The sequence below is a fragment of the Cibotium barometz genome, chromosome 52, assembly GCF_041138505.1.
Source record: "Cibotium barometz isolate CiBa-2024 chromosome 52, ASM4113850v1, whole genome shotgun sequence".
Classification (NCBI taxonomy): Eukaryota; Viridiplantae; Streptophyta; class Polypodiopsida; order Cyatheales; family Cibotiaceae; genus Cibotium; species Cibotium barometz.
The window spans coordinates 18,183,000-18,255,088 of record NC_141097.1 but is presented as its reverse complement, the minus strand read 5'-3'; the positions used below and the strand labels follow the sequence as shown (position 1 = coordinate 18,255,088).

The 72,089-nt window shown below is 39.5% G+C and overlaps 1 protein-coding gene and 2 non-coding genes across 3 annotated transcripts; 2 read left to right on the top strand and 1 right to left on the bottom strand.

Moving 5' to 3' along the window:
* The first annotated feature begins 35,854 nt into the window (after positions 1-35,854).
* LOC147608892 (small nucleolar RNA R44/J54/Z268 family) lies at positions 35,855-35,947 on the top strand. The gene has a single exon (XR_015264422.1). It is a non-coding gene; the product is annotated as a small nucleolar RNA R44/J54/Z268 family (small nucleolar RNA).
* A 2,035-nt stretch (positions 35,948-37,982) lies between these two features.
* Positions 37,983-38,078, top strand: LOC147608891 (small nucleolar RNA R44/J54/Z268 family). The gene has a single exon (XR_015264420.1). It is a non-coding gene; the product is annotated as a small nucleolar RNA R44/J54/Z268 family (small nucleolar RNA).
* Positions 38,079-42,603: 4,525 nt separating this feature from the next.
* On the bottom strand, positions 42,604-47,333 carry LOC147608890 (uncharacterized). Its single transcript, XM_086788227.1, has 5 exons — positions 46,178-47,333; positions 45,605-45,675; positions 43,377-43,482; positions 43,142-43,274; positions 42,604-43,051 (listed from the first exon to the last, which is right to left on the bottom strand). The coding sequence occupies exons 1-5, from the start codon at positions 46,399-46,401 to the stop codon at positions 42,857-42,859; spliced, it is 729 nt and encodes a 242-aa protein (XP_086644353.1). The 5' UTR covers positions 46,402-47,333; the 3' UTR covers positions 42,604-42,856.
* Positions 47,334-72,089: the final 24,756 nt, after the last annotated feature.

The following is a 72,089-nucleotide window of genomic DNA, read 5'->3' as shown; positions in this document are numbered from 1 at the left end:
TTCCCCATTCATCACAACTACAGTTTGATCTCGGAAAACAATACCATAAAATATGAAATATTTTAGTATCCTAAACTACTCTAAAAATTTGGAGGATGCATAGCGCTCTATAAATTCAAATCTACTGGGGTGAATATACATGCGAGTAGAGGGAAATTGTAGAAACTTCATCCTTGAGGCTTGCAATCAATATAGAAGTCTAAAATGTAGCTTGCCAAAGCTCTTTGTTTGTCATCAAAGGCTAACTTGAGGATTTCTACTCTTCGATCAATATTCATATGAGGTCATAGTTGTAATTCATTTGTCGCATTTAAACTCTCTCTCTACTTTTAACCTTGCTCTAATACCATCGATAAGATACCTCCCGTGCCCTTCTTTTTAGGTGGGGAGGGATCTCTTTGGTAAGTAACACCCCGAGCTTTCTTTGAAGATTTCCTAATCGAAAGCCAATCCTTGGCTACTTGATATATGAATACATTCATAATCGTGGGGGTCTTATCAAATATTTACCTATATTTTTTCTTAGAAAGTACCCAACTAATCGGGTCCACCCTACCACCCACTTTCTAGTTTTGGAAGACAGTCATCTATGAGGTTTCTTAATTACTAAGCACATTGTTGATACAGATGCATCACATAACAAGGTTTCTTAATTTAATTCCCTTCACCTTTTTCCTTTATCCCTTAAAAAAATACATTTATAATCATGAACTTGAACTACAACATAATCTAAAAATCATCCCTCTCAGTGCATTGATCAGTTACAATAGGCATTGCGATCGTGGTAATAAATTATCACATATTAGTAAGGTGGAATGTCCCCCCCTCATCTACACTAACATGAAACCTATCAAGCTCGGGTTTGCAATCCTAGAAGGAACCCTCGCCCTATCTTAAGGTGGGTTAACCATCATAAGTAGTTACCCCAACTGCATAAACACTCAAGAATTGGTTGTCCTGGGGATGGGGGAATACCCATTTGCCCTAAACCGATCACTTTGGAATGGTTATCCCCAAGAGAACACGTCCCTTGGTTTTGTTGGAATTAGGGTTGCAGGAATGCACACACAACTTCAAGAAGATGAGGAAGCTTGAGCACAACACAGTAGTGTATTATGAGTGCCAAAAATGAAAGATAACAAGCCCTAGAAGATAATGGGCGTATATACAATGCACGGGGGAAAAAACCTCCTAGTGAGGGAAAAAGTGCCCCGGCGGTCCTAAGTGTGTTCACACACATCACTACTATAATATGGTAACAAATCCCCCCTGGAGTGATGCGGTGAACAAGAGCTAGCACTCATGTATAGGGAAGTGTCTAGCTATGTGGACGAATCCACAAAAGGGAGTAAGCCCAAAGCTTTGCGAAAAGCTTCGAACTTCTCACGAGGCAGAGCCTTTGTGAAAAGGTCTGCAAGGTTATCCTGTGTTGGCACATAAGCCAAACTGATCTCTCCTGCAGAGAGTCTCTCCCTGACATAATGGTAGTGCACCTCAATGTGCTTCGTACGAGCATGGAACACTGGGTTCCGCGCAACTGCCAATGCGCTCTGACTGTCAGTGAAGATGGTGGTGGCAGATGGCTGCCCAACACCCAAATCAGCCATAAGGCGTCTGAGCCACACACACTCAACCGTAGCTGTGAAAGCTGCCCTGTACTCAGCTTCACAACTAGAAGTGGCCACAGTAGGCTGCTTCTTGCTCAACCATGATATGCATGAGCTTCCAAGCATGAAGCAAAAACCACTCGTGGACACGCGTGTGTCATAACAACCAGCCCAGTCAGAATCTGAAAAAGCATGTAAATCTGGCGGCAATGATCCCCCCTTGGGATAAAACAACCCAAGATGCCGAGTACCACTCAAATAGCGAAAGATACGCTTCACTGCCTGCCAATGCTTAATGCCTGGGCTATGCATAAATCTGCTCACCTGTGAGACTGCAAACTGAATGTCTGGCCTCGTAATGCATACATAAATGAGGCAACCAACAGCTGTCTGATAGAGTGTGACATCAAAGTGATCTCCAGCATCATGAAGACTCAACTTCAAACCTGTCTCCATTGGAGTAGCAATAGGCTTGCAGTCTTCAAGGCCAAATCTCCGCAACAATGTTTCAATATACTTTGTCTGACACAAAGCAATACCTCCATCACACTGCTTAAATTGTATCCCCAAATAATGATGCAAATGCCCCAAATCTGACATCTCAAAAGAGGCATTCAAATCAGCCTTAAAATCAGCAATATGACTCTTATTTGGTCCTGTGAGCAGCATGTCATCGACATAGAGAGCAATGATTAGATGTACACCATCCACACGTTTAACATACAAAGTGCTTTCTGTTGGACTATTCTGAAACCCATGTGCAGTCAAATATGCATGTATTTTTTCATACCAAGCTCGTGGAGCTTGCTTTAAACCATATAAAGCCTTTTTTAACCTGCACACTTTGTTTTCCTGCCCTCTTTGAACAAAACCACGAGGCTGCGATACATACACCTCCTCATGCAAATCTCCATTTAAGAACGCAGTCTTTATGTCCAGCTGATGTACATTCCAACCATTATGAGCTGCTAATGCACAGATGCTACGAACAGTGGTCATACGACATGTGGGAGCAAAAGTCTCATCAAAATCAATGCCCTTCTCTTGAGCATAACCTTTTGCAACAAGCCTAGCCTTATGGCGATCCACTGTGCCATCAGGCTTACGCTTCAATTTGTATACCCACTTAGTGCCAATGGCCTTCTTGCCAGGGGGCAAGTCACATAAAGACCATGTACCATTCTTCATAATAGCATCGTATTCTGCTTGCATAGCAGCCATCCAATTTTCTGAACTTTGTGCCTCATCAAATGAAACAGGCTCACTTTCATCGCACATACTAGAAACAGCCAATGCATAACAATCTGACGCATAAGAGGCACCATGAGAGCCAGAACGAGTGCGACTAGACAAAGGGGCATCCAACTTGCTGTCACGCAAAGTCTGCACCAGCCATCTAGGCATATTCCTAGAGCCCTCAATCTCTTGTCTCTCATCCTCAAGTGCATCATGCACATCTGCATCAGATATAGGCTGATCTGTGCCATCATTTAAAACCTGCATAGGCTGAAAAACTGCCTCATGAGGTATTGCACTTGACTGTGCACCACTGAAAAGAGGCAACAATGTATCATAGACATCACGTGAGCTGATATCTGTCTCCTTAGTACATGAAACCAAGGGCTGAACTGCATCTTCCACAAATACAACATCACGGCTAACCAAAATGCGCTTTGTCTGTGGATGATACAAACGATAGCCTTTGCTCTCAGCACTATATCCAACAAAAATACATTTGACAGCTTTGTCATCCAATTTTCTGCGATGTTGCACAGGCACTAATGCATATGCCAGGCAACCAAAAACACGTAAATGGCCAACAGATGGCTTGCGGCCATGCCAAGCCTCATATGGAGTGACAACCTGTAATGCTTTGGTGGGACACCTGTTTAGTACATAAGTGGCACACATGACAGCCTCAAGCCAAAAACCATGTGGTAGACTTTGACTCTTAACCATACATCTTGCCATTTCCATGAGAGACCTGTTTTTTCTCTCAGCCACACCATTTTGCTGTGGTGTATACGGCACTGTACATTGGTGTTTTATCCCACGCTCAGCCAGAAATGCATTAAATTCTGAAGACATATACTCCCCCCCTCGATCTGAACGGAGGGTGCCCATCTTACTTTCTGACACATTTTCAGCCATAACCAAAAACTGTTTGAAGCACAAAAACACTTCGGACTTTGCCTTCAAAGGATATACCCATGCATGCCTGGTAAAATCATCAATGAAAGTCACGAAGTAAAGGTAGTTTCCAAATGATGGAGTTTGCATGGGTCCACAAACATCACTGTGAACAAGCTGCAATCTGCGTTCAGCTCTCACTGATCCATCTTTGGGAAAGGAAGCACGCTGCATTTTACCCAATATGCAGCCCTCACAAACATGCTTGACAGGTGCCTCAAGCTTAGGCAAAGAAGACACCATTTCAGATTTCTGCAGGCGCAGCAAACTTGCAAAATTCAGATGACCAAAACGTGCATGCCACAGTTTTGCATTTGAAATAGCCTGCGTATCCATAATAGCACATGCTGAATCCTCTACACATTTGCCATCCATATTGAGCTTATACAGCCCTCGACATAGTGAACCAGATGCTACAATGATGTCACCACAAGAGAGATCATGAACAGTACATCTGTCATCCACAAATTTTACAACCAAACCTGTTTTGGCAAATGCGGAGACTGACAGCAGATTCTTTTTGATCCCTGGCACATACAATGCATCAAAAAGTGTAAAGGTGTTGCCATTTGCAACATTTAGCACAATCTGTCCAACTCCTTTAACGGGATAAGAGGAGTTATTGGCACAAGTGACAGTATTCCCTGTGGGAGCAGACTCAAGGAAAGTGAATAAACTGCGCTGCGAGGTGATATGCTTAGTGGCACCACTGTCAAAGTACCATACATCTGAATCTACTGCAGACATACATGTGTCATGCAAAGATGGGTCATAACTGCACTGCGCATTGAATGCCCATTCTGTATCTAGCACAACATTAGCAGATTCATTGTTAGAAGGAGAGGCATCTGCAACAGCCATACCAGCCTCTTTCTTCTTAGCCTCTTTCGCAGCCAGCTTAGGACACGCTTTGATGACATGATCATTTCCCTTACAGTACTTGCAAAATGTCTTCTGTTTGTCACCCTTCTTCTCATCTTTGTCTTCCTTCTTTGGTTGCGCAGCATTTGCAGATTTCTGCTTACTAGAAGAAAAGCCAGCTTTACCTTTCCCGCTTCTCTGACTAGCACCGAAAGCTTGATCTGCGACACGCATACTATTCCTGTTTTGCCTTGACTGGTCTTCTTGCAGCAAAACAGAAACTAACTCCTCAAATGATAAGGCATTGGGATTGCCTTTCATCATCAAGCGAAGAGTGGAAGCAAAACCCTGATAAGAATCTGGTAGACCATTCAAAACAGTCTGCACAAGTGAACTGTCTGACAGGATTTCATCTGCAGAAATGAGCTGCTCTTTGAAATCCTTGATCTTTGTCAAAAAGCTATCCATAGAATCACCTTCGTTCATATGCTCATTCTCCAACTGTTTTCGGAGATAAGCAACACGAGCCTCATTTCTTGCCTGATACAATGTGGCAAGTACATCCCAAGCATCCTTAGAAGTCCTGCAGGAGCGAATATGTGGGATAATGGTACGTTTGACAGACAGCGCAATCAAGGCATGAGCCTGCGCATCTCTACCATCCCAACGAATCTGCTCTGCTGAAAGTGGTGGTTCTCGAACAGCTGCTACAGCACTTGTGCCTGCACCATCATCAACAGTACCTGTTTCTGATGTGTTTGCAGCATTCCCAGCCACAATAGGACGTGCATCAATACCCTGCACAATATTCCATAACCCCTTTGCTACCAATACATGTCGCATCATATATGCCCACAATGGATAGTTGGTGCCATCCAACTTATCCTCAGCAGCCAACATGCGGAATACATCATTGTTGTCAGCCATGGCCAATGACTGTACTACTAGATGTAAATGCTGTCTGCAAGAGGTAAACCTGTATAAAATCGACCTGTGCTATATAGCACAGCCCAAAACAGACGAATGGGCACCTGTCCTGCAGATTTTAATCTTGACAGAAAATCTGCACAGTAGGACGATTTTGCCTGCGCAGTACTTGGAATGCAAAAACGGAGGGCGAAATGACTTCAGATCAAAATTCTGAAACGACCGAGCCCTACGGGCCCTCCCACGGCATATACTAACCTGCAGACGCTCGTGAAACCTCGTTGCAATCGGAGGAGATGAAGCGGCAGGTGCCGGTGATGCTGCCCGGGAGAAGGAAGCCTGCTCTGATACCAATTGTTGGAATTAGGGTTGTAGGAATGCACACACAACTTCAAGAAGATGAGGAAGCTTGAGCACAACACAGTAGTGTATTATGAGTGCCAAAAATGAAAGATAACAAGCCCTAGAAGATAATGGGCGTATATACAATGCACGGGGGAAAAAACCTCCTAGTGAGGGAAAAAGTGCCCCGGCGGTCCTAAGTGTGTTCACACACATCACTACTATAATATGGTAACAGGTTTATTATATAAAAATTTTAGAATATATTACTAGTCTTGTCGTAATCTTGCATCCATGTTTCATGCTGCAATCCATGCAAGAAACACTCACATAAGAAAAGTAACCATTTTTATCTTCTCTTTATTTAGTCAAAAATTCCATAGCTAAATGGAGGTGAGTCGGCTCTACCATTATTTGAGATTCTATTGTAACCTTATCATAGTCAACTATTCTTGGATGCCCACGTCCTCTGCATTCCGCACGTCCTCCCCACCATGAGCCATTATCCCTTATCGAGGTTAAGCCTTTGCATGTCAGAAAGTAACTCACTCTTCTTTGTGTATAATGGCAATTGGTGCAAAAGCCTTGGGAATAGAGTGGAAATCCTCTCTTAGGTAGAGATAGAGTTAAAAAAATCAATTAATTAAGAGATATGCTTAGAGCCACTTGGGGATTGAACCCACAACCTCGTGTTTATCAAAATATTTTTCAACCAATAGGCCGATGATTAAAACAAGATTAGTGAACAATTCATCTAATAGGATAATATAGGCATGGATACTCAAAAACTAGCAATTTCTCATTAGGCCAATGCCTCAATTTATAGGTTTTACATATACAAGATGCCAAGCATCTAATCCCATTGATTTCTCCTTGATTTGTGCCACCTCCCCTACATCTGGGGCACCTTTCCTAGAATCTTTCCACACCCCTATATTCAGTAGATTCCTCTCACCTTTTCACTGCTGCTACCCACTTAATTATAGACTCCCTTTCACAATCTCTTTAAGGGCTTGTTCCCGCACACACCCATTCACTTGCATATTTCAACACCTCCCCTCATCCTAGCACACTTGGACCCTATACCAAGTTTCCCTCTTACTTGGTAGCCTGCAACCACTGCCTCAAGTACCTAATAACTCATAGTCCTTGACACTCTCTCTCTATGTGTCCAAGGCTACTACAACTGCCCATGACCTTGACTAAAGTGCTCACACATACATCTACCACATGGCCTACATCATCGGTGGCTCAGAGGTGGTTTTACTCTATTGGGGCAGGTTACATTGGGTTGTCGGGTTTCTCTCTCTTTCTCTCTCAGAAAAGATGTTCTGATTCCTCTACTTTAGGAGTCTCCCCATGAAGTTTGCCGATGTCGATCCTTCTTCATTTGGTTTGTTGTAGCAGTCTCTAGCCATGTGTCCTGGCTTTCCACAGTTGTGGCAAGTGAACGTCCTTCCTACTCCCCCTCCTCTTCGTCGTCCCCTTGACCTCGTGCAAGGCCTCCTCAGGTGTAGAATGCTTTCTCCTTTTTGCTCTTCCACTCATTCTCCCAATTCTCCTTTGGACATTCATCTCTTCCCTCAACTAGCCCCCATAGATTTTTCCTCATGAGCAAATACATGGTCTTTGTTTACCATGTATGGAATTGCTCCTCGTTAAATTTAGTTATTTCTTGTGTGCAGTGCTCATGATGATGTGAAGGGGGTCTTACCTCTTGATCCAATTTAAGATTCAAGGGTAGTGTCTACCCTTTTACAACTCCAATCTGGTGTTAAATGATGATTACAATAGATTTACAAACATGAATACACCAAAAATTGCATAAAGCCAAGGGTAACTGATTTGTACTGAATGGTTGGGATATCAAACCATCTCGAATTGTAATATAAAGTGATAGAGATCTGTATCAGATACCCAATGGTAAATTTGAACCATCAATTGTACCAAAATATAGTGATTAGTGCTAGTTAAGCATCGATTAGTGAAATAATCTCCTATTTTGTGTGCAGAAGAAAATAGAGTGTACGGGGAGGCCAGATCTCGTGCCTTAAGTTCAAATGAACTCAAATCCTTTCAAGGGCATCAATAGTAGTTAGTCTAGTAGAGGATCAAGCCAAGAAACAAAATATTTGACCAAACATTGAATGCTCAATCTCTGTTTTACCAAAGTCACTTCATATTTGATGCAGAGCTTGATGCCACTTCTCCTTGATGAATTTCAAGATTATGAGGTCATAGGCTTGTAGAGCACCCTTGAAAACCCCTGGTTCTAAGAGGGATTAGCTTGATTCACCTTGTGTAAGTTTAGATCTAAGATTTCCTTCCTGAAAGAGGCACATGCAAATCGGTGAAGAACTGCAAAAATCGGCGGCGATTTGGTGACTTGAAGTGATGAGCTAAATCGTGGGGAGTGTGCCTAGGTATGGCTAAGATCTTTTAGCCTAATGTTGAGGCTAGAGGGAGATCAAGCCCCTCCACCAGCTGGGGTGCACAAATTTAGTTGAAAAGAGCTTTAAAAATGGATTAACTCCTAATTATGATTAGTAGAGTACTCAACATGGTAATTAGGCTCAAAAATCAGATGAATCCTAAGCTTGGCTCTGATACCAAGTTGAAATGCAAGCAAGAGTGATGAGCTATGGTGGATCAAACACAAGAATCAAGATGATTAAGATGAGATTAGTGAACAATTAATCTAATAGGATAATGTAGGCATGGATACTCAAAAACCAGCAATTTCTCATTAGGCCAATGCCTCAATTTATAGGTTTTACATCCACAAGATGCCAAGCATCTAATACCACTGATTTCTCCTTGATTTATGCCACCTCCCCTACATCTGGGGTCACCTTTTCCTAGAATCTTTCCACACCCTATATTCACTCATGCTACCCTTGGCTTTCGGGCACTCTTTTTGGATATATGCATCTAGGATCTTGATCTCTTGTTTTTGCCATAGAGGATGTGATGCTTGAAGGTTTTGGCTACATAGCAAATAAGCTTGATCCACTGAGTGTTGATTTTTGAAGTACTAAAGTCATGGGCTAGTTTTGGTGGAATGAGATGGTGTGTGAGAGATCAATCTATGGCATATGTGAGTGTGTCATGGAGGTGGGTATGGGATGGTCCCAAGATCTCTAGGGACTGCCAAGATTGTGGTAGTCCAAGCACATGTAACCTAAAGAGACCAACTTGTAGTAGATGAGTAAGCTAAAGCCAAGGAGGCCCAAGCAATCCATGCAGTTAATCAATTTTCAAAGGAGTGTGATGCATTTCTTGCTAATATGAGGCAACCAAAGCTCTCATTGAATAGTGGGTGTGTGTGTGTGTGTGTGTGTGAGAGAGAGAGAGAGAGAGAGAGAGAGTGAGAGAGAGAGAGATCTTCCTCTTCCTCTACTTGTGAAGAGGGATGCATCATGTGAAGAAGTTCCACCTTTACCTTTCCGAATCTTTATGGCTTCTCTCCTTTGATCCTCATCAAATACGATTTGCTGAAGCTCGAGAGAAGGTTTTGCCTTTTGAATGATCAGCCCTTGCATAAGGCTATCAACTCTTCACCTAACCCATTAGCGATCATAGTAGTGATTTTGTTGTCTGTCATCTTATCTCCAAACAACCAACAGCTTGTCATGGAGTTCTTTGACCTTCAAAACATATGAAGTAGTATTCTCACCTTCCTTGCATGAGCTATTTGTGATTTGGTTTCTGATTGTTAAGTGTTTTGAGGTACTTTTAGCTTCAAAAAAGTTCTTCAATTTATCCCATCCTTCCTTGGGATTCTTCACATCATTGAGCTAGCCAAGCAACTCATCCTTCACATTTTGCCTCAGCAAATGAACACCAAGCATAGCCTTCTTATCCCATTTACTTTGGGCTTCACCATCAACTTCATGCCTTTTATCTTCATCTAGCACCATGCTCCAACAATCATGAAGAAAGAGGATTGTCTCCATTCGGTACTTCCATCTGCCACATAATTTCTCTCACTAAGGTTTGCTGAAGATTCAAGGTTGATATTTCTCAAAGATTCCATCTCTCCTTGCTCAAATAAAAGAAGAATAAGAATACTCAAGAGAAAATCTCACACACTCACTAGGCTTGCTAAGTAGAATCACTCGTACTACAAAGCTTAGGTATAGAGCACGGGTGGGCTCTGATACCATGTGAAAGTATAGAGATGGAAATGGGCTATAACTTCAGCACTTAAACAATGATAATGAAGTACAAATTAGTCCAAGATATGATTGGAAACACAAGCTTATATTGACAATAACAAAACTGACACAAGTACAACAATAATCTCAATCCAATGAGGATTAAGGCTAAGGGAGAATCGCTCAATCCACTCTCAAATGAACTTTTTTGAGACCTAAGAGAATTCCTAAGCTATGCTCTAACAATCTTAGTTGGGATTATACAAGGCTTGTTACAATCGGTGTGCTTGCTATGTGCTTTTATAGTTGCCTATATACAACTATGAGCTACAATAAAACTGCACAGTAAATATTTTATCGCCTCAGCCACATAAGTGATGATCTTATCAATCCCTCTAATATTATTATAGAGCTTAATGTGTAGAACAACTTTGTAGAAGGTGCCACCTTCATCCAATGGCTGCACTTTCTTGTAGAAGCCCACCAATGCAAATAGGTAGGTGTAGTCTTGATTTCATGCAATTTCTAGACATCAATATTGGAGCCTTTATTTGAGGTAATTAAGATTAGATCTATAAGATCCCAACGGCGAGGCTGTAGCTTAGATTATTATGAGTATTTCATCTTTTTACATCACTCCATTTTGACGGTTGGATCTTCAGATATGGGCTCTACAAATTAGGATTCAAAAACTATGCTTGCCTGAAATTTCTCCTATGATATAGGAGCACTTTTGACCTTCACAAATGCATGTCTTTTGCCTTTTACCATTGAATGATTGTAATGGTATTTAGTTTGTATTTTTTCTTTTATTTTGGGTGAGTCACGCCCATGGCATGTCCATGACTATAGCACTACTTTCTAGCACTACCCAGTGCTATAGTAGTGCTATAGCACTACTATAGCACTACCCAGTGCTATAAAGCACTGTCCCCACTGCTATATAGCACAACTGACTGCTATCAAGCTGTTAACGGTTTAACATGCTACCTCACAAGCACAAGAAAGAAGAAGAAGAGAGTGCATGCAAGGGTCAAATCTAGTGATTTGCACTTGGCCAACCCTATTAGGGTAAACTCCCCGATGTGAGGCCGCTAGGGGCTCACTCTACACTCTCTTTGTGTCACCCAAAGAGAGATCCAAGCAAGCTAGGTAGGAGCAAGAGGGAAGGAGATATGGAGAGCTCAACCTCTACCTCATGCCAGTCGTATATGCCAACAAGACAAGATGGAGAGCAATGAGAAGGGAGTGAAGGAGAGAAGGGAGAGCAACACCATTCCTATTCGCATACACCAACAATCATAAGCATGCCAGCATCACAAGCAAACAAACTACCATAAGCTCAAGAGAGAGTGAGAGAGAGAAAACAAAACTCAACTGAGACAAATTGGATTGTCTCCTTTCATACTCCATAAAATGTCTTATATACATGAGCTCACTTTTTACAATGGTCGGCCGCCCAATTACATATGGGGGCACAAACTAGTCTTCCTAGTTTAACTAGCTCTATGTACATCAATTCCTTATTATGACCAGCATTACACGTCATAAGCTCGGTCATCCCTTGTCTCATTTTCAATTGGCGCTTTAGCACAGTTACAAAAAAGTTAGATTACAAGGGTAATATGGTAGCTGTTTGAAAGGTCATGTTAACCAGAGTGGTTAACGTAGCTCCCTCCTGATTGCAAGTCTGCCCCCCCAGAACTGGTCGAAAAAAACTATCGGTAGTAGATAGATTATGTACAGATGAAGTCCCATCTCAAAGTAGGGGCGGGAGGGGCTCGATGGAAGATGTCATAGCTCGTGCAAAATGTTGTCTCCATCATGTCTTCAAAATTCTAGAGCCGCCAACAAGTAGGCATCCACATGATATGTTCATAGGGCCCTTTGTTGATGTTAAAGGCGAGGCCTTGGGCTCGAAGTAGTGGTCCAATGTCGAGAAGGCCTCCAACAAAGTGATTTGGGTTCTTTTGCTGTTCAGCGTGGAAGGTTTTCCAGGCCCATCGCCTATGGATGGGGTGGTAATCCGGGCTGATCCTTGTTGGAATTAGGGTTGCAGGAATGCACACACAACTTCAAGAAGATGAGGAAGCTTGAGCACAACACAGTAGTGTATTATGAGTGCCAAAAATGAAAGATAACAAGCCCTAGAAGATAATGGGCGTATATACAATGCACGGGGGAAAAAACCTCCTAGTGAGGGAAAAAGTGCCCCGGCGGTCCTAAGTGTGTTCACACACATCACTACTATAATATGGTAACAAATCCCCCCTGGAGTGATGCGGTGAACAAGAGCTAGCACTCATGTATAGGGAAGTGTCTAGCTATGTGGACGAATCCACAAAAGGGAGTAAGCCCAAAGCTTTGCGAAAAGCTTCGAACTTCTCACGAGGCAGAGCCTTTGTGAAAAGGTCTGCAAGGTTATCCTGTGTTGGCACATAAGCCAAACTGATCTCTCCTGCAGAGAGTCTCTCCCTGACATAATGGTAGTGCACCTCAATGTGCTTCGTACGAGCATGGAACACTGGGTTCCGCGCAACTGCCAATGCGCTCTGACTGTCAGTGAAGATGGTGGTGGCAGATGGCTGCCCAACACCCAAATCAGCCATAAGGCGTCTGAGCCACACACACTCAACTGTAGCTGTGAAAGCTGCCCTGTACTCAGCTTCACAACTAGAAGTGGCCACAGTAGGCTGCTTCTTGCTCAACCATGATATGCATGAGCTTCCAAGCATGAAGCAAAAACCACTCGTGGACACGCGTGTGTCATAACAACCAGCCCAGTCAGAATCTGAAAAAACATGTAAATCTGGCGGCAATGATCCCCCCTTGGGATAAAACAACCCAAGATGTCGAGTACCACTCAAATAGCGAAAGATACGCTTCACTGCCTGCCAATGCTTAATGCCTGGGCTATGCATAAATCTGCTCACCTGTGAGACTGCAAACTGAATGTCTGGCCTCGTAATGCATACATAAATGAGGCAACCAACAGCTGTCTGATAGAGTGTGACATCAAAGTGATCTCCAGCATCATGAAGACTCAACTTCAAACCTGTCTCCATTGGAGTAGCAATAGGCTTGCAGTCTTCAAGGCCAAATCTCCGCAACAATGTTTCAATATACTTTGTCTGACACAAAGCAATACCTCCATCACACTGCTTAAATTGTATCCCCAAATAATGATGCAAATGCCCCAAATCTGACATCTCAAAAGAGGCATTCAAATCAGTCTTAAAATCAGCAATATGACTCTCATTTGGTCCTGTGAGCAGCATGTCATCGACATAGAGAGCAATGATTAGATGTACACCATCCACACGTTTAACATACAAAGTGCTTTCTGTTGGACTATTCTGAAACCCATGTGCAGTCAAATATGCATGTATTTTTTCATACCAAGCTCGTGGAGCTTGCTTTAAACCATATAAAGCCTTTTTTAACCTGCACACTTTGTTTTCCTGCCCTCTTTGAACAAAACCACGAGGCTGCGATACATACACCTCCTCATGCAAATCTCCATTTAAGAACGCAGTCTTTATGTCCAGCTGATGTACATTCCAACCATTATGAGCTGCTAATGCACAGATGCTACGAACAGTGGTCATACGACATGTGGGAGCAAAAGTCTCATCAAAATCAATGCCCTTCTCTTGAGCATAACCTTTTGCAACAAGCCTAGCCTTATGGCGATCCACTGTGCCATCAGGCTTATGCTTCAATTTGTATACCCACTTAGTGCCAATGGCCTTCTTGCCAGGGGGCAAGTCACATAAAGACCATGTACCATTCTTCATAATAGCATCGTATTCTGCTTGCATAGCAGCCATCCAATTTTCTGAACTTTGTGCCTCATCAAATGAAACAGGCTCACTTTCATCGCACATACTAGAAACAGCCAATGCATAACAATCTGACGCATAAGAGGCACCATGAGAGCCAGAACGAGTGCGACTAGACAAAGGGGCATCCAACTTGCTGTCACGCAAAGTCTGCACCAGCCATCTAGGCATATTCCTAGAGCCCTCAATCTCTTGTCTCTCATCCTCAAGTGCATCATGCACATCTGCATCAGATATAGGCTGATCTATGCCATCATTTAAAACCTGCATAGGCTGAAAAACTGCCTCATGAGGTATTGCACTTGACTGTGCACCACTGAAAAGAGGCAACAATGTATCATAGACATCACGTGAGCTGATATCTGTCTCCTTAGTACATGAAACCAAGGGCTGAACTGCATCTTCCACAAATACAACATCACGGCTAACCAAAATGCGCTTTGTCTGTGGATGATACAAACAATAGCCTTTGCTCTCAGCACTATATCCAACAAAAATACATTTGACAGCTTTGTCATCCAATTTTCTGCGATGTTGCACAGGCACTAATGCATATGCCAGGCAACCAAAAACACGTAAATGGCCAACAGATGGCTTGCGGCCATGCCAAGCCTCATATGGAGTGACAACCTGTAATGCTTTGGTGGGACACCTGTTTAGTACATAAGTGGCACACATGACAGCCTCAAGCCAAAAACCATTTGGTAGACTTTGACTCTTAACCATACATCTTGCCATTTCCATGAGAGACCTGTTTTTTCTCTCAGCCACACCATTTTGCTGTGGTGTATACGGCACTGTACATTGGTGTTTTATCCCACGCTCAGCCAGAAATGCATTAAATTCTGAAGACATATACTCCCCCCCTCGATCTGAACGGAGGGTGCCCATCTTACTTTCTGACACATTTTCAGCCATAACCAAAAACTGTTTGAAGCACAAAAACACTTCGGACTTTGCCTTCAAAGGATATACCCATGCATGCCTGGTAAAATCATCAATGAAAGTCACGAAGTAAAGGTAGTTTCCAAATGATGGAGTTTGCATGGGACCACAAACATCACTGTGAACAAGCTGCAATCTGCGTTCAGCTCTCACTGATCCATCTTTGGGAAAGGAAGCACGCTGCATTTTACCCAATATGCAGCCCTCACAAACATGCTTGACAGGTGCCTCAAGCTTAGGCAAAGAAGACACCATTTCAGATTTCTGCAGGCGCAGCAAACTTGCAAAATTCAGATGACCAAAACGTGCATGCCACAGTTTTGCATCTGAAATAGCCTGCGTATCCATAATAGCACATGCTGAATCCTCTACACATTTGCCATCCATATTGAGCTTATACAGCCCTCGACATAGTGAACCAGATGCTACAATGATGTCACCACAAGAGAGATCATGAACAGTACATCTGTCATCCACAAATTTTACAACCAAACCTGTTTTGGCAAATGCGGAGACTGACAGCAGATTCTTTTTGATCCCTGGCACATACAATGCATCAAAAAGTGTAAAGGTGTTGCAATTTGCAACATTCAGCACAATCTGTCCAACTCCTTTAACGGGATAAGAGGAGTTATTGGCACAAGTGACAGTATTCCCTGTGGGAGCAGACTCAAGGAAAGTGAATAAACTGCGCTGCGAGGTGATATGCTTAGTGGCACCACTGTCAAAGTACCATACATCTGAATCTACTGCGGACATACATGTGTCATGCAAAGATGGGTCATAACTGCACTGCGCATTGAATGCCCATTCTGTATCTAGCACAACATTAGCAGATTCATTGTTAGAAGGAGAGGCATCTGCAACAGCCATACCAGCCTCTTTCTTCTTAGCCTCTTTCGCAGCCAGCTTAGGACACGCTTTGATGACATGATCATTTCCCTTACAGTACTTGCAAAATGTCTTCTGTTTGTCACCCTTCTTCTCATCTTTGTCTTCCTTCTTTGGTTGCGCAGCATTTGCAGATTTCTGCTTACTAGAAGAAAAGCCAGTTTTACCTTTCCCGCTTCTCTGACTAGCAATGAAAGCTTGATCTGCGACACGCATAATATTCCTGTTTTGCCTTGACTGGTCTTCTTGCAGCAAAACAGAAACTAACTCCTCAAATGATAAGGCATTGGGATTGCCTTTCATCATCAAGCGAAGAGTGGAAGCAAAACCCTGATAAGAATCTGGTAGACCATTCAAAACAGTCTGCACAAGTGAACTGTCTGACAGGATTTCATCTGCAGAAATGAGCTGCTCTTTGAAATCCTTGATCTTTGTCAAAAAGCTATCCATAGAATCACCTTCGTTCATATGCTCACTCTCCAACTGTTTTCGGAGATAAGCAACACGAGCCTCATTTCTTGCCTGATACAATGTGGCAAGTACATCCCAAGCATCCTTAGAAGTCCTGCAGGAGCGAATATGTGGGATAATGGTACGTTTGACAGACAACGCAATCAAGGCATGAGCCTGCGCATCTCTACCATCCCAACGAATCTGCTCTGCTGAAAGTGGTGGTTCTCGAACAGCTGCTACAGCACTTGTGCCTGCACCATCATCAACAGTACCTGTTTCTGATGTGTTTGCAGCATTCCCAGCCACAATAGGACGTGCATCAATACCCTGCACAATATTCCATAACCCCTTTGCTACCAATACATGTCGCATCATATATGCCCACAATGGATAGTTGGTGCCATCCAACTTATCCTCAGCAGCCAACATGCGGAATACATCATTGTTGTCAGCCATGGCCAATGACTGTACTACTAGATGTAAATGCTGTCTGCAAGAGGTAAACCTGTATAAAATCGACCTGTGCTATATAGCACAGCCCAAAACAGACGAATGGGCACCTGTCCTGCAGATTTTAATCTTGACAGAAAATCTGCACAGTAGGACGATTTTGCCTGCGCAGTACTTGGAATGCAAAAACGGAGGGCGAAATGACTTCAGATCAAAATTCTGAAACGAACAAGCCCTACGGGCTTGCCCACGGCATATACTAACCTGCAAACGCTCGTGAAACCTCATCGCAATCGGAGGAGATGAAGCGGCAGGTGCCGGTGATGCTGCCCGGGAGGAGGAAGCCTGCTCTGATACCAATTGTTGGAATTAGGGTTGCAGGAATGCACACACAACTTCAAGAAGATGAGGAAGCTTGAGCACAACACAGTAGTGTATTATGAGTGCCAAAAATGAAAGATAACAAGCCCTAGAAGATAATGGGCGTATATACAATGCACGGGGGAAAAAACCTCCTAGTGAGGGAAAAAGTGCCCCGGCGGTCCTAAGTGTGTTCACACACATCACTACTATAATATGGTAACAATCCTCAATGCGCGGGGCGCATTGCAATAAACCTCCTAAATAAAGGGCCTGGCTAAGGAAGGTCGGGCTGCTCACCCATGAGATTGAAGGTGATAGGACAAGTAGTGGCGGGGGGTTGGTGGTAGCCGTCCAGGTTTGGGGTGGGTGATCACGCCTCCATATTGTGTGCTTGGCGTCTAGGTACGGGCGGAGGATATGGAGATTGAGGCAATCAGTGATGCAGGTGATGGGGTGATCATGGAGCTATCGACCGAGCAGGATGGAGATTGCCTGCTCAAACTCCGTGTGTGAGATCCCTGTCTCCACCACGCGACGGATTCGGGGTCCTAGCAGCGGAAGTAGCACTTCATGCGCGGGGCAGGGACCCACACTCGGGGCCTCGTCCACGGATATCTGGACAAAAGACTAATCCGTCGGTTTTTCCAAATCGAACCCGAAAAAACTTCCCTTATCCAGAAAGCACGGGCGATTCCTCCAGGATAACTTTTTACTCTAACGTAGTCAAGACCATTAGTGATCAAACTGATCCGACTGCACCTATAAAGATACTTGGTCAGATCAAGGAAGAAACTTGCACTTGGATCATTGGGATCAACGCTTTTTTCCCCATCAAGAGGCATAGCCGTTGATTCCTATCCATAGAACAATTACTATCCGGGATTTACTTTATCTATCGTAGTAACAGAAATTGAGTCTCGATTTACGGATCCATCAATCCAGCCTAACCCCATCCAATCCCATGGGTTAGCCAACCGCCCAACCACTGTAGTGATGGGATCCAATTTGGAATTTGGTTAGGTTTTGTCCGGGTACCAAGGAAAAGTGTTCCAAGGCCCCCTAGCCGGAAGTTCATGCAAACATAAAACTAGCCACACCACTTACACACCCAATATGAAATTGCCTTTTTCTTAGAATTAGCTAACTTTAAAACAATCCTTTAATGAAACCATAATACCACTGATCACAATCTTCCAATTTATCCGGTTGATTCATAATTTTCCATCATTCATCAGAGTATCTATGGCATCATTGGCAACTAGAACGCTCACCACCTGTCCACACAGGGGCCTTTTCAATAGTTCCTAGCCCATAATACTCAACAATATAATCACTTATAAAAATCAAGATGGACTCTCGTTGAAGATCAGCCAGATCAACCAACAGATCCATATAAAGAGCCATGGACTCATCCATTGAAGACCAGCAAGGTCAATCAACCAGATCCATGCCCGGTTTCACAAAACAACTCTTACTCCTTGTTCCAATATCTTCCTCGACGCACGTGTGGGTATCTTCGGCGACCCAGAGAGCCCGAGCACCGTATGGTCAGCACCCTCTAGGATCCTTCGCAGGTGACCTAGCGCTTCACTCATAGGCCGCTTCCTTGGTCCCTCATCCACCGTACCGGAAGCTCACCATTTAAATCGAACCGAGGCTGGTCAAGACCTCGGTCGACCTTGCTACGCGAGACGTCCTCCATTGACTCTCCGTCTCAGCAGTTGCAACTTTATCAGTTAGGTCTCCACGACCTTAATCACAAGATGGTCAAAATGCTTCCCCAGCATTCTTGACATAAAACAGCCATTTACAAACAGCATTTACAAACAGTTTACAAATACAATTTCTATATTAACTCTCATTTTTTCACATTATCCCTCATTAATCCACATTACTTATTCCACATTCCATTTATATGTGTACTCATCTAATCACATCATTTTCCATCTCTTCACTTCAGATTCCTTCACATCACATATCATATATTCACATCCATACATATATTCACATCCATATCCACATCCATACATCCACATCCACATCCACATTCACATCCATACATCCACATCTACATGCTTACCTCCATTTTCACATCCTCATTTATACATCCACATCCCATATCCACATTCATACATACACATCCATATCCACATCCATACATCCACATCCACATGTATACATCCACTATCCACATTCCACATTCACATCTAACATCCACATTCACATACATTCACATCCACATTCCCATTCACATCTATACATCCACATCTACATCCACATACATACATACATCCACATCCACATTCCACATTCACATCTATACAGCCACATCTACATCCACATTCACATCTATGCATATACATCTTCATGCATACATCCATTTTCACATTCATACATACACATCCATATCCACATCCATACATCCACATCCACATGCATACATCCACTATCCACATTCCACATTCACATCTATACATCCACATCTAACATCCACATTCACATACATTCACATCCACATTCCCATTCGCATCTATACATCCACATCTACATCCACATACATACATACATCCACATCCACATTCCACATTCACATCTATACAGCCACATCTACATCCACATTCACATCTATGCATATACATCTTCATGCATACATCCATTTTCACATTCATACATACACACTCCCATCTCCTCATCCACACATCCACATACATACATCCACACTCCCATCTCCTCATCCACACATCCACATACATACATCCATTTCCACATTTCCATTCATATAACCTCATATGCCTTCACATCTAATCTTTTACATCACATCCATTCTCGCCCTCTCACAACCCATATACATCTTATCCTATCACATACACTTCTTATCTCATCCCATACACATCTTATCACATCTTAATTCATCTTATCACCTCCTAACTTATTTCATAAGCATCTTATCACCTCTTATCACATCTTATACACCTCTTATCACATCCTATCACATCTCATATCTATTTATAGAATACAAGAGAATTCTTATATTTGATATAAGATTTCTTTACACATTTATTTATGCATAAATTCCATTTAAGGAGATTAATACTTTCGAAGTAAAAACCAATCTTTTATGCATCTTCCTATGCATAAATTCATTTTAAATGAAAATGACACTTTTGAATTAAAATTCAATCTTTTATACATCTTCATATGCATAAATTCAATTCAGATGAGAATGACACTTTTGAATCAATCTTTTATACATCTTCCTATGCATAAATTCAATTTGGTAGGAATTACACTTTTAGAATAAAAGAATTTCTCTTATGCATCTAAGTTATGCATAAAATCCATTTATGATGAAAATCACACTTTTAGTATAAAAAGAATATCTTTTATGCATACTTCTATGCATGAAATCCAAATATGATAAAAGTAACACTTTTATAATAAAATAATCACCTCTTATGCATACTTCTATGCATGAAATTCAATTGTGATAAAAGTAACACTTTTATAATAAAATAATCAACTTTTATGCATACCTCTATGCATGAAATCCAAATATGATAAAAGTAACACTTTTATAATAAAATAATATTTGGATTTCATGCATACCTCTATGAATGAAATCCAAATATGATAAAAGTAACACTTTTATAATAAAATAATCAACTTTTATGCATACCTCTATGCATGAAATCCAATTATGATAAAAGTAACACTTTTATAATAAAATAATCAACTCTTATGCATACTTCTATGCATGAAATTCATACCTCTATGCATGAAATTCAAATATGATAAAAGTAACACTTTTGTAATAAAATAATCATCTTTTATGCATACCTCTATGCATGAAATTCAAATATGATAAAAGTAACACTTTTGTAATAAAATAATCATCTTTTATGCATACCTCTATGCATGAAATTCAAATATGATAAAAGTAACACTTTTATAATAAAATAATCATCTTTTATGCATACCTCTATGCATGAAATTCAAATATGATAAAAGTAACACTTTTACATTAAAATAATCATCTCTTATGCATACCTCTATGCTTGAATTTCAATTATATTAAAAGTAACTCTTTTATAATAAAATTTTCATCTCTTATGCATACCTCTATGCATGAAATTCAATTATGCTAAAAGTAACTCTTTTATAATAAAATATTCATCTCTTATGCATACCTCTATGCATGAAATCTAATTAAGATAAAAGTAACACTTTTATGTTAAAATAATAATCTTTTACGCATACCTCTATGCATGAAAATCAATTATGCATAATATAAAAATCAATTTCTCTATGATTACAATGAATATCTTCAATTAATCTAGGATGATAATTCCTAGAATATGGTAGGAAGTCCTCTTTTCATGCTTTGAATGAAATTATTTTATGCGTAATTTTCATAAAAAATTTGCTATAGCTCCGCTGCTATGACTGATAAATCTCAATTTTTCTAAGGGATAAAGCTTATCAGAAATAATTAGAATGGTCCCTAATTGGATCAATAATCCATAATGGATTGAATCATCAATATTCATGAAATACATAAACTAAAAGCATAGAAAAAAGCCATTAATTTGGCCTCAAGTATAGATTAATCTTGGATTAAGGAAAAGCTTTATGAAAAGCTTCATTTGGATTGAGAATGGGTCATGAGTATGACCATTTCTTGAGTGAGAGAGAGAAATTACATAAAAACCATTTGAATTAAGCATAAATGGAAATTTATGTAATTCTTAACTATCATTAATTAATTAACTTCAATAGCATTCATCAAATTATGTAACTCTTCACTACCATTCATCAATTAACTTCAATAACATTCAAAAACCATTCCAATTAAGCTTCTCAAGCTTGAGAGGGGTTGAGAAGAGAGAAACATTGAGAATTTATAGAAAATTATCAAAATTCACTAATTACCTTACAAATTGCTTGATTCTTTGTTCACGGTAGAGGCCCCCAACCAATCAATTGGTTAAGTATGTTGATGGAGCCACCAATGGGGATTGAAGAAAGAGGGAAGCTCCAAAAACTAGTGAATTATTAATGAATTCACAGTTCTTGGCTTAGGTGGAGTAGAGTAACGATGCGTAAACACTATCTATTTTTCAACAAGGAGGAGGCTTCTATTTATAGGAAAAATTGAGCTCCTAACCAAACAAACTGATTCTAGAATTTTCCAAATCAGTTTGGTCAATTTTTGACCATTTTTAGGTCAGTTAAGCTAACTTTTTAGAACTAGACTTGAATGAGGAGAGAGGAGAGATGAAATATCTCAATTTTTATGAGTTTAAAACTCATTCAAGCATGTGAAATATGCACCTCCTTTAAAGAACTCCCCTTCCTTACATATGTGTCAAAATGGAATCATTATACCCAAATATCTCATATTTTTAATATTGCTCATAGTTTTTTACTAATAAACCTTGTACATTTTCAACTCTTCATCTTATGTGAAATATGCACCTCCTTTAAAGAACTCCCCTTCCTTACATATGTGTCAAAATGGAATCATTATACCCAAATATCTCATATTTTTAATATTGCTCATAGTTCTTTACTAATAAACCTTGTATATTTTCAACTCTTCATCTTATGTGAGCATTTACTCATTTTTAGGTATCTTATTTTACAAATTGGATTTATCTCCTCCCTACACATGGATTGATGCTATTGGCCCATAAGAACCTTGATTGGACCATAATCCAAAAATTTCTGAAAATCTAGACCCTTAGGCTAAGGTCCTTTATACCCATTTCCAATTAATTCCAATTGCACATTGGAAAACTAATTTTTGAATTTCTGTTTCAGGGGAACTTATTTTAATAAGATGAGTTATTTTTCTATCCAAAAATATTCATAATCTGAATATTCTCTCTCTAGAATAATTTTCTCTCTCTAGGCTAAAATAGTTAGAGACAAGGTCTTTATATTTCTGAAGAGGGATTGATTACAGGGGAAGGTACTAGACATCAAAAAGGAGGTTGGGGGAGGAATCTTACACCGTGGTCCAAGGGATTGTGCCAATTTAAGGGGTTTGGCACAGGGTCGACTTTCTCATGCTCAGGTGGTGGCGGTGGAGGGATCTCCCCTTCTTCGAGTGGTGGAGAGGGTGTCGATGACGGAGGTTGGGTGGTGAGGCTCGTGTGTCGAGGAACAGTGGTGGAGAGGGTGTCGATGAGACGGAGGTTGGGTGGTGAGGCTCGTGTGTCGAGGAACAGTGGGGGTCTAGCAGAGGTGGAGGGAATATCCCCAAATGTTGAGTGCAAACCTAAGTGAAGGGATAGTGCAGGTAGCGAGGGGGGTGTGGTGGGAAAGTGAAGGGGGGGGAGAAGAAGTTGAGGCACCCAAAAGTGGAAGTGTGGAGGTGCTTGAGGGGGGTGGTGGGGGTGGGGGTTGTGTGTGAGCAGATGCCGATGAGGGTCCTGATGGTGGAGAAGAGGGCAATGGTGAAGAGGCTTGTGAGTTCAGAGGTGGCAAGCTACCCTGCCCATATGTGCCATCATCATTAATGTTGGGGGCATGGCCAGCCTGCAGAGCGGCATGCTGAGGACCGTGGGCATATAAGAAAGTAACTGCAAGGGCAGCCTCGACGTCACTAAAATCCCATGGAAAGGCGATGTGTGTGTCATCGAACTGGCATCATATGCCAGTGGGCTCCATGACTTCGATTTGGGTGAAGCAACAGTGGTGGAGAATGAGGAGGTCAGGTGCGGAGTAGGGAGGTAGAGGATCGCTAATGAGGGAGAGGTAGGAGTCATGTACGAGGTGCAAGCTAGCAGTATTACAGGACCTTTTCTCCAAGTACAAGATTTCAACAAATTTTACAAATTACTTTAAATAAGTTAACTACAAGTTAATACATCAACCTTAGAAGAAGAATTAAATGAAAAACTTAAACGAAAAAATATTTATAAACACGAGACAAATAGGGTCCAATCTGCCCCCCCCCTATGTAAGACCCGGCAGTCTCACATATGAGTATTTCAATGATTTATTAAGGTATGAAGTAATTTGATACAATCATACATCTTCTCATCAGAGGAGAAAAGAGAAGATAGAAAGAAAAGAGAGCTTAGGAACTTGCAATTCTTACAAACCTTGTTTAATCTCTCTCTCTCTCTCACTCATGAAATAATTAAACCATATAAGGAAAACAATAAGAGAACTAATACTCCCTTTAGACGTTTGCCTGTCTCTCAGCCTGTCTTGGTTTCTTGTATATAAGTATAGGCCTGCAACTTGCAGCAGCAGCAGTTGATGTAGCTCTTTGGTTTTTCGTCAAAATATAGTTGAGTTGCTACTTCTACTTTTTGGGATCTCTATGGTAAAGATGCTATTTTTATCACAAATCAAACTTTAACAAAAGAAAAGTCCAACAAACCAACAGGGTTGTGCACATGGTACATTAGATTATACATTACCAATAAAATGTGTTTGGCAAGTCCTACCAAAATCATCAACAACAACAAAGTATGTATGTTGTTAAATATATTTCTTTTTTTAAAAAAATAATAATAGTTGATAAGAAGCATACCTGTTGTACCAAAAGCCCGATATTGTTGTTAAGATATCAACCATCTTGATCCATTATCTTATATTCATGCCATATTCATCCTTGCTAATGAACAACACATGCTCACACTCTCTCCAACTATACTAGTTGTCCACCATCACATAATGTCAACAACTCACAACTACTAACCCCGACAGCAATCATGAGTGTGTGTGTGTGTGTGTGTGTGTGTGTGTGTGTGTGTGTGTGTGATTCAGAAGATTTAATACACATAGGAGTGGTGTTGTGTGTGTGATTCAGAAAATTGAATACACATAAGAGTGGTGTGTGTGTGTGTGTGTGTAGGTGAAGAGGCACAAATACAATAAAACTAGCAGGTGCTCTACATCTAATTGCATGCAATTTTGCTAGCATAGAAGACCTCCGCGGCCTTTTGAATTGCACTCCTCGGCCTCTAGCTCCTTTCTTTGACGCTCTGGTTGCTTGCAACTTACCTAGTAAGTTCTCTCACTCACTCACTCTCTCTCTCTCTCTCTCTCAAACTTGTGTTCTCTAATTATTTTTTTATTTTTCTCAAGTTTAATCACTCCCCAATTGAACCATGTGTGAGCACGCTTTCTCATGTATGTATTTTTGTGTTAGCAAAAAACCAAAATAGCTTGATACATTTCACTTTGGACTGTTAATATAAAAAAAGTAACTCCAAGCTTAGCTATTTATATTCAAATTATAACAATTTAATTAAATGAAATTATGGGCGGGTGAATATCGATGCACACCAAAATTCGACAGTCGTGCACTGACCAATATCCATCACACCCACACTACTCCGTGCATTGATCTACTCACCACCAAAAACACAAGACACATTAAATTTTGTTTATCCGTCTATCACGATTGCGACCACTGTTTCATGCTCTCGCGCGTAGACAGTCACAACCGTGTGGCAAATGAGCATACTATAAATACCACATAAATATCAAATAATTTTATAATTCACATTTCCATAACATATCGTGGGGCTAAAAAGCAACTATCCTCAGTTGTGTGTAATAAAAAAAACAAGGACAGTCAATCTCATGCTATAGTGTTGCCTTAGTCGGCTAATCAACACTAAATCAATGTGTTGTCTAAGTCGGCGGATCGGCACTAAACTAACGTATTGCCTCAATCCATGAATATGTACTAAATGAAAGGGCTACCTCAGTCGACGAATCGGTGTACTAAATGAATGTGCTACCTTAGTCGGCGAATTGGCACCAAATGAAAGTGCTACCTTAGTCGGCGAATGGCACCAAAACATATGGAAGAACTATGACACTTAAGTTGGCGAATCGGTGTCCATAAAAGAATCAATGTAAACGTGAGTGGTATGCTAGAATCAAGTGTCGATAGTGCGGGGTAAGTGACATTTCAGGAATCCAGTGATTCCTCAATAGAATGATGCTTATACTTCACTAAGTAATGATGATACATAGTATCAATACGGGTGGTTGTTTGGTTATGGTCAATAATAATTTCAAGTACTAGAACTTTAGAGTCATCCCCGAGGAGAGGAGGGTCATCAATAACAGGGTTAATAGAAGTGGGCCTTTAAAGGGTCTCAGCAAACTAATGTGGAAGGAGTGGGAATGTCCAAGCGGAATGCATTTTCATTGATTTTTTTGGATAATTGTGAACGATCCATAAAATCTAGGATCCAACTTGATCTTAGGATGTTTGGCGATATTCTTTAAGCGTCTTTTCTCTATGCGAAGCCAAACTAGATCATTTTCTTTGAATTTCATTGGTTGTTGTTTCTTGTTGGCTTGAGCGGTGTATTTCAATTGTGCTCGCTTTTAATAGATTCAATGAATTCAACTAGAATAGTAGTATGATCATGAGTCAAAGTGTCAACAATTGGAACATCATTAGTTATGGTAGAGACATGAATGAAAAGATTTTGCTATAAACAATTTCAAAGGGAGCTCGATCAGTAGCCGAATGGGAGGTATTGTTGTAAGCAAATTGAAGCGGAGGCAAATGTTGATCCCAATTAGAGAGTTGGTCAATAGTGTAGGATCTAAGAAGATCCATAACAGTGCTATTGGTAACTTCAGTCTGGCCATTGCTTTTTGGATGGAAAGCGGATATAAAGTCAATTTTAAAACCTAAGTTCTTGAATAGAGCAACCCAAAAATGATCACAAAGCGATCATCCCGGTCAGAGAGAATGACTTTAGAAAAGCCATGGTGAGGAAAGATAGTCTTAATGAATAGCTTAGCAGCTTGAGGGGCAGACATGGTATTCTTGCAAGGTACAAAGTATGCTTGCTTACTAATTTCAACTATAGTCCATATCATGTCATTATGAGAGGACGTAGTCGGCAAACCAGTAATAAAGTCCATTGAAATCTCTTCCCATGAACCTTTGGGAATAGGTAGGGGCATTATAAGACCATAATATTTACCATGATGGCGTTTAATTCTTTGACAAACAATACATTTAGACACAAATTTTTCAATGTCATGTTTCTTGTGAGACCAAAAGAAATATTCTTTACATGTAGCTAATGTGGATTGAATTCCTCTATGTCCCACATATATAGGAGCATGCATCTCAATAAGCGGCTAGTTCTCTAAATGGTGCAGCGATGCAAAGTCGATTTTGAAAGAACCAAAATTCATTTGCATAAGAGTAATCATTTAGTTGCATGGCATTCCATGATGTAGGTGAAAAGAATCAGAATCATCAATATATGAGTCAATCATGGCATCGAAAGATTGCACTTGAATAGCAGACACATCATGCAAATAAGCATGTTTAAGCTCATCAAATGAATTAGAATTACAAACAGAACTTTGATTATCTGTCAAAAAATAATTTTAGCACTCTAAAGAGATGTGAATCATTAGGATTCCCATGGATAGGAAATATATAAAGTTGTTAAACATAATTAATAAGAAACTTAACATTATAAGAGTAAAATATAAATTGATTATTAATATAAAGATAGAAAATACTAACCTTGAGTTGAAAAGCTTACATATATTCAATTGTTGCATTGATGTTTTGGAAGGTGTTCGAATCACTGTTTGAAAGACAAGATTTCACTGTTTGAAAGATAAAACCTACATAGAAATATTGGAGGAATATCACAAGTATATGTGACATTTTAATTTGCTGTGTGATGATTAAAATTATGAAAAATGGAGAAACTTAGTTGGGTTGGACTACAAAATATCAGTTAGAAGCAAAACGAATCAACAACTAACAATTTTATTTTATGCAAGTAATCAAATTAGACAAGGTGAATACTTAACTGGTAAATCATTGGAGATTTTGTATATACTAATCTACCAGTTCATTTTAATATAATATCAAACTTGAATTGTTAATTTATAAAATTTAGAAAGTGTAGTTATTACTTAGCTTTCACCCGCAATTCGTAAGAAGTCGGAAGCTCATAGAAAGCCTTGATTTAATTCGCAAAAAGTAAGTCTTAACAAAAGTATGAGACATTGTTGATTTTATAGAGTTTTGATGTTGAGCCGTGGATAATGCTTTGAAGATCTTGAGTTTGCTCAAATTTGCGTTTCCTTGTAATCCGTGGTATTGAATCCGCTTGAAACTTGTGTTTGAGTGATATAGTCCTCTTGTACATATACTTTTAAGTTAGAAACGATGGAGAGAGGTTTTCTTTTATTAATATCATAAGGAGATGGATTATATATGTTATACTCACTTATCTATTATAAATCTCTCTAATATTACATCATGTTTGCTACTATGCGGAGTCTATTTGAGAGTAGGGTCACATTGTGATAATGGCACTTGAAGTAGAATAAACGTAACGAGGTAATGTTATGTTGTCCATTTGAAGTTAAGAAAGTTTGTAAAAAGAAAATTAGTATTTGTTATTTTGTGTTTCAAAGGAGGTTAAAGATTGTTAGGAGCTGTATATACTTGAGTTTGAACCAAGTTCGTCGGCTTTGAATTTTGGATGTAACACGCATGTCGTCACAAGGGCTTGCATTCGAAAACAAATTGCTAATTTAACAAAGTACTTTAATGACAATGAAACCGAAACATTTGGAAGGTTTGAAAATGAGGAAGAGCATAGAGAATTCCATGGTAGAACCCACTTAGATTCAAGTAACGGAGCAACTGCTAATGCTACGGTACTTCAAGAACCTATCAATGAACATCATACTGTTCAAGCATATAGAGATATGGCACGATCTTTTGATTTAAATGAGCTACCTATAGATGAGACCGCTCCTATTGATAATTTTCAATCTATTTGTTGTGTCGTTGGTGATGTGAAAGGTATTAAATCTGAATGTCACTCTATAAGGCATGTGTTTTCGCTTCCTTAAAATACTAAGCACCCTAGCAACTATGGTGGTATATTTTAGAGATTGTACTCTTCACTCATTAGGAGACCTTTCTTATAAGTGTCATTTTTGTAGACCTCTAATATGAAAATGTGAGGTGTCAAGAAAGCTTGAACAATATGTGGGCGAACATTGTTGTGCAAGTGAGAATATCTCTTTATTGCCTTTGGAAAACTCTCCTCCTACATTAGTTGGGTTGTTGCTTGGTAATGATAATGCAAGTAAGGAATACAGGAAGAATATACACTCTTATAACAATGCCTTGGCATTCATTTTACTAGGTGCTCACTTGGATAATCAGCTCACTATGGAGAGAGGAGTATCTAATTTTTGAATAATCCATGGTACTATCTATTATTGTGTTGGTTCCATAATACCTAATGAAATACAAGATGTGGCTCCCAAATTTGTCCAATTATATGTATATGTGTATGATACGGAGCATGAATTAGAGAATAGATTTCATGGGATGCATTCTTTAAATCATAACGTGCTTGAAAGTTTGCAAACAATGATGTATCAACAAAATCCATATGCATGTGCACTTTGTACAAAATGAGAGAAATATTGTAGTCAAGTCCACATCATGCAGATTTGAGAATGGTCATCACACTAGAAGAAGCACGATCAACGTCAAGATAGTACTTGGTTCCTATAAGAAGTGAGGTTATAGCTATCATGTCGGGTCAAGGAGATGATTTTCATGTGGGGCATAGAGATATTCAAATAATGTCTCGCACAGGTGGTATAAGAAAAATATCTAAGTTACATCATTTATATATGCCTTTAGTATATGTTCTTCTACTTCCTCGAGGAGAGGATGGTTAGCATGTTGGAATTCCAATCCATGGTAGAAATAGACAAAGTTCAAATGAGATTTCAAAGACTGTAACTCAACGACAATATTGTGCATATAGACTGCAGATAAGGGAAGATACAAATGCCTGCCTTCTGTACGGTGGTCAACTTTTGCAACAGTACATTGTTGATGCATATAGTAGTATGAAAGAATCAAGATTAGTATGGATACGCAATAACCAAAAAGCATTGCATGGTGCTGAAGTATACCAATGTCTTGCAGACATGGTTAATTTAAGCGATGGGGTCAATAGAGTCTCTGGGGGCATTGCTGTGGATGCAAGATAGTTCTACCATTTACATATACTAGGGGGACTTGATATACACATCAATTGTATATATCATATACTGGGGGGCTTGATATATACATCAATTGTACCAAGATTCAATGGCAATTGTTAGGAAGATGGGTAAACCTGACCTCTTTATCACCTTTACTTACAATCCTAAGTGGAATGAAATAAGCAATGCTTTACTACCGAGTAAGGCTACCCCCCAGATCGACCCGACTTGATGGCACGGGTATTTTATGAGAAGCATAAGGATATGATACACTTATTGGTGGAAAAAACATTATTTGAAAAGGTAGTTGGATTTGTCTATGTTATTGAATTTCAAAAAAGAGGCTTGCCACATATACATATATTATTGATATTGAAAAGTGGATGAAAACCGACTGAGATTGCTCACTATGATATGTTGGTATGTATTGAAATTCCTGATAAGGTGATATTCCTTGAGTTGCATAACATAATCAGTCATTACAATGTCCATGGACCATGTGGGGAACTAAATATACTCTCTCCTTGCATGGTCAATGGGAGTTGCAAACATCGGTACCCTCAAAGGTTTCCGAGACTACTAGCGTTAATGACAATGAGTATCTAACTTACATGCAGTGAGACAATGGTAGTTTCATCCAAGTAAAGGATCAGAGGGTGAATAATCAATGGGTTGTCCCATATAACCCTTTTCTCTCTATAAGATACAAAGCCCATATTAACATAGACGTATGCTCTACCATCATAGTACTAAAGTATTTGTATAAGTATGTATACAAAGGACATGATAAAACTACTATAGAGTTGTAAGATACACATGGGGTTATTGACGAGGTTAGTTAATATCTGGATGCACTGTACGTGTCCGCGTCGTCAGAGGCATGCTGGCGCTTATACCAATATGATTTGCATGATGAAAAGCCTGATATACAAAGGTTGCATGTTCATCTCCTGATGTTGAATAATGTGATATTCAATGATCAAGATGATTTGCGTGATTTAATTAGTTGTGAGACAGGAACCAAAGAACTTCTCTCACACACCGAATGGTTTAAAGCTAATCAGTTGTATACAGTTGTAAATAGCTTGCTATATGTTGATTTCTTTTACAAGTGGGTATGGAATACAACTCTTCGATCATGGACTAAAAGAAAAAAGAAAATAATAATTGGACGCATGTATAATATTAGCCCGAGTGCAGGTGAGCAATATTACCTACGCATGCTACTCACAGTATGCAAAGGCTATAAATATTTTGAGGATGTACGAAAAATGAATGAAAATTTGTATCCCCGGTTTTAAGGCTGCATGTGAAGCGAGATGAATGCTCGAGAGTGATGAGGAGTGGTATATGTTAGAAAACATGATTCCAACTGCGTTGTCAAACTGTTTGTCATTATACTGGTTTTTTGTGAGCCTATATCCCCTCGATAGCTTTGGAACAAATTCTCCACCTTAATTTCAAATGATTTTTTCCATGCCTTGCAGAGAGGGTGTGCTAATGTTGGTGTTTGTCAATCTATAGCAAAGAATCAAGCTCTGTTGCACATGCAAGACATCTTACAACAATATGGAAAGTGGTTACATGATTTTGAAGAGTTGCCTATTCCTAATAGATCAAGTATTGCCACTATCAAACAATGATTTGCTAATGAAAGAGATGATATTTGATTCTGTTCAACAGGCCAATTTGTTTGTTTCCATGGAAAGGAGTCTAAATAGTAGCCAATCAAGAGAATTTGATACTATCATTGAGGCTGTTTCTTTGAACCAGGGTGGTGTATTTTTCCTCGATGTACCAAGTGAATCAAACAAAACATATCTTTATAATGCCTTGCTATCTCGATTACATGGAGAGAATCAAGTTGCATTGGCAAGTGCATCATCTGAAATAGCTGCATTGTTACTTTCAAATAGTCATACAACACACTCACATTTCAAAATTCCATTGATTCTTAATGCTTCTAGCACATGTGGTATCAAAGCTAATAGCCCATTGACTGAGGTGTTGAAGCTTGCAAGGTTAATCATTTGGGATAAAGCTCCAATGATGCATTGATATACGTATGAGGCTTTGGACAGGACATTAAAAGACAGTATGCAAAGTGATATAATGTTTGGTGGGAAAGTTATGCTCTTTGGTGGTCGCTTCAGGAAAATCTTACTCGTGGCAAAGAGATCGCGTGAGGATATTGTTGATGTGTAAGGTTTCCCCCCTTCCAAAATAGGGGAAACACTTAAGATAGTCCACTAAGTCTTAACTTGGAGAAAATTTCCTACAAATCGACACCTTAACCATGCAGAGATTCAAGGATACGATTCATAGGCAAGACCTGGTGCGTGGTCTTCTAAAAATCAAATCACCCATAGGGTAATTGATCATAATTTGGGCAACTACTAGTCTTGATTCTTAGAGATAACACTTTTTTCCTCATCCATGCAAGGCACAGCCGTTGGCCTAGTCTTCTAGAATAGAATTTCCCAAGAACCTATTTATCTAGTGCGTAGGGCTTTCACTTAATATGTTGGAAAGCTACCCGACTAATTAATCCTACCACATTGTTTGACATAAAGAAACATATTCCTTAATTAAGGCCCTTTTCACAAGGCTCGTTAAAACAGCCTTTTTCCACAGTACAATAATGCCAAAGACAAGATTTATAAAAAAAGTTACGTGAATCAATTCCATACAAGCCAAACTGGCTCTCTTATTCCTTTCCTTTATATTGCTCGATGATCTAGAATTCGGCCTTCCAGCCTCTACATGCTGGGCAAAACCCTACGGGACCATACACCTCGTCGTCGACCGCTGTGGCGAGAGAACTCAAGCGGGCCTGTCGCCCTCTCAGGCTCCGTCGCTCAATCCTCCTGCCCCTCAGAGGGATGTCTACGCACTGGGGTGGGCTAATTCACCGCACTAGCCTAGGCCCTCAGAACTAGGCAGCATCACAATTACTCGCCTCAATCGGCAAACCTCATTCTCCTAATGGTACAAGGGATACCATGGGTGGACTCTGTTAATGTCTCCGCTAACCGACTACACAAGCACAAGAACGGGACAACGTCAAGGCAGGGAGAAGTTGTACCTATACCTTAATTTAACCAAGATAACAATCCATTTACTCAACCAAACCATAGGACTAGAATCCATGTTACCTTCTTAAGAAAACAATCCTTTTCACAAAGATTTTAGCATTTCAATGCGATAAGACATTCTTTATTAAGACATATGATGTTGTTTAAAAGAATACAAACTTTAACTAGTAAATCAATCAAATAGATCACTATTAACAATTAATAGAGAAGCCGGGGCTATACCTCAACCCCTAAGAATGATATATAACTGAAAAACAATATATATATATACCTTATAGAAATTTATCATTTATCGTTGTCTTTGCTTGTTAATAAAAGTTTCAGAACTTGATATACGAGAATAGAGAGTCTTCTAATACCTTCGCTTACGATTGAAATCATCCGATCATCCCCAAGCTTTATCTCCTCTTTGTACTCTGCCTTTTCTCTCTTTCGAAGGTCTATGGCGAAGTAGCCTTCTCTTGCAGGGCTACGACATACTATTCTTTCTTTAAAAGAAAAGCTATGGAGTAGTAGTCTCTTCCTCATAAAGGTCATAGCAAGATAGCTTTCTTTTCCAAGAGATTAGATAAGAATGAAGGGATATATGCATCTCAAGGTCTAGAATCACCTTGTGGCTACTAGCTGCATTCTTACAGTTTCTCTGTGTAGAGACCTTGACAGAACCAGCGAATTGTTTCAGCCATAACTCTCTGATAAAAACTCAAAATATGGTCGAATAATCAGTCAAAAGAATCGAAAGACATCTAGTCTACTACAAGCCATTGGGGGTAGAATAGGCAAAAACGTATGTATATAGCCGCAAACGCGCCATCTTTAGAAATGCATTGCTTTTTCACCTTTTTAGTATGCATGGACTCTAAATATGTAAAAGTACTCTAAATATGTAAAAGTACTCTAAATATGACCTCCTGTCACCTAAATTCGAATTTCTATTTTTGAAGATACTTATCTCTTAATAGAACTATTCTTGTCTTCTTATTTCTTTTAGGATTTTTGGAGCTAATATTTTTATTCTAACACTTTCCTAATGTTTCTAGCCTTATTGTCTCACTCTTCTCTAAGTGCACTCTCTTTCTTTCTTGAAATCTATATTAAAAGAGACACATACATGGCTTGGGAGGGACCTTACGTGATGCAACGTTCTACCAGCAGTCACATATTTGGAGATATGTAAATGTTTTAAAGCTCACCCAAAAACATGCAGATTAGACAGAGTGCTTATGATTGTACAGAACAAGAATTTGTCAAATGGAATTTACAAATTGGAGATAGCTCTATAGGCCATCAAAACAATGAAGGCAGAGTGGTAATTCCACCACCCACGAATGTTGATCCATGGGACAAGATATTGAAGGTATTTTTTTCGACGGTTGCTATAATATAGGGATCATTGTTTTCCATAATCTATTTAATATTCATGGCTCAATTGTAGACCCTTTATTTTGGGAAGAACAAGCAACAACATCTCTAATTATCAAACTATTAAAGAGCACCAATGTTTTACGGTATATACAGAAACTTGCTTTTTATGTGGATTTTGTGTTTTATTTAAAAAATTGATATTATTATTGATACATTCTTTTTGCAAACAGGGAATATCTATACTTTTTGGAACCTAGATTATTGCTAGGTTTGTATAGTTGAGAACACTTACAAACAACCAGATCTTTGGGTTCCTTGTTGGAATTTACAATTTAAGATTGTGGATCAACTACATGTACATGTAATGTTTGTAAACTATGAAAATCCTTATAAGTTGGATTTTTGGTGCATAGCACTGGACATTACTGATTTTTCTAATTTATTATCTACAAGCCTGTTCAAACGCTATTCATCTCAAATATTGATCCACCAAATGAGTTTTGTAAGGTTTTATCTTTTTCCTTCTTTTTTCCTTTCAAAATTATACCTTGCAAAATCTAATGTTTTTATCTTAAATATATTTTGTTGGATGGAGGCAAGGAGTTCAAGCTTCCAAGGAGAGATAATCCGGTTTCCCAAAGATTGTTTTAATGCTTTGTTCAGGTGTGTTAAGATTGTGAAGATTATATTGGGTTGGAATGCTTGATTTTTATTTATTGCAAGTTTAGTGCTTTATTCAAAGAAATGTAAGTGCTTTAGGAGCTTCTACAGGGATATACATGGGAAGCATGGTGTGTTTATATATAGGCTGGTAAGTTGAGGACCATGATGCCAAAAATGGGCTTCAAATATAAGACTTTATCTCTACTCACCCTCGAGGATGAGCCTTTTGTTTTTATGCATGCAAGAATACTCTTGCCCGTCAAGGGCGACAAGTCATGACACTAGGGGGTTATTATAGCGAGTGCTCAAGGTGGATGTAGTAGCTTTTAGGGTTTGCTAGGGTTATTATAGTCTCAAACTTTCAAGGGTTATTATAGAGAGTCAAGTTTGATTTAGGGTTTCTGAAATTTGCTAGGGTTATTATGGTCTCAAAGTTTGAAGGGTTATTATAAAGAGTTAAGTTGGGTGCAGTAGGGCTATATGGTTATTGGAGCTAAAGTAAAGGTGGGAGGCCACTATGCAACCTTCTTCTCTTCCCATGAGGCTCCGCAAATGGACTGTGTATGTATGTGCCATTTTACTTGAGCAAGGATTACAGGCTTTTGATTCCTTGCCTCGGCCTTATGGCATACACCTCCTCTTCTCTTTTTTTTTTTGTTGGAAGTGTAGATGATTATGAAGAAGATAGGGACATTAGATCGCCACTCACGTGGGTTGTGATGACATCTTAACAATGGGAATCTCCATGATGCACACTCCAAAACATGCGTTGCTTGTTTGTTTTAATCAATCCGATATGAGGCGAGCCTCCCTAAAGGGCCCTTAATTGACTCTTAATTGCATGTTTAGTCCCCTTCTTTAGCTTGTTTGCACGCTACTCCTTCCAGTTTGTGCTCTTACATGCTCACGTATGACTATGTAGTGGAAGTAGAATCACTATTCCACAGTTGTGCTTTGCACACAGGATTAAACACGAGAAATGATGGTAATAGAGCTAATTAAAACACAAGTAAAGATTGTTTAGTATCCCAGTTTATATTTAGGGTGGTTCTGAAGGACCATGCTTATACTGTCTACCTCAAACCAACATGGCTTGTGACGAGACGAGTAGCTAAAGAAGGAACTTGGGTATATATCATAAAGGCGATTTGCTATGTGTGGAACAGAGGGTTCCAATGGTCTACTTACACAGCACTCACAGAAATTCTCAACTACGTATAATGGGTCTGCAACTTTTAGCTTTAAGTTGTGTTTTAGCTCTAAATTCTGTACTTTGAGACTTTTGAGTTGTATTTTAGCTCAAAAACTTACATTATATAAAGTCTCTTTGTTGCTTTTTCTTGTGCAAATTACTGTGTATAAAGCAAACTGTGGATCAGAAAAGCATCATAGAAGGTTCAAAAATTACTTTGTTTATGGTGATGGACAAGATATTGAAGATATTTTTTTCAACGGTTGCTATAATATAGGGATCATTGTTTCTATAATCTATTTAATATTCATGGCTTAATATTTTTTTCAACGGTTGCTATAATATAGGGATCATTGTTTCAACGGTTGCTATAATATAGGGATCATTGTTTCTATAATCTATTTAATATTCATGGCTCAATTGTAGACCCTCCATTTTGGGAAGGATAAGAAACAACATCTCTAATTATCGAACTATTAGAGAGCACCAGTGTTTTACGGTATATATAAAAACTTACTTTTTATGTAGATTTTACGTTTTATTTAAAAAATTGATATTATTATTGATACGTTCTTTTTGCAAGGGAATATCTATATTTTTTGGAACCTAGATTATTGCTAGGTTTGTATAGGCGAGACTTACAATCTAAGATTGTGGATCAGCTACATGTACATGTAATGTTTGTAGACCATGAAAAGCCTAATAAGTTAGATTTTCGGTGCATACGCACTAGACATCATTGATTTTTTCGATTTGCTGTCTACAATCCTATTCAAACACCATTCATCTCAAATATTGATCCACCAAATGAGTTTTGTAAGGTTTTATCTTTTTCTTTCTTTTTTCCTTTCAAAATTATACCTTGCAAAATCTAATGTTTTTATCTTAAATATATTTTGTCAGATAGAGGCGAGGAGTTCAAGCTTCCAAGGAGAGATAACCCAGTTGCTTGAAGATTGTTTTAATGCTTTGTTCAGGTGTGTTGAGATTGTGAACATTATATTGGGTTGGAATGCTTGGTTTATATTTATGCCAAGATTAGTGCTTTATTCAAAGAAATGTAGTGCTTTAGGAGCTTTTACATGGATATACATGGCAAGCATGGTGTGTTTATATATAGGTTGGTAAGTTGAGGACCATGATGCCCAAAATAGACTTTAAATATAAGGCTTTATCTCTACTCACTCTCGAGGACGAGCCTCTTGTTTTTATGTATGCAAGAGTACTCTTGTCCGTTCAGGACAACGGGTCATGGCAAGTGCTCAAGGTGGATGTAGTAGCTTTTAGGGTTTGCTAGGGCTCTTATAGTCTCTCAAAGTTTCAAGGGTTATTATAGAGCCTTTAGGGTTTGGGGAATTTGCTAGGGTTTTTATAGCCTCAAAGTTTAAAGGGTTATTATAAAGAGTCAAGTTGGGTTATATGGTTAATGGAGCTGAAGTGAAGGTGGGAGGCCACTGTGCAATCTTCTTCTCTTCCCATGAGGCTCCGCAAATGGACTGTGTATGTCCGTGCCATTTTACCTGAGCAGGGTTTGCAGGCTTTTGATTCCTTGCCTCGGCCTTATGGCATACACCTCCTCTTCTCTGCTTTTTGTTGGAAGTGCAGATGATTATGAAGAAGATAGGGACATCAGATCCCCACTCGCGTGGGTTGTGATGACAACATCTTAGCAATGGGAATCTCTATGATGCACACTCCAAAACATGCTTCAATTCTAGGGCCCTGCGTTGCTTGGTTTGATCGATCCGCAGAGAGATGAGAGGTGAGCCTTCCTGAAGGGCCTTGCTTGATTCTTAATTGCGTGTTTAGTCCACTTCTGTGGCCTGTCTCCATCCGATTTGTGCTTTTATCATTTTCTATGTGCCATTCCGATGTATGGAAGAGAGGGTTTCAAAGGTCTACTTGCATTAGCGGCTCAGAAACCCTCAACTATATACAATGGGTCTGCAGCTTTTAGGTTTAAGCTGTATTTAAGCTCTAAAATCTGTTAAACTGTCTAGATAAACCTTCCGAAATCCTCAATTATACACACCTGTAGGCTTCTGAGTGTATCTAAGCTCAAAAATCTGCATTCTGTATTGTCTCTATGTTGCTTTCTCTTGTGCAAAGCCCATATCAGACTCCTTACCTGTCACTTCATGTCTGAGCGATGCATAACTCAGACCTAATTCCCATACCAATAGCTAATTTAGAAAATCAAACCCATGCCATCAAATCTATCATTCCTAATTCAATATCAATAGCAAAATTAAAACCCAACCCATGCAAAACAAGTCTATTTCTACGTTACAAGGTTGCACATTCATTGGCACTATACTGATGACTCTAAATAGTGAATGTAATAATAAAATGATGATGTGGTAGTTTATGAGCAGATATATTTTAATGTCAAGGAGACTCTATTTTCACATTGTGTAATTAACATGGCACAATATGAACAATGAAATTTTTAATGCAGTTATTTAGGTCTCAGTCCGTTCAAGGTAGACCCTTATCTGTTGTTGGTCAAAACAAGTTTTAATGCAGTTTTTAGGTCTCAGGCTCTTTACACACCAAAAGGGTGCCCGCCCGTCCTACTTGATGGATGGGTGGGATCCCTTACACACCAAGACGTTGGGCAGGTAGTATATTTAATATATAGCCTGCGGGGGTCCCCCTTGTTCAGCACATCCATGTTATCGTATTGGTTGAGCATGCTTTTCTGGAGCATGGGGCCCTTGATTCAACCCTTGGGCGGGACACTGTAGTCTTGGACAGGGGAGGTTGGCTGGCCAACTTTTTGTCCAGCCCGCTTTTAGCGGATGCGTCGCCCAATGGCGGCCACCTCAGCACACACCCGTGTTGCCCAAGTTTGGCAGTCGGTGTGTAAATATCAAGGTAGACCCTTAACTTTTTGGGCAATATTTATAAATGTAATTAGAAATGATTTTACTAAGCCCATATATTTAATTCCTTTCTCACACATCATATTTCTTAAAGGGTTATTATGAGTTTAACCTCTTAATTAATCTCTTTCTCAATCAACCAAATTGTCTATGAGTTTGATTCATAGTTCAAAAGCGGCTAATCCCTAAACACATGTCCTTCATCCTCAAAAGCTGCCATGCATTTAAGGCAAGCACTTTGGGTAAAACTCCCCTTGGGTAGCAAGTAAAACTCCCCTTGACTAGCTTGTACCCAAGTGGACAAGACCCACATTATTACTTTCCATTTAATCATTATCTCTTAGGAATGTCCATCTTAAATATCAATTGCCATCTAGTCTTCCCAGTGGGAAGTCCCTTTAACCATCCATAATTTATTAGAAGAATGAGTAGTTTAGTTGGAAGCACAACCTTCTTTGTACAGTAAGATATGATTAGTTTCCTGACTTGTTGCCCTCTCTCACATGGTTAAGATGTTCTCGCATACGTGCTTATTGGTGGAGTTGTCTAATCCTATGTCATTTGTTGTCCTCTCTCACATGCCTACTATCCTTTCACATACTCTCTCCTCTCATGTGCCTGTTATCCTCACATCCTTGTTTATCGATGGAGATGATAGTCATATTTTCATATCAATGTGAGGATTCACTTCATCTTCCATTTCTTGAAGACAAGACTCTATTATGTAAAAACTCTATGGAAAATAAGTAGCGTGTAATTAAAGGTTTTTACAAGTTTGATCATTGTTAGGGAGCTATAGGATGAAACCTCATCAACCATAGAGCTTCCACAATTTGAAGATATCAATAAGAAGGCATAGTGATCAAGGGGATGAATCACCACTATTTTTGTTGTTTGCATGGCCACCATCTGTCTCGTCTTGGACTCAACTCCAAAGCTTCTTGTGGCTACACACATACACTACTAGCATGGTTGGTGAGAATATGGGGGATATGTTGCCAATGGGCTAGTGATAGTTACTTTGGTTCACTTGACTTATGTGCTGGCTATCTCATCAACTCATGTAGGTGGGTCCATATTATGGATTGGCCTTTGAATGTTTTAGTATGAGTACCTTCCCTTATAGCATATACTTGTAGAGAAGAGAGGAGAATAGAAGCAATTTCAACCATCTGTATCTCTTATTTGTGCATCTGTGTTTTTGTTAGGAGGGAACTCATAAGTTGATCCCCTTGAGCTTGTGATACATTTGATATGAGTTTACACGTGGGACCGCCTTACGGTTGACAAAACTTGTCTTAGTCATTTGTATATCCTTTTTTTGGAAGTGTTTTGAGCTTTAAGTTCCTCCCCCTTTAGTTTCACCATTGGGTAAAATTAGTTGTCGAATTGATTATAGAAACTAGTTCATTTTTCTCAACTTTGCACTTACCCTTGTCACTTATGTTAGTCATCTTTGTAGCTCTTGTTCAACTAGTACCTTTTTGGATCTCCTTGGCCTTTTCATCAAAGGGACAAAGACTCTACTTATAGTTTTCTTTTCCACACCAAACGCATAAGCTTACTAATGTAAAGATGTTATATGAGAGTTTCTCCCATGTTGAAGATAGTAATTTTCATTAACCCTTGTACTTATTACTAAAATTTCTTTACAACAAAAAAGAAATAAACCAATAGTATATCTAGTATACCGTGCACCAAGACATTGAAAATATCAAAAGTGAGACTAATTCTAAAATACTATAGATGTCTAACAAAACAAAAATTACTCACAATACTAGGCTAAACCATTGAGACATCGAAGGGTTAAGAGTAAACATCAAAATGCACAAGTCCAATCCATTAAGGCACCTCTTGTCCATAACAGCTTTTGATCTAGCCCTTTCATATGAACTTGAAACATAGTCAACCGGTGAAATATCAAAGGTTTAGAGCAAACATGGAAATGCACTAGTTCAATCCATTAAAGAAAGAGAGACCCTGTCCATTACAGCTTTTCATCTAGCTCTTTCATATGAACTTGAAACATAGTCATACAACCACAAGAGGTAACCTAGTCTTTGTTTTATGTCAACAATCTGCTAAGTATGCTATTTTTAAGTACATCATTAATAAGTTTGTTAGTCCTCATATATACATACATCCATACATCACTTTTAGCATGGCAAAAAAATGGTATGCGTAAGATAATGGATACTCTTATCTCTACACATTCACTTGTAGTATGGAATAGAATGTGGAATGATAAAATACATCACTCTTCTAATGGACTTTTGTTTCTACTAATGCATAATTTTTTTATTTCATTTTCTCATCATCTAAAATTCTCCATTACCTCTTAAACTATTTTAATTAGTAGGATTAAACATAATGTAAAATGATGCATACTTTCACCCAGCACTGATTCATTATTTGATACTTAGAGTTTCCTGCTCCTATTTCAAACCCCCATAATATTATCGTTTTAACACTTTTACAGCAATAAAATCCACCAGAATCAAAATTTTCAAATTTCACAGTTTTCTATCAATAACTTTCATGAGACTACAAAACATCTAATATATATATTACATATGAAAATTGTCATTGACAATTTTGAAAGGAGGTAATCTTTACTTCACATTTGAAAGGAATAATGGCCCAACCTTCAAGAGCATAATAAAAGGAAATGATTCATATATCTAAATGTGAGTACATTGCATGCAATAACCATTAGCTTTTGGCTCGTCTGTTTACACTCGAGTTACATCAAACTCACATATTGTCATACTATGTTTAAGGAAAGATAACTCTTGAGATGAAAAGCAAATCAGTTCACACCAAGAAATAATGTACGTAATTCAATTTTTATGGTCTATAAATTTGATATGTGGGAAGGCATGTGTTGGTCCTAATTGAAGCTCTGCTAGTGCTTGCAAAGAATCAAGTCATTTTCCATGCTTTTCTGATTCAAAACTCACTAAAGCATACAAATAGCTTGCTATTATTACCATGCTTTGCAGCTCCACTTAAGCACTCCAACTTTTCAAGGCCAGGCCACTCATAAACGGAACACTCTACTCGATCCTTTACTTACTGCATGTAGCCACAAAGCTTCCAATGTTAAAGTAGTGAGTATGGGGGCTTTGCAGAGCATAACCCCCCACCAATGAAACCCTGAGATCACTCCATTGGTAGAAGAAAAAAACCCTGAAAAGGGAGGTTCTTACACACCCCCTCACAGTCCCCCACCATTCTGATGGGTGGGGACTTTGTTTGTAAAGGCTCTACTTGAAACCACTTACACCACTCCATATCCGAAGAAATGCCCATAACAATGTCATGCACTTTCTCATCTTAGTCAAGAAAAAAGATAATTGAGAGATTAGAAGTTACAATTGCCACGTAATATATACATGAGTTTTGTGGACATGGTTAAATATGAACGTCTCAGTATTTACATCTCATTGTAGATGTGTAAAGGTGGAATGTGATAAGCCTTGTGTAAGGTGGAGAAATCCCCTTTTTGGACCTGCTGCAATGTTAAGGTAAACCTCTCATGCATCTTCATGTGTGCCTTAGGTTTGCAGATTATTGATGTAGGTGACTCATACATCGATCACAGAGTCATGATTCGAAGACGATGCATTGGCTTGACTCACCACGACATCATCACTGGCTGGCAACTGACGCAATAACAGCGTGGTGGCCCCAAACCTGGCCGTCAAATATCGAAATATGGGAAGAAAACTGATATAAAGGACAGCAACAGAAACAGGTGCAAAGATGGCCCAACCAATGATCTGAACCACAGAATGAAGGGCAGAAACAAAGTGAGAAAACACAGGCACAGGTAAAGCATCGGAAGTACTTTACAATTAAAACAGACTTACAGCATGCAGCATGCCGAATACCAATGTCTGAGGTTCACGCCTACTAATGGCTTCCCATACTCCACTTGAAGATATTGGGAAGTGCTCTCCACCAGTGACAAATTCTCCAACACGCATAAAAGGAACTACCAGCCTAAATATGAACCCAAATAGCAAATAACATCACATAGCACGAGAAAACATTTAGACATGCTCCTTGCATCTGAGTCAGAAAACAAACAAGAGCAAAACATACCCTAGCTCGAATAGGGATGCCACGAAGTTCCCTAACATAAGGGTCGGCACATGACAATTTGACCGCAAAAGCACAGCAGCTATTGCACACAAAAGCAGAGTCACTCCTGAAAGACCCAAAAAAACAGTATCAAATACGTAAGCAGAGACCTCAAAAGAAAGGATACTTTCAGATCAGTTGTGTTTGAAAGCCAGCATGTACCAACTTCTCATGATAAAAACTAGCCCAGCCTAGACATTCAGGATCATGCTCAAGAGAAACACTTGGATGATGAGGAACTATGTCAGGACAACTCACTGTGTACTGGTCACTTGAAAATATGGAAATACTTGATACAGGAAAGGAGACGCCCAATTCCCAAGTACAGTCAATAGCACAGATAAAGTTACAAAATCATGTGCATTAACTCAAATAGCAAGGATCTTCTCAAGACAAGACAACTCACTGTATACTGGTCACTTGCAAATAGGGAAATACTTAATACAGGAAAGGAGATGCCCAATTCCCAAGTACAGTCAATAGCACAGATAAAATTACAAAATCATGTGCATTAACTCAAATAGCTGACTATAGATGACAGAGTGTATGTGTCCCTTCTCCACACCAAAACAGCCATATCGAATCTGGCTAAATAGTCTGTGTTGGATCAGGCAGATCTGTCATTGCCACCAATATCCTCTCAATCACAACAGCAGTACCCCACAACTCATATGAAGACAATCTAAGATTACCTTCACCTTAAACTTCCAGAGGTTGTAATTAGTTCCATCCAGCTTTCCTTTAGAGCTACATGTAGTAAATTGAACCCTTGAGGTTGCATTAGCTACATGTTGAACCACTTCACCATATCTGATAATATGCTGCAACTAGCCAAAGAGTCTTGTCTAAATCCTAAGCTATGATACCATGTAAGAAAAGGCGACCTATGTGTTAATACAAATAGCAAGAATATTCATAGGATAAAACTAGGCACAACTTGCAAAATAGATGCGAAACCAAAAACTGAATACTGTTGCAAACCAATGAATACGACAGATCACCAGCATGTCCCACCTGTAAGCTCCAATTTATGAGAGTTTTGATGGCACTCTAGAAAGACACTGAGACAGAGGCTTATGCACTATGAAACAAGCACGCACACATAGATTGCTATCCGATATGATGGATACTTGCATAACCCATCTATGTATAGTACCTAGGTGAGGTTGTATAATAGGTTGGCTTATGTCAACCAGCCTACATTGAGTCCAACTAGAACCAACCGACCACATCATCTATGAATAGTACCTAGGTGAGGTTTTATAATAGGTTGGCCAATGTCAACCACCCTACGTTAGAGTCCAACTAGAACCAACCGACCACATCACCCAATTGGGATAATATTACACTTAACATGAGATTGTAAGTCTGAGCACCACAAGTTTCAAATTCATCCAAGGTCGTTTAGTTGCCTGTTCAGCTCCGTAACGCCAGGACAGTGTCTTGGGAATATCCCCCTCTCCTCTTAATGGAATCGATATGGTAATATCAATCTGCATGTAGCCTATTTGGCTGGATATCAAACCTATCGAACCCGTCTCTTATCACATTCAGCCACAATCCACTATCCAAACTGAGATCTGCAGGGCATTCATGCAATCACAAAGCGACTTCTGCTCATTAAGGAGGCCGTACATAATAGATCTAGCCAGCATGCGCTGGATAAGGGCCACTCTAACCAAAACAAGGGCTGCTCAAATAAGTAACCTACACTGCCTTGAATGAATGTCAACGCTAATGCCAACCAACAATTGGGCTACTTCAACAATAATAAGTGATAACTTGTTTCCCGAAAGATCTATATTCAAAATCAGTTCGCAACCCCTCTCCTAACTTCTACACTTAATCTGATAGCATGGAGCTCAAGCACATCATTCTAATCAACTCCACAATTTAAGTAATGCAGTGTTCATGAAGAGCACAATGCAAAAAAATGGAGAATACACCACGTCCTTAATTAAATCCATGACATCATGCAAACTTATTCAAAAGGAGGTAAATAATTTCCCCCCTGGTAGGGGCATCAAACCATCGAAGTTCTCAATCTCCCATGGTGCCAAGCACTGAGGAACACCTTAGAGGTATTATAAGTGCTGTCATTTGATATAGTCACATCTCACATTCTAAATTCCCACCTTCTTTCTTCCAAAACCATGAAGAAATCAAGAAGAAGATCTTTCATTACTTACCGCAAACAGGAAAGACTCCAAATGTAAGACCCAGGGCTAATGATAGTGAAAGGAGCCTTGGCTCTAAGCCCCTGTAACCAAGAAAAAATAGTGTTACAGAAAGATCTCAAGACTATTCACCTGTAGCAAGAAAAGTGCAGTGCTACATAAAAGCTACAGCAGCACCATGACTAAAAGGCGATGTTGGCTTAATCAAATATTGATTAACACTAAAATTGCATGCATATGCAGCCTGGGTATGAAGCCATGCATGCCTGCTGATTACTAATGAACAGTAAAGCTCAATGTCATGTTACAAGGGATGATACATGCAAGCAAGCAAGGCTAGCCACACATGCCCATTGATTACTATTGAACAGATAAGTTGCATGCCATGCAACAAAATGTAGAGACATAAACATAGATGATACATGGGCACTACATTGTACATAAAATTCAAGTGCCATACACCATACACCATCCACATACTATATATATAAGTAGAAACAAGTAAAATACCCAAGTAACCTGTATGATATACAAAGTAATACAACCCATGAAGACAAAATACACAAATGCCAAGGAGGGATGCACCTTCTGAGAATCACGACAAACGGATCGACAACTTTTTGTCGGCTCCATTGCACGATCCAGGTCCGTCGCCACGCTCCTCTAGATGGGACAATGAGCTCATTTTTGCGCTCCACAGACAATTGGGGGAGAACAAAGTCCCCTTCTTTGGGATGAAAATCAAAGGAGCACTCACCAAGAAGCTCACATTCTTCTCCTCTGGGAGATAGCAGGGTTTCAGAAGACATAGCTGAAGTGGGTTTCCGATTTTATAAGGGTATCTAGAGGGTTACAGTATGAAGAGGTATAATCTCTTCATGCATACGGAACCCAAAGCATATCTCTCTTGTTACAAGAGTTTATCCTAAACACACGATAGGCCCAAAGCATGCAGCCAAAATTTCTTCAATTTTGCAGCCCTCGAGGGTGAGAACAATTCACATGTATGGAAACCCTGACGGACCCTTATCGTTTGATGCTGAAACCCTCATCACTACCACCAGGGAATGAAAACCCTAATCCAAAGTCCAGATTCAAATAAATAAGACGGGACAGGATCTGCGATTCGCCTCCCATGACAACACTACAACAGGTCGCAAAATTGAAGCGCATCCTGTTTGGTATAAAGGATGACACCCTAAACCCAAAAGGGCTACTTTGATCTGTTCGGTTCTGTTTGTAACCCTACTCCACCTTTAGCTTGTTCTGGACCCTGATCTGACAGTCTGTTCTGTGTAGAGGATGGAACCCTGATACGAAATGGAAGGTAAGCTTTGTTATGGCCACTGTGACCAGTTCACTTCTGTGAAACCACTTATCCACATTTCTGGCAGACCTCTTGTTCCAAAACCTAATCCGGTAAGCTTTGTTATGGCCACTGTACTCCACATTTCTGGCAGGCCTCTTGTTCCAAACCCTAATCCGACTCCTGAGAGCTGAGCTCCTAACGGCTGGATAGAATGCAAGCAGACCTCAGGGCACGAAAGCCAAGACAAAAGGGGAAACCAATCAACAGAGTACTTGCATTTGTCAATAAAAATCATTACGCAGCAAGAACACGGAAGCCTCGTGCGTGAGAGACAGACAGAGAGAGCGCATTAAATGCGCAAGAGAGGCCCTTGGGAGTCGGGAGCTTTGTAATATGCTTCAATTGTTTGAAAGAGCAACAGCCTTAGGGCCTGTTCATACGCCGGCCTTAATAACGCATTTTCTAGCTCCTAGGAGGCCCCACGGGCACCCAAGGGAGTTAGCACATGAACGCCAAGGATGAGCAAGTAGTTTTCGCGCCCATACTACGCTAATTTCATAGGTGGATGTGACTCTTAGTTGCTTCTGCATCATGCAGACTTCAAACAGGTCTAAACAAATATATATTGAGGCAGTTTCTTTTATTATGGCCACCCTGTGCTCCTTCAGGCAACCCCCTGCACAAGCAAGCCCTTTCCCAAGCTCCCTCTTACCTCCTTCCCACCTAGGCCAAGCAAGCGAGGTGTGTAAAGACCTCTAGACACCCTAGTAATGGCCTTGACACACTTTTCACATAGCCAACAGATTGGGCGAACAAGGCATCACAACAAAGGGACAAGTGTGTAAATGGCTTATTACATACATTTGTATTGAATGGCTCACTCTTCTAAAATGGCCACCTCTCACGATGCTTTCCATACACACCTATGTCTGTTAGATGCACCTATCGAGAAACCATAGTAGGAGATGATCCCAAACAATTACATGATACCACATTGCAATCACCATGAAAGAAGCTTCCTATAGAGACCAATCTCACCAAGAATGTATACTTGAAATAAACCAATAGTGATTGCCTTGATGATGAAAACATCACTAAAATTAACCAATAGTGATTGCCTTGATGAAAACTTCACTAAAATTAATCAATATAAGCTATGATATATACACTAAAAAGGATTATATTAAGGCCCAATCTAAGAAGTGTATCAAGGCATATACCAAGCACTATATTAATGCCCAATCAAGGGAATGTATCAAGGCATATACTAAGGAGGCATATTGTTACTTCAAGTTTTCTTTCTTCTTAAAAAAAGGACACTCAAAGCTATGTATACATGGTGATACAATCATAAAACAATCTCAAGCAAAAGAAAGGCGATGTAGCCATTAATATGGTAATGATGTGTAGATATAGGCTAATAATGGGTCGGGCCACTTTTTCCCTCTTTAGGAGGTGTCAATTCGAATGTAACATGCCTATCTTCAATAATAATATATGTCCATTTAATAGATGAAATTATGGTCCTTTTTATAGTGTAAAAATTAACATTTTAATAATTGAGTTATTTCTACTTGGAATCTTAAAATTTTGAGTCCAAATTTGAAATTGATGTACGATTTTACCATAATATAGGATTTTACAACACTCAAATGGACACCGGAATAAGCCTCTACATAATTTTTTAGTTAAATTACGGTAAACTTCCGACCTTAGTAATGCTTGTCCGGGTGTCCAATTGACGAACAGATTGCACCCTTTGCGACGAGGAAAACACCTCGCACAATTTCACCAAAAAAATTCGACAATCGATTGACGAACGGACTGCACCCTTGTGACCAGGAAAACACCTCGAACAATTTCACCAAAAAAATTTTGGCAGCCGCCGTCAGATGCGCCGGCACACATTTCGAGGTCGGCATCCCAAAAAAGGGATTCTCGCCCCAAAAGATGCCTCGTGAAACGTGCATCAAAAGGACCTTACCTTGGACTGTACACATACCAGGGTGCCCATACACAAACCAAGAACCGGCCGCCCTAGCGTATGGTCTCCACTGGCCGTCATGTGGACACCCATGCGACCATTGCCCTAGAAGCTATATGCGTATCCCACCTTTGGCCCACTTACAGGCACCACTCTTTCTACAGGCCCATGCCACAAGCCCGCATGCTTTTCACGTACACCGTCCTTTCCACTCCTCTTTGCTCTCTCCTTACCCATACCCGTACTTGTACCAGCCCCTATATAAACCCCCCGGCACCTCCTCTATGGGCAACAGCCGCCTCTGTGCGTGGAGGCTCTCTCGACAGCTCCAAGCTCTATCGAGCAGCCCTCTCCAACCAAGCTCTCTCCAACAGCCCTCTCCAGCCAAGCTCTCATAGCCAACCCTCTTGTCTTGTGGAGGAGGTGTCCTAAACTTCTCTCCCCCCATATAAAGAGACTTACTTAAGCAAGCACACTTGTGCTCTAAGAGGTGGTTTCCAACAGGTGAGTTTTTTGCTCATAAAGTGAGCAAACGGACTCCAAATTGCAATCCGTCTCTGGAGCGTTGAGTTCCCGCGAGCTATGAGAGAGTGGACAGTATGGCTCCTCCTTGAAGACGCCAAAATGCTGCCCCGAGAAGCATGTATGACAACGACACAAGAGGGAATGCTCCAAACGTGGCCCCAACTCTTTCCTTGGGAGTCCGTGATGGAGGAAATGGCAAGGTTAGCTTTAAAATAATTTAAAAAGAGGTTTTTGGATTAATCCTCGATGTTAGCATTAATTAAGAAAGATAAAGAATGCTATATTTTTTCCTTGTTTTGAAAATATCAATTTTCTTGTAGAATTATTGCTTTCTTGAAAAGATAATGTGGTTTCTTGTATCTTATGAGATTAGGTTAAACTATTATATTGCTATCTTCCTTAAATTAAAGTACAGGTACATCTTCTCCCTGCCTTGATATGCTAACCCTGTTCTTCCTGTGCTTGTGTAGTCGGGCCGCAATAGTAGCGAGGCCCAGAGTCAGCCCAAGATATGTCTCCTACCATTGGGAAGTTAGAACTCGCCGGTTTAGCGAGAGTTATGGATGCTGCCTAGTTCTACGGGCCAATGCTAGTGCGGTAAATAAGCCCACCCTAGCACGTAAACATCCCTTCAAGTGGGAGGATCAAGTGACAGAGCTTAAGAGGGCGATGGGCCGGCTTGAGTTCTCGCCGGCTACCAATAACAAGGTGTATGGCCCCGTAGGGATTGCCTAGTCTATGGAGACTAGATGATCGAATTCTAGATTATCCACAAAATAAAACATGGAATAAGAGAGCCTGGATCTAGCTATAGTTGGATTTGAACCTTTGTAATTATTCTTTTAATTAAGTCCTTTGTTTGCTAGTATTGTTGTATCATTATTTTAAGTTAAGTGGCTATTTTAATGAACATTGTGTAAGATCCTATTAGAAAACAAAAATGACGGGTGAGTTGGGTGGAAAGTGGGACAGTGGATTGCCCTCACTGTAACATCTTATGGACAGGTGGACCCGATTAGTCGGGTAGCTTTCCAATAAATCTAATGAATTGCAATACGCTAGGTAAATAAGTCCCTGGGCAATTCTATTCTAGGGGACTAGGTCAACGACCGTGTCTCAAGGATAGAGGTTGCTTCTAGGAAAAAAAGGCATTGCTTCTAGGAATCAAGGATAGAGGTTGCCCAAATTAGGTCGATTGCTCTATAGAACTATTTAGGAGACCACGCCCTTGCAAGATAGAGCTAGGTCTTACCTAGTAGTCATATCCTCGTATCTCTACACGGTCGAGGTGTCAGATGACTAGGAAATTCTTTTAAAGGCTTAGTAGACTATCTTAAGGATTCCCCTTTTTAGGTTGGGGACCTTACAATTGGTATTAGAGCAGAGTTTTAGTTCCTAGGGTTTGTTATTTAGGGTTATTTTGAAGTATAGGTTTTACCTCAATTAGATGTTGCTTGATAAAATACCTTACTAGTACAACTTGATTAGTGAATGAATGATTATAGGAGGAGGAAGATGCTTACTCTAGATTCCTAGTCTTCCAATGTATCTTCGAGACAGCTTGTCATTCCTCGAATTTCGAATTCCATGATAGAATGATGCAAATACTCAAGAAGTTGTCCCTCCCTCATCCCTCTTGTATCCAAAGAGGATGGGGTAGAGACCACTTTTGGAATCGTGGGTCAAGGTACTTCATCATCTGAGCAGACCGAATTGGGAATCTCAACATCGATTTGAAGCAGATTCTTTGGATCGAGAAGTTGATAATGATTTGCTTATTCTGGTTTATGGGTACCCCTAAACGAAACAGTTGCGTGACCATAGAAGGGAACCATATACCATAGAACCGTTGGGTGTATGACCAAGTAATGCAAGTCTTAACCACTAACCGAGTAGCTATTATGGAACACAATACAATCCATAGTCTACCTCTCCTACTGTGAGACCCTTGCCCCCTCCGCCGCGGTGCCCCCTCTGAGGGTGCTGGCAACGAAAGCAGCGTCAGCCTCTCGCGTGGGGCGAGGATCCACACTCGGGGCCTTGGCCGCGGATGTCCGGACAAGAGACTAGCTCGGTGGTTCCTCCGAAACCGAGCCCGGAAAAACTTCCCTCACCCAGAAGGCACGGGTGATTCCACCATGGGAAAATCTTCTAACAGGGGAATTAATCTAACGAGTCAAAGTCTTAACATTAAACTGATCCGACCGAACCTGAAGTCACATGGTCAAATCAAAATGGTCTATAGAATCTCCGCTTTTTTCCTCCTTTAACGAGGCACAACCGCCGTTAATTCCCTCCCATAGAACAAGGGTCTTCTCGGGACTTAATCTAACTAACGTAACTAATCATATCTTAATTGTTTCTCAGGAATCCCCCGATCCAGCCTGGCCCATGGGTTAGCCAACCACCCGACTACTGTATTGGTGGGATTCCTTTATAAAGATTTGGTTATGTTTTGCCCAAGTACCGAGGAAAAGAGTTCCCAAGTCCCCTAGTAGGCTTTCAAGCAAAATTTAAAGTAGGCATACCACGTACACACCCGATATCAAATTGCCATTTATAAACAGATTCGACTGTCTTTAAAACAATCCTTCAATGAAAATCATAATATTATTGATCATCATCCATCCTCCAAAATTCTCAGTCCATTGTATCACAAATGTGTCCTCTGGACTCTCCGTTGAAGACCAGCTGGCCAACCAACGAGATCCAGTATTATTGATCATCATCCATCCTCCAAAATTCTGAGTCCATTGTATTACAAATGTGTCCTCTGGACTCTCCGTTGAAGACCAGCTGGCCAACCAACGAGATCCAATATCAAAATTTGATTCACAATAGTCATTCTTTTTAGTCCATCCGAATCTTCCTCGACGCACGCATGGGTGTCCTAGCAACCGCGAGCCCGTGCATCACCTGGTCAGAACCCTCTAGGATCCTACTTAGGTGTCCTAGCACTTCACTCAGGGACCGCTTTGTCAGTCCCCGCCCATCGTACCGGAAGTACACCATTTTAACCGTACCGAGGCTGGTCAAGACCTCGACAGGCTTTGCCCCCGCGAGCGACGTCCCTCGACAAGTCCCCGCCAACAGCTGTTGCAACGAACCTCCTCTTAGTAAAACACATGCCAAATGCTTCCTCCAGCATTCTGGCGTAAAACAGTCCTTTAAATGAAAAATAGGGGTTCTATGCAAGTAAAATTCCCAGTTTGAGATTGGTTCCACAAAACCCCTTTTTCCTTAATTCCCAATTTCGTAATGAGAATCCTTGATCTCTCATCAGGGTAATCTACCCATCATTTAACTGATTGTCCAACTAGATTCTTGGTGATTTCGGTCAAAGGAAAACTAGTTTAGTTCAACGGTAGTCTATTCTTTGTATTTAGGAAGGAATCGGTCACGAAGTTTTTGCTTAATTCAGATCGAGAAATGGACAAGTAGGTTTATTGTCCGTCCCTCTCGTAGTCTAATCATTCGGTTTAGTTCTAACAAGGATTTTTTTCAGATAAACATCTATTTTTTGGGTAAATACCAATTTAGTGATTTAACCACATAAAATATCTAAAGATATTCTTTCTACCATTTAATTTCTCAACCTTAATTCCCTAGGTAGAATTATGGTGAAATTTCATCTTTTGACACCAAAAATTAATTTCAATTCTTTCTTTACTTAAATATCATTAAAATTTTTTTTAACTAAATACCAATATCTATTTTTTTTAATAAGCTTGAAATCCCTCTTTTTCTCATTTAATGAGTGCAATCCAAATGTCATGGGAATTCCTCTTTTATTCATAAATTAAATCTATCTAAAATTCCTCTTTAAATTAAATAAAAATATTCAATATTCCAAATATACCAAGAATTCCTCTTTTTCCATTTAAATGATTGAATTCCAAATATGATGGGAATTCTTCTTTTATCATTTAAATTTATACATGCATAAAATAATTTTAACTAAAAATTCTCTTAAAAATTAAATAAAAATATCCATTAATTTAAATATGACAAGAATTTTACTTTTTCCATTTAAATGATTGAATTCCAAATATGATGAAAAGTCCTCTTTCATCATTTAAATTTATTCATGCATAAAAATAATTTATCTAAAATTTATCTTTAATAAAAATATTCATTATTTTAATATACCTATTTTTCTCTTTCTCCATTGAAAATACATGGATCTCCATTATCATGGGAGTTCCTCTTTTATCATAAAAATAAAATTACTAAAAATTTCTCTTTTTCTTTAATTAACTATTTATGTATAAATATTAAAAATTAATTTTCCATGGATATGATGAGAATTATTCATTTAACATAGGATGACTAATCCTAGAATATGGTAGGAAGTCCTCTTTTCACATTATGCATAAAAACGATAAATTAATTTTCCATGGATATGATGAGAATTATTCATTTAACATAGGATGACTAATCCTAGAATATGGTAGGAAGTCCTCTTTTCACATTATGCATAAAAACGATAAATTTTGCCATAGCTCCGCTGCTATTACTGATAATTTTCAAGTATTAGCATACATTTGTGTTTTTCATGTGTTTCTTGGATTGGCCTATTGTGGTGAAAGTAATTGAAGGTATATTTGCATACATTTTGTTATTTGCATGTGTTTCTTGGATTGATTTATTGTGGTAAAAGTAATTGGAAACGTTTGCCCGTTCCACCCCAAGACGGTTCCTCTTCTTCGATGCAATGTGACTGTATGAGCTCCAAAGTTGCTCTAGGCAAGAGGAACTCACTGTCTGGCTGAGAATGCGAAGAATCCGAACCAAAATCTTCCCACCACAAAGCAGCCCCAACTTTGAAGCGATCATCCTGTGCATCCATGTCTCCATAAGAGCCCTGAAAGCTCCTATACCTGGACAACTGGTCACGGATCTTCCGCCTAACATTTGGGTCAGGCACAAGTCGAGTCAAGACAAGTCTCCATAGCTTGCTCACCTCTGCGTCCTATACCCTGAAACTCAGGGTCCACCACATAGGCTGCTGCATGCAAAGGAGAGGAGTAGGAGTTCCATGTACGCACACATAGGGCACGGATCTCCTCGTACCTTTCCTCATCTAGCTCCAAATCCCTCAGCTTCTCTATCATGCTGTCCATAGCCTCATATACCTTACCGATGCATGGCTTCATACCATCCACAAGCCTCATCAAGTGGACAACAGGTAGATCTAAATCCAATTTATGGATCTAAATCATAATTTTATCATAATTTATGTAACATAAAAGCATTAAAAAGCCATTTCTTTAGCCTCTAGCTTTACTAGCATAGAGTTTGATTTTAGAATTGAGAATTGTTCCATGAGAAGCATCATTTGAATAGAGAATTGGTCCATAGGAATGACCATTCTTTGGGGGGGGGAGATATACTTAAAAAAATATCCTAATTAAGCATAAATGTAAACTTTTTGTGATTAATCATTAGAATTCATTAGAGAGCTTCATTTGCATTGAAAAACCATTCATTCGAATACTTCTCAAACTTGAGAGGGGTTGAGAAGTGAAAAACATTTAGAAGATTAAAGAAAAAACCATAAAGTCACATCTTACCTCTTGTTTTGCTTGCTTCTCTATTCTCAGAAGAGGCCCCCAACCAATCAATTGGTTAGTATGTTGAGAGGAAAGCTCCAAGGAAGGTTGAAGAGAGAGAGAAGCTCCAATCTCTCCAAATTGTAGAGGATTTTTAGGGGATAATAGAAAATATGCTTATTCTAATGTAATATTGGCATGGTCTAGTTCACAGATGAGAATACAAAAGAACGAGGGTCTATTTATAGGTGAGGGAGGCCACTAACTGAGTCCAACTAAGTTCTAGAATTTTCCAGCTTCAGTTTGGCTGAATTTGGACAAGATTTGGACCAGTTTGGCTCCCTTTTTGATTTGGTTTGATCTAGGAGAGAGGAGAGATAAAAATATCTTAATATTTTTGAATTAAAAACTCATTCACATGTGTGGAATAGGCGCCTCCTTGAAGTCTCCCCCTTTCCTTACCAAGGTGTCAAAATTGTATGATTACTCTAAAATATCTCATTTTTTTTTAGTAATATCTCATAGTTTTTAACTAATAAATCTTGTACTCAGTCAACTCTTCATCTTATGTGGGCATTTACTTATTTTTTTGGGTATTTGCTTTTATTCATTGGATTTATCTTATCCCAACACTTGGATTAACCTTATTGGCCCATAGGAACCTTAATTGGACCATAATCCAAAAATTTCAGAAAATCTTAACCCTTAGGCTAAGGTCTTTTAAATCATTTTTAATTGTTTCCTAATGCACCTTGGAATTTTTTTTGATTTTCTGTTTCAAAAAAACATATTTTTGATATTAGGAGAATTTGTTTATCCAAAAACATCTCAATATTGAATTACCACTCTCTAGAATTTTTTATTTCACTAGGCAAAAACAAGGAAAAATAATATTTTCTTGTATTCAAAAACAAAGAATGATTACAGGGGATTGAAGTAGAGCCTATTCATTATTCAGGCTGAGGAGGAATCTTATATCCTCTCCCACTTGAAAAACGCGAGATGTCCTCAATTTCCTCAGGTTGGAGTACCATCTGGCCTTGAGTTGGAGAAATCAATTGTTCATCATCAAGCACGTGACTTGGGCTGGGTATATATTTCTTAAGCAAACTGACATGGAATACATCATGTACCTTGAGATGGGGAGGTAGAAGAAGTTTGTAGGCTAGATCGCCCACTTTCTTTATAACAGCATATGGCCTACAGTATCTGGGAGAGAGCTTCTTATACTTCCCTAAAGATAAGGAACTTCTCTTTGGTCATACTCGAATGAAGACCATATATAATTCTTCAAACTCTCTCTCTCACCTCTTTTTATTTGCATACTGCTTTTGCCTATTTTGGGCTGCCTTTATATCTTTACGGATTGATTGCATTTGTTGGTCCATGTCATCAAGCATTTGTCTGGACATTTCGACTCTGATCAATGAGTCAGACCAAGTCAACGGTGTAAGGCAATCTTGCCCATACAAAGCTTTGAAAGGACTCATCCCAATGCTTCAATGTGATAAGAAGCATTGTAAGCAAATTAGACCAGATGCAAATGGTTTAACCACTTCTTGGGTTCCCTACCGGAGCATGACCGAAGGATATCTTCTATTACCTAGTTCACTCTTTCAGTTTGGCCATCTGTTTTGGGGTGATAGGCTGTGCTGAGATCCAAGAAAGTTCCTACTGCTTCGAAGAATGCAGTCCAGAATTTCGATGTGAATTTGGGATCTCTGTCACTTACTATCCTCCTGGGTAAGCCATGCAATCTGAAGATCTCTTTAAGGAAAACTCTGGCAACATCCACTACAATGTATGTTTCTTTCACTAGAATCAGATGGGCAACTTTGGTTAGCCTGTCATCAACTACCACAAAAATGGAGTTGTAACCTAATTGCACTGAAGATAATCCAGTGAGAAAGTCCATACTGATACATTCCCACTTCATATGTGGAATGTCTAGAGGCTCCAGTTTCCCTGGCATCTTGACTCTGTCTGCCTCATTAAGCATTTTCGCACATGATCAAGTACATCCTTTTTGAGTCCTGGCCAGAAGAAGCTTTTCTTCACATACATATAGGTTTTTATAAACCCTGGATGTCGAGCTATCAGGCTATCATGGGCTTCTCTAAGAATTCTTCCCTTTATTCCGTCATCATTGGGAATACATAGCCGATTATTATAATACATGCATCCTTCATCCAATTTGTACCCAAGAACTCAACTCATTTCCTGAGGAGTCTTGCTTTCCTGTATCATCTCAGAAGGCTAGCAATAGAGGCAAAGAATTTGTCCTGCATGATTTTCTCCTTTGCTTCACTGATCAATGGATTTGACACCATTGTAATTGCAAGCAAGGAGGATTTTCTGCTAAGCGCATTTGCAACCACATTTTCTTTCCCCGGTTGATACTTAATTTCAAAATCGAATTCCTACAGGGTCTGCATCCATCTCCTTTGACACATGTTGAGATCCCTTTGGGTGAAGATCCACTTTAGACTTTGATGATCTGTCATCAAGGTGAACCTTTGTCCCAAAAGATAATGTCTCCACAACTTCAGAGCATAAACTATTGAGAGTAACTCCAAGTCTTATGAACGGCATAATTTCTCTCATGTGTTCTGAGTTTTCTGGATTCATAGGCCACTGCATGACCTTCCTGCATAAGAGCACCGCCTAAGGCAAACCCACTGGCATCAGCAGTAACTACCTCAAAGGGTTTGGTAAAATCTGGCAACTTAAGGACAGGGTTGGTTACCAAGGCTGTCTTCAGCTTATCAAAGGCACTTTGACACATTGCAGTCCACTGAAAAAGTGGACTCTTCTTGAGAAGGTTAGTTAAAGGGGATGCTATCTAGGCATACCTAGGTATAAAGATCCTATACCATCCGATTAATCCTATGAATCCTTTGACTTCCTTTACTGTCTTGGGTTCTAGCCATTCTACGACTGCTTGGATCTTTGCGGGGTCAGGAGAAATCCCATCCTTTGATACTATGAATCCCAAGTATTCCACCTGGTCAACAGAGAAAGAACACTTGCTCTTTTTTGCAAAGAGTTGGTGTTTCCTTAGGATTTTCAGGACCTTGCGCACATGATCTTCGTGATCTTAAGCATTCTTTGAGTATACCAAGATATCATCAAAGAAGACAAGAACAAAATCATCTAAGTATTCTATGAGAATATCCTACATAAGACGATTAAATGTCGCCGGGGCATTAGTCAATCCAAACGGCATGACTGTGAACTCATAATGCCCATAGCGAGTATTGAATGTTGTCTTCGGGATGTCCTGTTCCTTGATTCTGATCTGGTAGTACCCGAATTTGAGATCTATCTTTGTGAACATTTGGGTCCCACTTAATTGATCCAAAAGTTCATCAATCCTAGGAATAGGATAGCTATTTTTAATTGTTAATTGATTTAATCCTCTGTAGTCAATACAGATTCTTAACGTTCCATCTTTCTTCTTTTGAAAGAGAATGGGCGCTCCCCAATGTGAGACACTGGGTCTGACGAATCCCTCCTCTAACAGTTGTCTTAACTGCTCCTTTAGTTCTATGGCTTCAGGGACTGGCATTTTGTATGCACGCTGGGCTACTGGCTGAGCTCCGGGGGTTAACTCGATCTCATGATCTACTTCGCGAGACGAAGGCATCTCAGTCAGGTCTGCAGGGAACACATCTGCATACTCACTTAAACACTGTGGTTCTTTAGCCTTGCATTTATGTCTACTGGATTCATCTTAACGACATAAACAGCTTGCCTCTTTCTGAGCCCTTTTAATAATTTGGAAGCCTTGACTAATTGTAGCACTGGGGATTTGGAAATTCCAGTTCCTTAAACTTTATTCCCGTGAAGGTCAAGGAAAGAGATGGTTCCTTTGTGACAATGAATATCAGCTTGATTCTTACGGAGCAAAGCCATTCCAAGGATTCCATCATAGATTCCCAAGGGTAGGACTCTGAATTGGCACTCTATTACGTCCCCATCTAGGCTAAATTGAATAAAGTCTGTCTCAAGGTGTGTGAAAAGAATCTTTCCACTTGCCAATTCCACTTGCATAGGTTTCCCTGATTTTTGATTTAGGACTAATTTACGCAGACATCCTGGGGAAATAAAAGAATGAGTGCTGCTTGAATCAATCAAAAGCTTGAATTGCTTACCCTGGTACTCTACTGGAGTCTGGAGGACTGAAAATTGACGGTTATTCCCCTGATGCTCTATTGCTGCATAGATCTGTCCTTTTTTTTCCTCCACTTCATCAGCTATAGTGACAGCTCTAGCTGCTGCAGTCTGAGGTGGTGGAACTCTCTTTTTGGTTACCCCAATTCTGGGAGGGTGTTCGGAGACTTCTTTGCATGGAGGCTGCAGGCTGAGCTGGCGCTCTTCTGAGGTTGCCTTGATTCTGGCGTGGGAGACCCTGATTGGGACTGAAGGAGTATGTCTCTGAATTCTGGGACCCTGGCTTCTGAAAGATCCTTGTCCCCACCGCGCAATGAATTCTGGGGTGCTAGCACAGAAGTAGCACTTCTTGTACAGGGCAGGGTCCCTCACTCGGGGCCTCGCCCACGTATATCCGGACAAGAGACTAATCCCTCGGTTCTTCCAAAACCGAACCCGAAAAAACTTCCCTCGCCTGGAAAGCACGGGCGATTCCTCCAGGATATTTTTACTCTAACGCAGTCAAGAGTCTTAACTAACTGAACTGATCTGACCGAACCCGTAAAAGTCCCATAGTCAGATCAAGGAAAAGACTTGCACTTGGATCATAGAGACCAACGCTTTTTTCCTCATTGAGAGGCACAACCGTTGATTCTTTTCCATAGAACAAATTTTTTTTTTGGGATTTACTTCATCTATCGTACCATAACAGAATTGAGTCTCATTTTAGGGAGAAGGATGTTAAGGTATGGATTGAAGAAATGGATGATTACTTCTTAGCCGCCACCTATACTGGAGCTGCGAACTAATCCATGCTTGCACGGTTTTGCCTCACTAGGGACGCTAAGCTCTAGTGGAAGCAATGGTGCCGCAATAAGGAAGTCACCAAACACTCCCAAACCCGGGATGTCATTAAACAAGCTATGAAGGAGAATTATCTTCCTCCATCTCGTGAGTCTATCAAGGTGAATGAGTTCTTTAGCCTGAAGCAACTCAACTTAACTCTAGATGAGTACTACTCTAAGTTCATCACTCTTTGAAAATATGCCCCACCCATGACTACGTCCCAATAAGTAGCCCGCTTCTGCCAAGGCTTGAATGAACCTTTGGATTCCTGCCTCAAAGCAATGAGGCCGAGTACATTGCAAGATGCTCTCATATGAGCCAAACCTCTTGTGAAGGAACTGAAGTCTGGCAAAGATAGGCCCCAGAAGAGATCTCACCCTGAATCCAACCAAATACTCCCAACTACAATCGAGGGCGGCCAACCAACCTCTTTGTTTCCTGCACATATACTGCTTTTACTAGAGAGGCCCTTGACAATGTGTATTTCCATTGCAATGAGCCCTGACACTTTAAAGCCAATTGCCCCAAGCTTGCAACATCCTTTCCTCAAAGTGGTTAAGTAAATCAGGGCCATGGAACCCCCACCCGCCAAGGTGCAAGAGGTGGTGGATGTGGTAGAGGTCACGTGGCAATTGCCCATGCCTGTGCTATTAATGAAGAACCAACTTTGGAAAAGGCCGAAGAAGAGCATGCCACCATCCATGCGGTAGTAAAGCATCAGGTCCTAATGAGAAATTTGGTGTTATTCAAACCCTAGCTACTCTCATCATGGTAAGCCATTCCAGCTTTTGATTGATTGATTGTAGCAGTAACCATTCGTTTCTTTCTCCAAGGTGTTTATGAAAATTAAACTTGGATCAAAAACCAACTAGAAAAATGGTTGTAGAGCTAGCTAATGGGAAGGAAGTAGTATCTCACCACTATGTAGGAAACCTTAATTTTGAATTGGTGGGTGGTGAACAAACTCATGGCCATTTTAGTCCTACCATTAGGCATTTATGATGGGATCCTTGGGATGGAGTGGTTAGTCTCAAACAATTCTAGTATTCACTATAACCAGGGGAGTATCACTTTTAAAAATGAGTACGGCCAAGTAGTACTAGTTCAGGGGAAGACATGTAAACCCAAGTCTAGGGTAGTCAAAGAAAAACATTTTCTCAAGGAAGCACGTAAGGGACAACAAGTTTTCCTTGTCAAGATCAACAAAGCTGTTAAACCCAATAAAGAACCAGAACCCTCTTGGCTCCAAGAATTCTTTGACATCTTTCCTAAAATGAGCTTACAGGACTACTACCCCCTCGAGAAGTCGACCATGACATCAAGCTAATTCCTGGTGCTCAATCTGTCTCCAAAAGACCCTATAAGATGTCTCTCCCTGAAGCCATTGAGCTGAAAGAGAAACTTTGCCAACTCATTGAGCAAGGATTTGTATGCCCCAGCAGCTCTCCTTGTGTTGGGAAGCACCCGTTCTTTTCCAAAAGAAGAAGGATGGCACTCTTCATCTCTGCATAGATTATCGAGGGCAAAATCAAGTCACTATCAAGAACAAGTACCCTATCCCTCGCATCGATGAGCTTCATGGGGCCAAGGTTTTCTCTAAGATAGATTTAAGGTTTGGCTACTATCAGATCAAAGTCAAGGAAGAAGATATATCCAAGACAACTTTCAATACCCGTTATGGCCACTATGAGTTTATTGTGATGTCATTCGGGTTAACCAATGCTCTTCCAACTTTCAAATGCCTATTCCGTCCCTACTTGGATGAATTTGTTGTCTTTTTTTATGACATTATAGTCTACTCCAAGTCAGTGGATGAGCATGAGGAGCATGTGCATAGAGTTATGCACTTGCTGCGTAGACATAAACTCTATGGTAAGAAAAGTAAATGTACCTTTTTTAGTATCTTGGATTCATTGTCTCCCAAGATGGTATCTCAGTAAATCCCGCCAAGGTCAAAGATACACTGGAATGGCTACCCCCTAATTAAATTCGTAAAGCTTGTGGATTTTTGGGAATCACATGATGGTACATGATCTTCATCAAAGATTACTCCCTGGTAGCTTCACCCTTGACCGATCTTCTTAAGAAGGATTGCAAAATAGTGTGGTTGCTAATCCATCAAGTCAGCTTTGAGATCAAAGCCATCATTACCTCAACACCAGTCCTAAAACTTCCCGATTTCACCAGGGAATTTGAGGTGGTTACTGATGTCAGTAGTCTAGCACTTGGTGGTGTCTTAAACCAAGAAGAAAGATCGATGGCTTATACTTCTTGTTGCAAGCTGAAGCAATATGAGGCCAACTATGCCACCCATGATTTGGAACTCTTATTAGTTATTCATTGCCTCAAGTTATGGAGACATTACCTCTTGGGGCACAAGTTCCCGACCACATGAGTCTAAAGTGGATCTTCACCCAGCCTAACCTCAATATGAGGCAGAGAAGATGGGTTGAAATTCTACAAGAATATGACTTCAACATCAAATTCCACCCTGAGAAGGATAATGTGGTAGAAGATGCACTTAGCCGCAAATCTTTCTTGAGTGCAATTTCTATGCCAAATGATCCCATACTGATCAAGGTGAAAGAAGTCTCATTTCATGATCCTGACCAAAGGATGGTGAACTGAATCAAAGAAGGGGGAACTTCAGAGAAAGAGAAAAATTATCAAGGGTTACTTCACCCATGATGGGTGCCTCACAGCGTATGTATTCCTAAGGACCCATCCCTAAAGAAGTTAATCCTCCATGAAGCTCATGATAGCCTCGTTGTCACAGGGCACCCAGGCTATGCAAAGACCTTGAATGCTCTAAGGAGGAGCTATCATTGGTCAGGCTTGAAGAATGATGTCCTTTGATACTTGAAGAAGTGTCTCTCATGTCAAAGAATCAAATCTGAAAGAGAAAAGATACCTAGAAAGCTTCAACCCTTAGATATTCCTCAAATGAAGTGGGATTGCATTAGTATGGATTTTATCACAAGTCTCCCCCCACTGTGCAAGGAGGATATGATTCCATTTTTGTAGTGGTGGATTTGCTCATCACCAAACTAGCTCATATTATACTGGCAAATAAAACCTTCAAAGCTTTTGATGTTTCTTGATTATTCATTAAGGAGGTCTTCAAGCTTCATGGTTTACCAAAAAGGATAGTCAGCGATTGGGACTCTGACTTCAATTCAAAGTTCTGGAAATCCTTATTTAGGTCTTGGGTACTCAACTTTGCTTCAATATAGCTTACCATTCAGAGACTCATGGCCAAATTGAGAGATTCAACCAAGTAAGTGAGGACATTCTCAGAGCATACTGTGGGCGGGAGCCAAGAAGATGGATTCAATATCTTTCTCTAATAGAATTTGCCTACAATACATCTTATCACCAGAGCATGGGGATGTCACCATTTAAAGCAATCTATGGGCAGGAATGCTTATCTTCTCTAAATTTCTTTGATCCAACCTTAAGAGTAGAATTTGCCTATAAAAGATCCTCACACAATAGTTACGGTTCACTAGGTAATCTCTTGTTGGCTGTGTTTCAAGGGGGTTTGGGTGAGCCATAACAATCATATCCACACTCTACACTCCAATTTTTCATACACTTTATAGGTTTCCATTGTCAGCAGTTTTCTACTAGCAATCATGTATCGATTGCATTCAGTGAGCATTCAGTTTTCTACTAGCAGTCATGTATCAGTTGCATTCAGTGAGCATTGAAAGTACCTATTAAGTAGTTGGGATATTTACATTATGTGTCAGTTATTTACAGGTGGAAATGGTAGGCAATGATGTATTTAGGATGCTTTCCTATGAGGATAAGCTTGACGGAACCAACTACCCATTGTGGTCCTATATGATACACCATGTATTGGTCGCCACAAAAGGCCTTTGGAATGCTGTTCTTGTTGGCACACCCTACCTCGCTAGCACAACATCATAGTATAGGTACTTTGGATGGTGATACAAGTTTTGATGTAACTGTGGCATCTGCCTTCACACCTCCCATAGGAAAACAAGCTAGGTGAGGTGGGATGACAAGGATGTACATGTGTTGAATATTCTTTGTTGCACTTTACTAGGTGTGTAATGAGACACGAGAGTGGCTTACTTGCATAAGCAGTTAGAGTCTAAGAATATAAATGAGGGAGATTTAATGGTAGATGAGTTTCTCACAAGGATTAAAGATTGCAGGGAGCAGTTGGCATGTATTGATTGGGCCTATCATGACAGTTCTATTGTTCTCACAACTCTACCAAATTCATACCAAGGTTTTGCATCCACTTTGGCTCATGATGAAGGGTAACCCAATCGCCTTTACTTTTAATAAATTGGTTTTGCAGTCATCTTACAAGAAGAGAAATGCTCAACAAAATTAAACTAGTATGCATGTGGGAGATCAGGCATTTGCCAGTCAAAAAGTTAAAGGTAAAGCCTTTTCTTGGGGAGGCTATAAGCCAAAGGTAGAATCACCCCAATCTTCTGGAAAGGATGTCAAGAAGGGGGTGATAAGTCTAAGAAGAAAGCCAAATGTAACTATTGTCTTGAAAGCCAAACCATTATATCAATAAATGTAAAAAAAGGTTGGAAAAGGAGAAGAAGAAAGAGTCAGACATGGCTGTGGTTGGTTGATACATTAGCACCAAGTGCTGAAAAGAAGGAGTCAGCAAACTATGCACATGATGATTGGGCATTCATTGTACACAATAGTTATGACCCTTCCGTCCATGATGTATGCATGTCAGTGAGACAGATCAACATGTCTGTTACTTTGATAGTGGTGCTAGCAAGCACATGACTTCTCAGCGTGATTTATTTTCTTCACTTAAGTCTACTCCATGATGTATGCATGTCAGTGTGATAGATCAACATGTTTGGTACTTTGATACTGGTGCTAGCAAGCACATTACTTCTCAACGTGATGTATACATGTCAGTGTAATAGATCAACATGTCTGGTACTTTGATAGTGGTGCTAGCAAGCACATTACTTCTCAGCATGATTTATTTTCCTCACTTGAGTCTAATCCATGATGTATGCATGTCAGTGATGACAGATCAACATGTCAGGTACTTTGATAGTGGTGCTAGCAAGCACATTACTTCTCAGCATGATTTATTTTCCTCACTTGAATCTACTCCTCAAGGAGGATTAGTCACATGTGTAAACAACTCCTCGTATCCAGTAAAAGGAGTTGGTAAGGTTGTAAAGGTAAGACTAGTGGCTTCGATCATAGCCTTGATGAGGACCTTTGGTGCACGAAGAACTATAGCTATTTTTAGGAGGAAACTGGGTAGTGATCCATGTGTACGTAGGTTTACTCGGGTTAAATACCATGTTGAGATAGGTTGAAATATAATGAATATATACCCATCACTACTATGCTTACATGGTTAAAGTAATATAAGAGATAGAACCTGATTCTTTTGAGTAGAAACCTAAAAATAAAAAAATGGAAAGATGCCATGGATGAGGAGATGGCAACATTGGATATAAATATAACATGGGAATTAATGCCTTTACCTAAGGATAAGAAGGCAATAGGATGTAAGCGGGTATACATGATCAAGCATAACTCAAATATGTGAATAGGTATAAAGCAAATAGATATGTGAATAGGTATAAATCGGGTATACATGATCAAGCATAACTCAAATAGATATGTGACAGGGTATAAAGCGGGTATACATGATCAAGCATAACTCAAATAGATATGTGAATAGGTATAAAGCAAGATAAGGATAAGATGGCAATTGGATTTAAGTCGGTGTACAAGGTCAAGCACAACTCAGATGGATGTGTGAATATGGATAAGGATAAGGATAAGAAGGCAATTTGGATTTAAGTCAATGTACAAGGTCAAGCACAACTCAGATGGATGTGTGAACATGTATAAGGAAAGACTGGTTATGCCAAGGATTATATGGACAGACATATGGCATTGACTACAAGGAGACATTCAGCCCAATTTCAAGAATGACAAACTGTGAGAGCTGTCATTGCTATGGCTATGGCACGACTAAGGGTTGGTCTCTTTACATCAGATGGGGATGTAAATAATGTGCTCTTGCATGGTGATTTTCAAGAATAAGTTTACATGATACATCCATTACATAGATGTAATGAAGGGTTAGTCTTTACATCAGATTGATGTAAAGAATTCATTCTTGCATGCTGATTTGCAAGAAGAAGTTTTCATGATGATGCAGCCACTAGGCTTATATCCAGTATATAGATGTAATGAAGGCTCAGCCATTACATCAAAAGGATGTAAATAATTCATTCTTGCATGATGATTTGCAAGAAGAAGTTGACATGATGTAGCCACCATGTTATGAGAGTGATGCACATCCAAATTTTGTGTGCAAGTTACGCAAAGCCTTGTATGACTTGAATGAGGCACCTAGAGCATGGTCAAACAAGATTGGGGAGTATCTTGTTACCATTGGATTTCAGATATCTAATACATATTTTTAAATTTCGGTGACTTCTTTATTAAAAATAATTCTTTTAAAAAAACATACATCATATAATCCTTTTCATAACATATATCCATATCACATATCACCTATCACCTATCATAAGTAACACACCACGACTGTGATCCTTAAACCATGACGGTATGCACCAATGAGCATGAACACTCCTAGAACAAAGTGGATCCCTACACTCTCTCACATCCACCTCAATATAAGTGCCAAATAATCATAGGATTTGATTCTATTGGTCTCATCACCTATCGCAGAAGCATGAACACTCCAGATAGTACCCGTGTTAGGAGCCACGTATATCTAGTATGAGCATGTATACTTAGCCACCAAGAACTACCCTGCCCATTCACTCTTGATTTGCTTCCATCGCACAATCATGTCAAGAGGACATCCATGTTTAGCTGAGAGAGGTCAAGGTCTTGGATGAGCGTTTTCATGTGATGCACCCTGCAAATGATACTCATCGGTGGCAATCTATAAGCCTCTGTGATATATACCTTCATGAGCTTCCATTAATAAACATATCTGCATTACATGAATTAAATATTCCAAATAATTAAGCAAAATTCAAAACAATATACACCATATTCACCTTCAAAGTAGTGTAAACCATTGCAAGCTCGATGAGACATCATAGCTCTCTAGTCAAAACTCCAAGCAAGTTGAGTTCCTCTAGCCATGCAACATATCTTGGGCGAGGTCTTCTCAAGATTATCTCCTTCTTGGGATTATTTCCAAGTCTTGATTCTATAACTCAATCCGATCAATTTTACTTAAGGTCCTATATGCATATAAACAAAAGGTCATTCTAGGTTCATTGATCTAGTTTTCATATTTGGGCCTTATCCTATGTCAAAAAATATCTAAGGATCTTTTAATCACTCTTAAGGATTTCCCTTCTCAAAGATTCCTTAAGTATTTTAACTTTAATTTCTTGGTCTCTTTTCTCTTGGTGTCATCTCACAAATAGTAAGGACTTGGCCTCTATGAATTTAAGCATATCTAATCTTCTCAAAGACTCCTTAAATCTCTTTTCTCTTGGTGTGATCTCAGAAATCTTAAGGTGGCCTTTATGAATTTAAGCATATCTAATCCTTACTTTTCTTATTCTAAACCTTGATATTAGGCCTTATTCATCTCTAAGAACAATTGATTTTGGTCTCTTTAGTGCACTCAAGAATCTCTTCTTAAGGTGTAACCTTGAAATTGATTAAAGCACTCCACAACCTCTCTAATTCAAGAATTAATTGGATTTCTCTCTCTAAAAATATGTTTCTTGGAAGAGATTCATCCAATCTAACTATATTTAATACAATTTGATATTCTAGAGTCACTTCTATGGTTTTGACCTAATCTTGACCTTAATCCTACTTGTACTTGTATAGAGAGTCTCTTTCCTTTCTCTCTCAAGAATTCCCTTTTCTTTCTCTAAAATTCTCCTTCTAGAGTCCTTTCTCTCTAGAATTCTTTGGTCAAACTTGCGCCAAAATTTAAAAAGCGATTCTAAATATTAATCATATTAAATTAAGCTAGAATACTTTTTCCATCTTAATGCTATTTTTCTCTCTATAATCCTAATCTTACTTTCTCTCTCTAGGCCTAGGGCCAACCCTAAATTCACAAATTAATTCTAATTCTTCTAGTTCCATTACGTATAATTTACTCAACATGGTAATCTAGACTTGGGCTTATCTCAATTCACAGCATTTAGACCAATTTTCTCTCTCTAAAAATGGATTTGGCCTAAGGTTTCTTCCACAATTTAGTTAATTGATAAACTATTCTATGCCTAGGAAAATTTTATCCCATAACCTTATTTTCTAAGGTTCAAGATAATAAAAGGGTTTATCATTTTACTAAGATTCTACCAAGGTTTGGGCATTAAATTAAAAGCAAAAAGGTTAAAGACTAAACCTTAGAGGTCTTTGGTCTTTAAAAATGTGTAGAGATTTAAAAAATAATTTCTTAATTTAATTTAATTAAAAACTATCATTTTTTAAAATCCCCATTTCGAAGAGATATTTTTGAGTTAGAAGCTACACAAATCACACATAACTCCTAAGGTGTCAGGGCTCGAACCCCTAATCTCTTGGTTAGGGTGGATCATGATGAGATGAGCCACCCGAGCAAGTGCTGACTAAAAAAATTACCAATTTTTAAATATAAAAGGATAATAAAATTACAATTTATGAACAATAGATAGTTGTATAGTTATACCTTGAGAAACTAGGTTTGTGGGTGCTTTGCTCTGACCAGCAAATAAAGAAATTGGCTTCTCCCTTGTTCAAAACTCCATGAGCTTTCTCTATGGATCCCTAGATTGTAAAAACTCTTATAATCCACCTCTTACACCCCAAATGATTGCTTTTAACCTTGTTAACCTAGGAGAAAATTGGCAAGTATTGCACTGAAAACTAAGCAAAAAAGTACTCTCCTAGTTTGATGGTAAAACTTGTGGATTTCTCATGAAGGGGAGGACCTTTTTATATTTGAAAATGATGGCGGTTGCATGCCTTTCATGCACTATTAGTCTTCTCAAATTATTAGCCCACCATATCTTTATGCAACTTCACTTTAATCTTCATGCATCCACCCATTTTCTCATGCAAATATCAACCACTTTACATGCATCCATCCAGACATAACATTATTTCCCAGATTTACTTTAAAATTTTAAGTAATTTCTGATGCTGTTACTTACAACAGCGCTCTGATACCAACTGTGGGATCCCACTGCCCCCTCTGCACACCGGATTCCTAGATGGTAGTAGCAGAAGTAGCTTCCTCTTGCATGGGGCAGGGTTTCTGACTCGGGGCCTCGCCCTCGAATGTCCGGACACGAGACTAAGTTGGTGGTCATTCCAAAAACCGAAACCAAGAAAATTTCCCATGCTCAAAAAATGGGGACGATTCCACCATTTTTATTTTCTCTTAACGGTTTTTTCTAACGCGGTCAAGATACTGAACTAACCTTCATCTGATTAAACTAGATAGAAGGGAAACTATTACAGACTTAACTTGAATGAATCCACGCTTTTTTCCTAGTTGAATCAGGCACAGCCGCCGTTGATCTATTCATTAGAGAAGTCTTCAGGCTTTTATTTAACTATTCGAGTTCTAAGCGTATTCCTATTAATCAATTTTATTATTAAAACTCTACAGATTCCAGCCTATCCGGCCTATAGGTTAGTCACCGCCCAACCACTGGAATTGGTAGAACCAGACAAGCACTCACCCACCCATAATTGAATGCCTTTCTTAACTTTTACTTTAGAATACAGATACGCACACACTCCTCTTTAAACGTTAACTTATAAAACAATCCATTGACAAACAATTATTTGTTACAGATGTCATAACTCAAAATTTCCATTCAATCCTTATTTCTCACAAAACAGTATCACTCTGGACTCTCCGTTGAGACCAGTAGGTCAGCAACAACGAGATCTAGTAACAGATTACAATAATTTTCTCGTCATCATACATATATATATCTTCCACAACATACGCATGGGTGTCCTAAGCACCGCGAGCGTGTGCATCGCCTGGTCAGAACAACCCTCCAGGATCCTCCTTAGGTGTCTTGGCACTTCACTCAGGGACCGCTTCGTCCCATCGTACCGGAAGCACACCATTTTACACCATACCCAGGCTAGATCAAGACCTGGGCAGGTTTTTGCCGCGTGAGCCGTCCTTTGAACACTCCCCACTAGTTGTTGCAACCGAAGTTCCCTTAGAAAACACATATACCAAATGCTCCCTCCAACATTCTGGCGTAAGACAATCCTTTAAGAAAACAGGGTTTCTATGTAAGTTTTCAGTTTTGATTTTCTTTTGAATATAATGAGTATGTCTTAATTTCGTATCCCAAGACTTCTAGATCACATGTCTCGATTCCCAATCAGAATTCCTGGAATTCTTAATTCTTGATCCTCACATCAAAATCAAAGGTCTCAACTTAGTTTCAGATTCGATGGGTGATTTGAGTGTAGATTACTGGACTGGTCACATCGTCTTTCCTTGAAATTGATGAAGGAATTACGTCTTGGTCATAGTCTGATTCAGGGTTTGAGTCTGGAAAGGTTCTCCCTGAACTATCTTTCTTGAAGGGTAATATTTCAATTACTACTTTACTGAATTTCATTCATTGAGTATTTTGCTTAACTGAATTCAAAACTAATCATGAATTTCAATGAGGAATAAATTAATCATTTATCTAAAATTTTGACTTCGATAGTTTTTCTGAATTTTCTCATTACCATCCTAGAGAATATGAAACGGTATAATTTTCTTTCATAGAGTATTTACTTATTCATTTTTTTAGTATTTCCTTTGGTCCTTGGTGTCCAGTCTTCATCTTATGTGAGTATTTACTCATTTTTGGGGGGATTTTTTTTATTTGTTCTATTTATCTCCACACATTTGGATGAATTTGATTGGCCCCTCAAAACCTTAATTTAAAATTTTCAGAAAATCTGGACCCTTAGGAAAAGGCCTTTTGAATAATTGATTTTTAATGCACGTTCTGAAAATCTTTTTGAACTTCTGTTTCGGGGGAATTTATTTTAATAAGAAGAGATATTTTTCCATCCAAAAATATCTAAAATTTGAATAACCTCTCTCTAGAATATTTTCTCTCTCTAGGCCAAAATAGGTAGAAACAAGATCTTTTATATTTCTGAAGAGGGATTACAAGGGAAGATACTGGACATCTTGAGAGGCTGGGGAGGAATCTTACATGCTTGGTAAATGCATAATCTATGTGACACTGGAGTAAACAATCAAACACACGCATGAATGCATGTAGTGTACAGAAGTGGACATTCTTAAGTTCAAATGGAATTATAAGATTCCATTCTGGGTCTCTCAAATGCCTGTTTGGCACAGCTAGCATGTTGGAAGACAAGACACCTCCAACCCAGTTGCCAGCAGCAACATCTTCCATGGAGTCGTGCTCAATATCTTGATTCTCAAGCATCCTCTTCTTTCCTGACTTTTGTATGTTTTCCCTCACCATTCTCATGCACCACAGACAAGGATTTAGGGTGTTGGTACCTTCTGGACACCCAAGCAAGCACTTTATTATCTTCAAGTCACCCCCCAAATGCCAATCTACTATATGAGTGCCCTTGCCCTCTACCTCAAGTTTTTCTCCCTAAATCTATGCTTTGATGACAGTGGTAATCCACGGTATCCTATCAAACATCCAAGCAAGAACTTCATGTGTCTCTTTTGGTACTTCAAATGCCCCAAGCCACCATATCTCTTTCTTAGATTGGACACTATATGAGGAGGGAAAGCCTAGCTTGCAAATCCTCTCCCTATCAAGAGTTTGGTTGATCTCAAGATTCCCCTCAAATGTGTCTTCATTAAGAAAAGACAATAACTCTGAACTTTTTATGTATGCCATAGCCTCATTCATGAGTGTGATACTCATTTGCTCTATCCTCTTTCCTTTCACAATCTGACACTCATCCATTTTCAACACAAAGCTAACTTTGTCACCTTGCATGATCATAGACTTTTTCAACTACTTTGCAAGAGATAAAAGTTACTTACAATTATTAGGTAATCCATAGAATAAGATCATAACTTTCTGAAGACGTTGTAGATCAACAAATATATTGTTGAACTCGTTGTAAGGAACC

Coding starts and splice junctions, on each gene's coding strand:
- LOC147608890 (XM_086788227.1), bottom strand. CDS start 46,401: ATGTCTTCTGAAACCCTGCTATCTCCCAGAGGAGAAGAATGTGAGCTT. Junction 43,275..43,376: donor GCATCCCTATTCGAGCTAGG/GTATGTTTTGCT, acceptor GTTCATATTTAG/GCTGGTAGTTCCTTTTATGC. Junction 43,052..43,141: donor TATTCGGCATGCTGCATGCT/GTAAGTCTGTTT, acceptor TCTGTGGTTCAG/ATCATTGGTTGGGCCATCTT.